Genomic DNA, 67,147 nt, shown 5'->3' with positions numbered 1-67,147 from the left:
TCTCTGCTTGCAGCGCTGCAAGCTTTTTCTACTCCACTTTTAGGTGGAGTTCCCTCCCAGTCCATGGCAGGAAGAGATTTTCTAATTCTGACCCAGTTTCCATGGTTCATTCCCAATTCCCAGCCTTGTTTGGGGCTGAAGGTGTCCATCCACTCCCAGCAGAGCTGCCTCTCCCAAATCACAGGGTGATTTCTGGGCTTGTCGTGACTTGGGCTCTCAGAGGCACTTGGGGACTTCAGGAGGAGGGTAAGTCACAGTGTCACCCCCTTCGTTTTTTGCCACACCCCTCCCCCCCCAAAAAAAAAAAAAAAATCACAACAAAACAAACCCAGTGCTTTCTAGAAAAGCCAGGCAGAATCACAACCAAAGCCCTGGGTTGGGAAGTGGAGTCTTAAAAACATACATGTTTTAAAGGGTGAATGTAAAGGGTTTAAAGCAAGGAGCCAGCCCCAAGCAGAGGAGGCAGAAGAAAAGGTGTCTATGCACAGGCGGCGGTCCATCCAGCTACTTGCTAGCAGTGTTCCTGGTGCTCCTGGGGGCTGCTCTGTTGGAGTGCCAGGATTTCTCCTAAAGCTCCTCCTCTCCTGTGTAACTGCTCCACGGGAGCATCAGCTCCCAGAGACAGGGACCAGCATCAGCCTGTCCCAGCCCCAGCCCCGCAGCCAGGCTTCCCACCGGGACACAGGCTCCAGCAGCGCTGGGACACTGGGCAGGTGGGACACAGCACCCTGGCTCCCCACACACCTCATTTGCTTGCCGGTGCCCCGGTTTCTGCCTCATCTGCAGTGGCCGCTCACGAGTGTTTGCTGCCCATGCGGACAGCCAGAGAGAGGCCTCTGTGCCCTGCCTGCTGCTCCCGGCAGCTCTGCAGGTGGGAAAGGAACCAGTGAATCCAGCTCACCTGATGGCTTCCATCCCTCATCCCCACAGCACCGAGAGACGGCTCCTGCCGTGCCTGCCCGCCCCACCCGCCCTCGCTGTTACCCAGCCTGAGAGGAAGAAACAGCCTCATGGCTTAAAGTCCCCTCGCTCTGGGAAATCACTGTTCATGCAGAACATGCGGCACCACCAGCAGAAGGGAAGAGCAAACACTTCAGGGCAGGCAGCTTTCACAACTGCAATATCCGAAGCTCATCCGATGGGCACTTGGAGCTCACTAACACCACAGCATCGGAAATCTAGGTACATTCTAACAGGTTTCTTTTCTCTTTTAGATGCTCACCCTGAAAACTCTTTGTACCTTTGCACTCCAAGGCAGCCTTGTCCATATATAAGGACACACTGAGGCTTCTCCCATAAGTAAAACTGCAATAAATGTTGTGTTATTACATACTTCAGCCCCAGCAAAAATCTGCAGCACGCCCCTCCATATGATAAACTGTCAGAAAGTGAAAAGCAGGATGCCTTGTTTACCGATGGGTCCTGCCGTATTGTGGGAAAGCTTCGGAGATGGAAGGCAGCTGTATGGAGTCGTCAACGACAAGTTGCAGAAACTGCTGAAGGAGAGGGTGAATCGAGTCAGTTTGCCGAGGTGAAAGCCATCCAGCTGGCCCTGGACATTGCTGAACGAGAAAAGTGGCCACTACTTTATCTCTATACTGACTCATGGGTGGTGGGAAATGCCCTGTGGGGGTGGTTGCAGCAATGGAAGCAGAGCAACTGGCAAAGCAGAGGTAAACCCATCTGGGCTGCTGCACTGTGGCAAGATATTGCTGCCACAGTGGGTGCAGAACCTGGTGGTGAAGGTACACCACATAGATCTTCATGTACCCAAGAGTCAGGCCACTGAGGAACACCAAAACAGCCAACAAGTGGATAAAGCTGCTAAGATTGAAGTGGCTCAGATGGACTTAGATTGGCAACATAAGGGTGAATTATTTTTGGCCCGGTGGGCCCATGACACTTCAGGCCATCAGGGCAGAGATGCGACATATAGATGGGCCCATGATCAGCAGGTGGTATCGTATTCTCTTCCCTTGTTATTTTCTCTTATCATTGTTGTCGTTGGTGGTAGCGGTGGTGATTGGTTGCTGGACTGTTCTTGTCTCAACCCGTGGGAGTTGCATTCTTTCAATTCTCCTCCCCATCCCACTGGGAGCTGGAAAGGAGAAGAGCCCCGGGGGGGGGGGGGGGGGGGGGCCTCAATTGCTTCCAGCCCAGCACCACTCACTGGGAGTGAGTGAACAAGCTGTCTGGCTAGGTTTAAACCACGACACTTGTATAAGAACCACGTGTGAGAATGCAACAATTGACAGGTGTATCGAAGAAACAAATGCTACTAACTTTTGTGTGTGCAATTTTACCAAAATCATTGGATGCGATTTTAACTACACCACCCCTGTCACTATTTACCAACTAATACAAGATACTGATGTGTTATACCATGATATACCTGCCCTACAGATTGGACTGAAAATAGAAATGCTAAAGAAAATGTTCTATGACCCAGAGCTGGAGAAGATGATGCAGAAGGCCAACGAAACTTCTCACCAAGCAATATGGGCTGTTAAGCATAATGTAGAAGAAATCGAAGAAATCATCACTGACACCAAGAAAACTGGAGAGCACCACTGGTGGGAAGTTTTCTTGGTAGGGACAAAATGGCAACCTCTTACAGCAACTCAACTTTTTGATATACCGGTCTACCCTGTAATTGTGCTACTGCTGACTACGGCTTTATTAACAATTGTTCATTTGTGGACGTGGTGGAAAGTTCCTACAGTAGCTCAACAGGTGTGCATACTATGGACTGTGAAAAAGAATTTGCACAATTTTAAGGAAAAGGGGGGAAATTGAGACCAAGCCATTAGGTCTTAGCTGAAATAACTTGAGTTTTTAGCTTGAGGATGACTTAGCACCTGAACATGAAAGAGGGGACCCCTCTGAGGGTGGGAACCTGCCCCTCTGGTGAGGCATGATAAACAACGCATTGGAATTCAGGCCTGTAGACGCCTTGCATCTGCTTCTGGCAATTGCTTCTAAGCAGGAACATCCCTGATGGCCCGGCGCCGCACCGCGCACCGCCTCCAACCACCACCGCCTGCAGTACCGAACTCTGCACACAGATGGCAGCAGCGAGCGGCGCCGCACCGCACCCCTCCACCGGCTGTGCTGGGTTTTGGCGGGGTACCCCCCACACCAGCCCCCCTACCCCAACCTTTGCAGACCCAGAATCAGGGGTTTGGAGTATTTTGGGGCCACCACAAGCACAGCCCGTCACGGAAAGGTCTTTTTAGGGGAATCAGCCCCAAATCCAGCTGTTACCCCCCTTTCTTCGGAGGAGCCCCCCCATCCTCTACTCACCTGCTCCTCTGCCGGATCATTGCCAAGCACCAGCTTTCTGTCCTGGCACCTTAGGCTTAGGAGCAGGACCTGGATATCTGCACTCTGGGATCTCGTGGTTTGAGTGTCATTTGGGGCTTTTGAAGGCGGTTTGGGGGCATTTCTGGAAGGTTTATGGCAGAGTTTGTGCTCTTCGTGCATAATTTGGGAAACTTCCCCTCGCTCCCTGTGTCCCAATGGACACTTTTGTGGTGCTGGGTTTTTTCCCCACACAGACCCTTTGTCCCAGCAGCTGGGATCTGCTGGAGGTGGGAGCCAGCCGCCGCACACTCACAGTGTTTCCAAGCGGGATGTCCTCAGGAGCAGCATGGGCACTGTGGGAGCACACACACACACACCCCCACCCCAACCCCCCCCCGCCCCTGTGCTCTCCAGCCCCAGGGTTTGGCTGGCAGCGCTCTGGCAAACGAGTCCTTGGCTCACCTTGAAACAGCACTGCACCAGGAGAGCAACGGACGTGATGAGGGTCAGTAACAGCGAGAGCGCCAGCACCGGCGGCAGCCAGCGGTCAAAGGTGTGATTGGCCATCTCCTGGGAGAAAAGGAGAGTGCATCAGGGAGGAGAGGAGCGGGGAGGGAAGGGAGGCCCCTTCCATACCCCACTGCCCAGACACACACCTGCAGCCATGCCCCGTTCTCTCCTACCGTCTCTGCAGATTCACTGCCCATCTCCCCCGCCTGGACTTGGGCATGGGGACGAGAGGTGCCGGCATCCTCCTCCCGCACACACTGCTCAAGGAGGTCAGAGGGCTCCGGGTCACGCTGCCTCTCACTCAGCAGCTTCAGGAGCAGCTCCGTCCTCGAGACCATCTCGGCGCAGGCCTGCTGGAGCTGGGGCAGGCCACAGTCCTCGCGCAGGGCTCGAGCCACCTGTGCCATGAACCTGCGCAGGGCTCCAGAGAGTGTCGGTGGCGGCTGAGCAGGGTGTCAAAGGGGGGTCCTCGCGTGGCCGCGCCGCCCGGGGCCCTGGAGCTGCCCTGTGCCCTTGGGCTCGGGGGTTCCTGCTCCTTGTGCTGCCCGTGTGTGGTGGTGCTTGCAGGGGCGGTGGGTGGTCTCCCGCCGAGAGAGGAACGCTCTGCTGCAGCCGTGTCCTCTGGCGTGCTGCTGGCAGCAGGGGGGCGTTTTTAGGCAGCAGAGCGTAGAAGAAATGCTGCGTAGTGCTCAGTCTCTGCTCTGCTCTACCCTCGGCTGCTGCGGGCTCTTCTTCTGCACCCTCGCTGCCCACTGTCCCATCGCTGTCCTGCTGCTTCTGCTCCTCATCTGTCCCAGCAGAGTCCTGTGTTGGGGATGGTGCTTCCTCCTCATCTGCGCTATCCTCATTCTCCATCCTGTCAGTCCTGTTGGTATGCCCCATGGCGTGGGAATGATCCTGACTCTCGCCAGACCGGTCGAGATTTGGGTCCTCTGTTGGGTATTGTGCAGGGGGCTGTGCTGCAGGAGGGCTGGGTGTTCTCTGGCGGCTGGAGACTGGGAGGACGTCGCTGAGGTTCAAGCTCCGCACTGCTTCCCGTAAGGTGGACTCCGCGCGGGTCGAGCCTAAGCCAGGCTCCCGTTGCTGCCAGTTTACGGCTCTTCCTCGCTCCCCTACTGCCACCTCGTGCCCAGGAGCAACGGGGCCGAGCCAGGGACTGAGCCCCGCGCTGGGAAGCAGCTCCTGGGCAGCCACGGCGTTAGGGCTGAGCGCTCAGGACCCAGAGTCCCCTCCAGCCCTCCCCCGCGGGCAACGCTCGGAAACTCAGAAGCCGTTAAAGGCACCCCACACCCGGCAGCTCCATCCTCAGCCGCTGCGCTGCCCTAGCAGCGAAGGGAAGAACCTGCTCGCCCGACGCTCAGCAGCGAGCGCCGGCTCCAGACCCCGCTTCCCGCACCCTCCTGCTCGGAGCTCCTCCGCTGCTTCCAGCGAAGCCTTCGTGGGCGCAGCCGAACGCGAGCAACCTCCGCGTCGTTTCCTGCCCCACAAAGAGCCGGCTCTCGGGGCACCTCCCGCAGCTCGCTCCTGTTCGCGGCCACTGCCCCGCCCCGGCCCGGCCCGGCCCGCAGGGGTTGTCTTTGCCGCGGGCGGGAGCGCACGGGCTCTGCCGGAGCTGCCGCGGCCGAGAGCCCCGGTCCCTCCTCGGCAGGGGCTGAAGCCTCGAGCCCCGCGTGCGCCCGGGGCACGGCCGTTACCTGCGCTGCGGCGGGGAGAGGCGGAGTGAGGCCGCGGCGGGGCCCGGGCGGCTGCAGCGCTCCCAGGGGCGCTCCGCGGCTCCTCCCGGACTCGGTCCCGGCACCCCCGGAGCGGACGCTGCCCTTGAAATCATTGTATCCTGTGTAGAATGTATAAGAATGATTAGATTTTCCTGTCAATACAATGATGGAAAAGAAGAAGAAACAAAGGAATAATCCTTCTTAATCAAACGCTTTGTTACTTCAAGGGGTGCTTTGTTTAACTACTCCAATGTCTCAAACGCTTTGCTAATTAAAGGGGTACTTTAACTGCTTGAATGCCTTCAGGGGCTTAGGTAATCAAGAGATACATCCTGTCACAGGATGAGGTGAAACTTGTGTATTGAATAAGTAACTATAGAAGAAATGGAATTTAGGAGGGCTAAGATGGTGGTTAAGCTTGTGATAGACATCCCCTGTTAATGCATTACCAAGGAATTCAATAACTTTTTAACACGTTTCTTCACCGGAACGTAAGACCCCAGCAACAGGAGGAAAACCATGGAAAGGTCATCTATAAGGGTTTCGTTATTTCCCTTGAAAGAAAAGAAAGGCAAGGTGAATAAACCAAATAAATCATCACGGGAGCCTTTAGATAATTTACCACCCCCTTATCGAGGGCGGGACTCGAGAGGTGATCGGGAAGGTGCTTACCCACCGATACCACCCGATCGTCGGCTCCCCCATCCTCCCCTCCATCCAGTCGCACCAGAAGTAAAATAAAAATACAGGAGAATGAAAATTTTCAGGAGGAAACGAAAGAAAAAGAAACTCTATTTCCCCTCCGAGAGGTGCCGATGGGAGGAAATGGAGGGGGGATTGGATTTGTAGCAGTACCCCTGAATACGAGCGATGTAAGAGCCTTCAAAAAGGAGACGGGTCGGTTATTAGACGACCCTTTGGGGGTTTCTGAACCATTGGACCAGTTCTTAGGTCCTAATATTTATACCTGGGAGGAGATGCAGTCAATATTGGGAATATTATTTACTGCGGAAGGAAAATCTACGATTAGGCAAGCCGGAATGAGGAACATCAAAGAGATGACATCAACAGGGTCCTCCCGGAGAGCAAAAATGGCCTAATCAGAATCCCTATTGGAATAATCAGAGTGGCCACGACAGGCAAAGCATGACAGACTTGAGAGAGATTGTAATACAGGGAATTAGGGAAGCAGTTCCAAGGGGACAGAATATTAATAAAGCTTTTAGTGAGCATCAGGAGAAGGATGAGTCTCCTACTGATTGGTTAGAAAGATTAAGGAAAACCTTGCAAATGTATTCTGGAGTGGATCCAGCTTTCCCAGTAAGAGAAGCGCTTTTAAAAGCTCAATTTGTGGCACGATCTCGGAGAGACATTAAAAACAAAAACAAACAAACAAAAAAAAACAAAACCCAAAGCTGGAGAAATTAGATGACTGGCAAGATGGCGGGTTACAGGATTTGTTAAGAGAAGCACAGAAAGCTAAGCTGGAGAGATGTTTTTCAGCCTGTGATATTGGGGGAATGAAATAAAGAGGAAAATAATATATCACAGGTACCTCCGAGAGGAGCACCCTCTCTATCTGTCCTATCAGATCTTGGTAAGGAGGAGGAAATTGCTGTCACTGGCAACAAGCAGCACATTCACATGAAACCAGAAGTACTGTTGCAGAGGCAGGCATCTGTAACCCCAGCAGAGCAGGGTGAGCAGCTGTAAAAAAAAAACGGGGAGGGGGGGAAACCAAGACGGGGAGCTTGCGCAGCTCCTGTGTTTGAGCACGGGGCAGGCAAACAAGTGGGAACAGACGGGACTGAGGGGTTGTTGAATGCCTTGAAACTGGTGGAGGAGGAATGTCGGGCAAAGGTGGGGGAAGTGGGTTCTTCTCCTATGGGACCGGATTGGTGTGTGTGTTGTGGGGAGTTTTGGACGTTGGAAGTGAGACTGCCCGGGGCTGGGGGGGGGGGAGGAGTGCCATGGGGTCGCTCCGGCGGCTGAATTGGAACTAGGCTGACAAGGGACTTGGGGAATCTACCCTAGCAGATCCACTGGTTAAATTAAAGCTAGGGTCTAGAGGAAATAAAGTGGAATTTTAGTGGACACAGGAGCAACTTATTCGGCGTTCATTCAGAGGGAAAAGAATTTGTTACAGACGTGGGAGCTACTGGCCACCAAGGAAAAGAAAAAAAAACAAACCGAAAAAAAAAAAAAGGCATAAAGAGGCATTCTTTCTGAAACCCTTAAAGTACAAATTGGGAAAACAAATAGGAATAAAAAAATAAAATTTTTATGCATGCTAAATTCTCCAAAATCTTTATTAGGGCAAGAAGCAACATTTAAAGAAGGCAAAATGGAATTAAGAGTTAAAAATCAATTAATTGCAGTTTTGAGTTTATCTTTAATTCAACAGAAAAAGCGAGCAGGAGGACCTCCCTGAAATAGAAGAAATCCTTAATCCAGGTATAGCTGGGAGTATGGGCATCTGAAATTCCAGGTGAGGCAAAAAATACTTTGCCTGTTAAAGCAGAAATCAAAAGAGGGGCCTGCCCAATTAGAATAAAACAATATCCCCTAAAATTGCAAGAGAGGGAATTAAAATAGAAATTCTTAACTGAATGTGAATTGGAATATAATACTCCTATCTTGCCAGTAAAGAAAAGTTGCAGACTGGTTCAAGATCTCAGGAATCAACAAATTTGTAGAGGATATTCAGTAATAACTGATCCGTATACCTTATTGACTAAATTGAATCAGAAATGGTTTGCCGTCTTGGATTTAAAGGACTCTTTCTTTTGCTTACCATTGGCCAAAGAAAACCAGAATTTATTTGCTTTTGAATGGGAACAACCTGACACAGTAAAGAAAACCCAATTAACTTGGGACAATATTACCTAAAGGGTTTAAAACAGTCCAGCGATTTCTGGAAACCAGTTAGCACTGGAACTAGGATCATGCAAACCACCCACTCAGACGGGGACTCTGTTACAATATGTGGATGACCTATTAATTGCCACAGAAACAAAGGAAGAATGTGTCCAGTGGATGGTGGGACTATTGAATTTTCTGAGACTGAATGGTTACTGGGTAACCAGACAAAAGGCCCAACTAATCCAAACCCGACTTTCCTACCTAGGATATGAAATAACAGGAGGACAGAGGAAACTTGGAACGGCTAGAAAAGAAGCCATCTGTCAAACTCCACGACTGCCAACCATCAAGGAGGTCCAGATGTTCCTGGGAATGACTGGATGATGCAGACTTTGGATGCATGATGATGGTGTTCTGGTAAGACCCCTATATGAACTGTTAAAAGAAACCCCTCTCTCTTTGGAATGGACTGATTCAGCAGAGGAGGGCTTTAGAAATTTAAAGACCAGAGCTAATGAGAGCTGCAGCTCTGACTTCTGGATGTGACTAAATCCTTTTGGCTACATTCCTATGAAGAACAGGAAATAGCTTTGGTGGTCCTTACTCAGAAACGAGGACCCTGTAAGAGAGCAGTGGTGTATTTTTCAAAACAGCTGAATGAAGCGAGCAAAGGATGGCCCGGATGCCTAAGAGCTGTGGCAGCAGTTGTCACGAATATTGAAGAGGCTCGCAAATTCACCTTGGGGAAAAAAAAAAAAAAAAAAAAGAAAGAAAAAGAAAAAATGAAAATTACTGTGCTAGTGCCCCATGTTGTATCAGCATTCCTGGAACAGAAAGAAGCCCACTGCTTATCTCCCGCATGTTTTTTAAAATACCAGGCCACCCTTGTGCAACACGATGATATAGAAATTGTGGTCACTAATGTTGTGAATCCAGCAACTATTAACACACGACTGCTTGGCCACTATATGAAACTATATTCAAGCCGACCAGATTTGAAAGAAACCTGGAAGGTGCCCTGGAATTGTCTAAAGACAAAAGGATAAATATTTTGACTGATTCTAAATACGCATTTGGTGTGGTCCATGCACAGGGCGCCATCTGGAAAGAACGAGGACCTCTGAACACACAGGAGAAACAGATTACACGTTACAACTACTGAAAGCTGTTCAGCTACCTGAGGAAGTAGGTATTATGCATTGCCGAGGGTATCAACAAGGTGAAATTTGGCCAATTTCAACAATCCAAACTCATTCCCTTAATCCCTGATGGCAAATTAACAACTGAGAAATCTAAACCTAGATATTCAAAGGAGGACAGAAAATTGACTGGAGATCTCAAAGGAGAGGAAAACAAAGAAGACTGGGTTCAGATACCTGATGGGCGGATTGCGATCCCCTATAAGCAACTCTGGAAGCTAGTTCAGGAGGAACGTAATAAAACTCATTGAGGTAGCTAGCAACTCTTTGTATAAATACTCAGATGAACAAATTGCAGGAAGGAATCTATAGAACATAGTTCAATTAGTGACAATGTCAGCCCTGTCTCAAGAATAATCCTAAAATTGAAAATAGAAATCAAATTGGTACAACTGGGGAGGAAGTTATCCGGCACAGCACTGGCAAATAAATTTTTCTGAATTACCGAGACCAATATTTGTTGGTGTTAACGAATGCTTTTTCAGGGTGGCCAGAAGCATTCCCTTGTAGAATAAATAATACAAGACAAGTAATTGGGACATTGTTAAACAGTATACTACCTTGTTTTGGAGTACCAGAGGCAATTTCTTCCGACCGAGGCTCGCCCTTTGGTGCAAAATAATGACAAGAAATTAGCAAAAATTAGAAACTGATTGGCAACTACATGTTCCTTACAGGCCTCAGGCCAGCGGGCAAGTAGAAAAGATGATCAAACAACAGATTAATAAAATATGTCAAGATATTGATACCAAGCCTTACCGCTGGCTCTATTAAGAATTTGAACTAAACCTCGGTCGAAAGACGAGGCTATCCCATATAAAATTTTATGTGGAAGACCGTATCAGTCCCAGTTTAAAGGAGAAAGTCTTCTGAAAGTGGGAGAAGGCTATCTCCTAAAATTTCTGGTCAATCTGGGAAAACAATCAGAAGAAATAAGAGAATACTGAGGACAAGAGTGAGAGGCACGGATTATCCGACTCACCCTTTTAGATCCAGAGACTGGGTTTACGTTAAGAATTTTTCAGGAGATCCTCTACAGGAGAAGTGGAGCAGACCATATCCAATAATACTGACCACCTTTACAGCAGTGAAGATAAAGGAACAACCTGCTTGCAAGAATAAAGAAAGCACCAGAACCAGAGAAGACATGGTGGATTGAACCTTCAGGACCCTCGCATATGAAATGATAGCAGTCATAATTTGGATTTATGTGATAACTGACATACCAGCTTGGGACTAATACTTATACCTGAAATTAATGCAGAATGTTACTAAAGTTGTTAATTGTAGTGACTGTTGGCTGTGTGCACAGTTGCCTGAATCAGGAGAAGAGCAGGGCCTTCCATTAACTGGAGTTCCAATTTCTAACACTATCTCACGGACAAACCTAAGATTTGGCACAGTTAATCCTAATCGAAGCAAAGAATATTATACCTGTGTACGAAGACGTATGACACCAGGAACCAGGGTATGAGGTTTGTTTAAATGCCACAGGTGTAAGTCACTATTCAAATTGCAATCACACTATTAATATATGGTATTGTGGTTCAGTGGTGGCCCGTTCCTGAAGGGAAAGGATGGCATTGGTTATGTGGAGAAAGTACTTATAAGACCCTACCCCCAACTGGAAGGGGGCATGCACCTTAGGTGCTGTGATACCCCATCTCGGAACCTGGGTTAGAAGTTTTGCTAATTTCGTAGTTTTGTGAGATGGCTAATTCCATCTTTGGGAGTAAGGGAATTAGAAAAGGCAGTCATAAATATCTCAGCAACCATAGAGGAAACAGAAAGTAAAACCACTGATATAATCCAAGTGGAACAAGAATCAATGAAAATTGCTGTTCCTGAAACAGATCAGGAGGAAATCTGGAAACAAACTAAAAGATTTCAGAAAATGGCCAAGGACAATACCTCCTGGGGGTTTGAAGAAATGTAGAAAAACTTACCTTCATGGTTACCTGATCTCTCCTGGTTAAGGCAACCGGTGCCAGGAATGATAATTGTTTTAATACTGATTGCTTGTGGTATAACAAAATTTTCTTCCTGAAATTGTAAACGATCTATGATAAACGATGAAGACTGAAAAAAGAAATGAAATTTAAATATCAAGTAGAAACAGGAAACTATTTCAAAAAGACTCTGGATGGTAACGGCAGTATATAAAACGTTGCGACAGAATTTGCAAAAGGACAGAAAAAGGGGGTACAGACATTTGTTGGTACTAACGGACACCTTTTCAGATTGGCCAGAAGCCTTGAATGGCTAAATAACCTAGGAGTGACTGGACGGTTCCGGGAAATACTTAAACGAGGCCTTCTAATCTTAGCTATAGGACTACTCATTTTAATGACTGTACCTGGCATAATACAGTGTATATCAAAATCACTTCATAAATCGATAGAAGGAACATGGATAGCTCTGTCATAAATCACACAGTAAAAGAATTAACTAATTTTGTAGAAAAAGGGGGGATTGATACAGGGTTAACCAACGTACAGGGGGGTTAGTATTGTCTGTACCTCTCACGCCTACTAAGCAGAACAAAGGCACTAACCATTGAAAAGGAAAAGCAGACACCTGGTTCTATTGACAAGGAAAAGCAGACTGATTCTACTGATAAGCAGCTATTGATAAGGAAAAGCAGACGCCTGAAGGGGGAGAAGCAGATGGTTTATGGCTGGGACCCCGACCAAACCCACAGGCCATACGTGAAGACTAAAAGGCGAAAAGTTCCGGAAGAGGAAAACTCAGTTACTTCATCTTGAAGGCCCCTACCCACAGGAGGAAGACTCAGTTACTTCATCTTGAGGGCCCCTACCCACAGGAGGAAGACTCAGTTACTTCATCTTGAGGGCCCCTACCCACAGGAGGAAGACTCAGTTACTTCATCTTGAAGGCCCCTACCCACAGGAGGAAGACTCAGTTACTTCATCCTGAAGGCCCCTACCCACAGGAGGAAGACTCAGTTACTTCATCTTGAGGGCCTGCCCATGACCAGAGGGGGCACTGCACAGGCGCAAAGGACCTTCTAGCTCATTCTAGTACAAAGCGGGGATAGGTACAGGCGTATTGCGCAACCTTACGAGTATATGTAACTTGAGAGAATAAACGCAGAGGGAAACAACACTGAGGCACGCGTGACTTTGAGGAATTATCCCCGTGCGTCTCAGCGCTGAATAAAAAGCATACCTGCTTGACAACTTGAACGGGCCGTGGAGCCGTTACCAGCACCATAAGGACGCAGGCCTGTGGCCAGAGCACCGCGCATGCACCACAGCAAGGCGGCTAGAGCGCACCTTCTACCACAGAGAGGCACGCCTGCGGCCAGAGCGTCGCACGTGTACCACAGAGAGCCGGGCGCTGTGCTGGCAGCGCGGTGTCTCCGCTCGGGGCCGCTCTGTCCCGCGGGCACGCGCCGCCACTGCCCGGGGGGTGCTTCCGTCTGGAGGCGCGCTGCTCCGTGCTCACCTGCGGGCGGCGCACGCGCACTGCGCCGGGCCGTGGTTCCGCGCTGCCGCTCCCCAGCTCGGGCGGAGCCGCTCGCCCCGCCCCGCCCCGCCCCTTTGCTGTTCCTCCGCCTCGGCTGCGCTCTGCGCGCGGGGATGCCCGGGCCGAGCTCCGGGCGGTGCCGGGAGCGGGCGCTGCGGGGCAGAGCACGCTTTTGGGCCGTAACCGCTGGGTTCATCCGGAGGCACCGGACCCCTTGGTGCCGCGGGGCTGAGGCGCGGCGCTCCCTGCCCCGGCCGGAACCCGCGGCAGCTCCGCTTCCGCTCCAGCACCCTCGGGGCCCGTTGCCTTCGGGCGCGGATCCCGCGGGGCCGCACCGGGAGCGGTGGTGCGGGCCCGAGCTCGGCGGTGCCACCCCTTGGGGTGTGGAGCATGGTCTTAGAAGCCCGGACTGGTTCGGGTAGAAGGGACCTTAAATCTCCTCCAGTTCCAACCCCTGCCACGGGCAGGGACACCTTCCACTCGAGCAGCTTGCTCCGAGCCCCTGTGTCCAACGTGGCCTTGAACACTCTCAAGTGCTGGGGGCACCTGCAGGCGGGACAGCTTCGTGCTGTGACACCCCCAAGCTGGGCATCGAGTACCAAAGCCTTTAGTGGGGTGGTGCCCGGGGCTGCGCAGAGCTGGCTCTGCCCCTCACCCTTCCTGGGGTGCTGTGGCTGGTTGCTCCTTCCTTTGGGGGCACTCCAAGGAGCAGCCAGCAGCGGAGTCACCAGCCAAGAAGCGGCTGTGGGGTGGTGCTGCTGCTTAGCTACGGCCACATCCCGGCAGCACGTGATCAGATTGGCAATTTAATAGGGAGCCTTTCAGCCCTGCACACACACTCCAGTTCAAGTGCCATTGAAATGGGAACCCGGAGTGCCCATGGCGGGAGCTGACCCCTCCCCATCCGCCACCTCCATTCCCAGGGAATGCGTGATGCTCAGTGCACATGAGAGGGCTCGCTGGGGGCGGGAAGGCGGTAGGCAGGCAAGAGAGGATGCTCGGGGCAGGTACATTTGTTGCTGGGGGCATGGACTGGCTGCGCTGTGAGGAGCTGAGCAGGAGAACACGTGGTGGAGCTCGGGCTGGGACCCCTGGGAAGCCCAAGGAAGACCTGGAACAGCAGTTGGTGACTGCTCCCAGGAAAGATCAGGGTGGTGGAGAAGCATCCCAGGGAGCGTGGAAGCCAGGGAGAGAGACGGTTCTGAGGGTCTGGGGACACAAGAGAGTGGTGGGAGCATCCCATCCCCATCGAGCTGGGGATTGGAGGTGCTGTACAGACAAAGGCTGCATGAAAAGCTTGTGGCCTGTGGATCAGGCCTGGCAAGAGGGACGGGTGCTCCTCGGGCTTTCTGGGAATGCTCAGGATCCAGAGGGTGCAAACACCAAAAGCAGCCAAGAGACACCCCGGGGGATGCAAACACCAAAAGCAGCCAAGAGACACCCCGGGGCTGGGATCCCTTTTCCAGGCAAGGTTCAAAAGGAAAACACAAGGAAGGGGTGGCTTTTTTTTTCCTCCGTGCTTGCTTATCCCTCTTTGCTAGGCAAAGGAATTGCCTGGCACAGAAGGGAAACGATGTTTTCTTTCCCCTGGTGCTATTGCCTGTTCAGATGGTACCCACTGGGGTGGATGTATCTGGCCTCCTCTGTACCTGGGATGTGCTGGCATTCCCACATCCCTCTACCTTGGGAGAATCACAGTCTTTATAAGCTCCCCAGTGCTTGCTGTTGCTTCTAAAAAGCTGGTGGCACTGTCTGGCTTCAAGTGGCTTTTACATAATACAGACTGTCAGGCCAGATGATCATCACGGTCCCCTCTGGCCCTCAAATCTCTGAATCTAAAAATGAGAGGGCACCAGCACCTACCTCCTTGCTTCTGGCTGATTGAATCCGGGGCATCACGTGTTCTCTTTATCCTCTCCTTTTCTCTCTCCCCTCCCTGCATCATCTTTAACTGAAGGTGCATTCTCCTTCCCCTGGTGCCCGGGGCTGGCAAATAACGTCGGAAGGAGCAGACCTCTCCAGCCTCGCGCTGGGATATTCTCCTCCCCAATCGCAGTGCTTCACTGGTGGGATCAGGGGTGCTCGGGCTTGGAGATGGCTGGATGGAAAACAGTGCTGAGCTCTCCCGGTTGCTTTAAAAAAAGCAACTGAAGTTCTCCTGGCTCCAGAGTGAGCTCTTTTGGGAGCCGCCGGAAGGGACCCGACCAGGCACGCTCCCCCACGCGCACACTCGGGTGCTGCACGCGTGTTCTCACGCGCAGGCACGTACGTGTGCGAGCACACACACCTGGGGGAAGAGCTTCAACGGCTCCGGCTGTTAACGGCCCTCCCAGTGCTACAACTCCCCGGGATTAATGTGATGAATTTTAAAGTCTAGAGGCGTCGACTAGGGAATCCGTCCTTTGAATCTCAAGTGTTCCAGAGTCTGAGCTATCGTGGTGCTGTATCTTCTGATACTCGCCTCTCCTCCCTCATAAGTAGCAGTCTCCTTTTGAGTTGTCAGAAAAGGTAATCCAAACGTCATTTCATAAGGAGATATCCCTAAAGCCCATCTGGGTTGTGTTCGAACTCGTAAAAATGCTAAAGGCAAACACTTTAGCCAGGACATTTGGGTCTCAATCATTAGTTTAGTTAACGTTTGTTTCAAGGTTTGATTAATTTTTCCACTCCTCCCGAGCTTTGAGGATGCCGTGGGGCGTGAAATTCCCGTTTTGTCCCCAAGGCTGGGGTTACTTGGTGTTCAAATTTTGATGTAAAATGTGTTCCCCTATCTGAGTCAATTCTGCTACTCATCCCATATCTAGGGATAATTAGTTCCAAAAGTTTTGGATACTGTATTTGCTGTAGCCCTGACAACGGGAATTTCTTCCACTCAATGAGTTAAGTGATCTACTATTTCTAATAGCAACTTGCACCTCTGCACAGGAGGGAGTTCAGTGAAATCTATTTGGATGCTTTCAAATGGCCGCATCACCACTTCACGTCCCCTGGAGGTAGTTTTTCTCGTAAGCTTTTTATTCACTCTTTGGCAAGTCATGCATTTATCAGTTATTTCTTTCGCTAACCCCAAAATCCCGATGCATCCATACTCCCTTAAAAAGTGGCCACACAGGGCCTGTGTGCCCCAGTGAGTCTTTTGATGTATGCTTCCAAATATCTGTCTGGTCAAGGGTTTATTAAGGAGTTGCCTCCCATCAGGGAGTTTCCATTTCCCATGTAGATCCTGTTCTCCCCCTATTTTACTCAACTCTTTCTCTTCTGACTCACTGGATTTTGGAATCTCCAGTTCCTCTTCCTCAGGTAACAGAACCAACATGATTCTCTCCATTCCGTTTACTGCTGCATCTCTAGCTTCTTGGACTGTCGAATTATTTCCAGATCCAGGTTACCCGGTCCGTGTCTCATTCACACGTTTAGTGGGGCCACTAAATCCTGTTATCTCACCACAGACTTACAACACATTGTTCTTTAAAACTCAAGATACTTTGGAAGACTAGTGTGAAACAATTAACTCATCTTTAGTGGGGCCACTACATTCCACAGACTTACAACATAAACATTGTTCTCTTTCTACAACCTAAGTTAAGATAAAAAGTACTTTATGTTTTCCAGGCACCAGCTTTTCTTATATCAATCCCCGCAACCACCCCCCCCCCCCACGTCTTTCTTTTACAGATTGTTTTGCTATGTGACTCCGTTTCGCTCAAGAGTTCTGGCCCTTTTTAACTTGTTGTCTAATCTTGTGTCTTTAGCGAGCTTTGTGTCTGTTACTGTAAACTGGTACAGTTATCCCCACATAACCACACCTATGATTTGCGAAAGCCAATACATCTATGTGTTTATCACGTTTGCGTGCACACACACAGAGGCTCAGACACACGCAGGCGTGCGTCCATCAACTCACAGGACACGGGCAGAACGAACAACCCAACAGTTTTATTGGTGACTTCGAAGAACTTCTATCCTGCTCCATGAATAAGGAGCATCACGCTGGGGCTCAGGGCGCTTGTGGCGCAAGCAAAAGCCATTTGTCCTCTGCTGACACATGGGCACCAGGAACCCCTGACCAGCTTCTGGGATCTCTGAAGTGACAGCAAGGACATAACAGCAATGTCACAAAAGCCATTGGGGAGGCAGTTGGAAGTGAGTGAGCATTAAGCTCCCTCCCAACCCAAACCACTCGGTGAGTTTATGATTCTATGAACATCAAGGAAATAAGAGCTGGGAAATAATAGCCAAGAAAATAACAGCAAGGAAATAGCATCTAAGGATATAGCCAAGGAAGCAACATGAAGGAAACCCTCAGCAGTTCCTACACGGAACAAGAGCTGAACTCGGCACCAGCACTGCCACCATCACATTTACCTTATGTCAGAGTCTACCTCTTCCAAATCTGACTCCTCCTCCCGAGCATCAAGCTGAGCCAGGGCCGCCTCCTGCGGGGCAGGGATTAGAGAGGTGAGAAGCAGGCATGGGGCAGGGACCGAGTAGAGGGACAAAGCTGGCGCCTGCTCCTGCCCTTGCCTCCTCCTTGTCCCTGTCCTTGTCCTTGCTCCTGCTCCAGCACTTGGGCTGCAGCTTCTGAAAGCACCTGGAAACAGGGAGGAGCAGGAGGATGAGAAGCAAAGGATGAACCCCTCCAGTGCTGGAGGAGTTGGGGGGCTCTGGGCAGGGCTGGGTGCTGCTGGAGCAGAGCCTGTTGGGGCGGGGCAGGGCAGGGCAGGGCAGGAGTTACCGCTTCAGGCTCCATCTGCTGCTGCCTTGGGAATCCTCGGCACGTTTCTTGGCACAGAGCTGGTGACAGAGAGACAGAGACTCGGAACATGGAGGTTTCCACATGGAATTCTGCAGCACAGGGGAGCCGGAAGGTTCTTCCTCCAGCCCAGTGCCGTCTACACACATGCAAGGCTGTGCCAGCAGCCACGCCTTTAAGAAGAGCCCCCCCTGCCTCCCTGCCCAGCTCCCCGCTGCTCCCTGCCTCTGGAATGACCCAGAGTTCTCCTCAGCGTTGTTAATTTCTGCCTTTCTCCTCTGCACAGAGCTCTGCAGGCTCCCCGCCCCGCCCCTTCAACCACCGCCTGCAACACGCGCCATGCCTTCTGAAGACATGAAAGCTCATTTGTCTATTTGGAGGAGAAGGCCCCCAAAGGGAGGTTCAAACTCCGCAGCAACGATTGGGCCCCTGCCCTGTGCCCGGGCACGGCCCCGACACGCCAGAGCCGCAGCACCATGCAGAAAGGCTGGGTATGGGCTCAGGGCAGGGAGCAGGGGCATTGCTGCACGGCTGGAAGCAACGGGTGCTGCAACAGAGCAAGGCCAGGCCAGGAGTTGGGGAGGGGATGCTTGGGGCGAGGGACTGCAGGCTGGAGCCTGGTAGGGGGTGATGGCAGAGGCTGTGATGAGAGGGAGCTGCAGCCCCCCTCAAGGAAGGAGCTGCTGGGAAGATGCACAGCAGAGCTGGGGACAGACCCTGGCAGGAGCCAGGACAAGCTGCTCCCAGCAGCTCTGAACACCTCCAAGCTCCAGGGTGGGGTAGCACAATGAGCTCCAAGTCTGGGAAGACATCTCTTGTGCTCGCCAGCACATCCACAGGCATCCGCAGCAGCACCCGGGCCCCATGAGCACTGTGGGAGCAACCCCCCCCCCGCCCCTGTGCTCTCCAGCCCCAGGGTTTGGCTGGCAGCGCTCTGACAAACGAGTCCTTGGCTCACCTTGAAACAGCACTGCACCAGGAGAGCAACGGACGTGATGAAGGTCAGTAACAACGAGAGGGCCAGCGGCAGCCAGCGGTCATAGGTGTGATTGGCCATCTCCTGGGAGAAAAGGAGAGTGCATCAGGGAGGAGAGGAGCGGGGAGGGAAGGGAGGCCCCTTCCATACCCCACTGCCCAGACACACACATGCAGCCATGCCCCGTTCTCTCCTACCGTCTCTGCAGATTCACTGCCCATCTCCCTGGCCTGGACTTGGGCATGGGGACGAGAGGTGCCGGCATCCTCCTCCCGCACACACTGCTCAAGGAGGTCAGAGGGCTCCGGGTCACGCTGCCTCTCACTCAGCAGCCTCAGGAGCAGCTCCGTCCTCGAGACCATCTCGGCGCAGGCCTGCTGGAGCTGGGGCAGGCCACAGTCCTCGCGCAGGGCTCGAGCCACCTGTGCCATGAACCTGCGCAGGGCTCCATCTGGCACCAGAGAGTGTAGGTGGCGGCTGAGCAGGGTGTCAAAGGGGGGTCCTCGTGTGGCCGCACCGCCCGGGGCGCTGGAGCTGCCCTGTGCCCTTGGGCTCGGGGGTTCCTGCTCCTTGTGCTGCCCGTGTGTGGTGGTGCTTGCAGGGGCGGTGGGTGGTCTCCCGCCGAGAGAGGAACGCTCTGCTGCAGCCGTGTCCTCTGGCGTGCTGTTGGCAGCAGGGGGGCCGTTTTTAGCCAGCAGAGCATAGAAGAAACGCTGGATAGTGCTCAGTCTCTGCTCTGCTCTACCCTCTGCTGCTGCGGGCTCTTCTTCTGCACCCTCGCTGCCCACTGTCCCATCGCTGTCCTGCTGCTTCTGCTCCTCATCTGTCCCAGCAGAGTCCTGTGTTGGGGATGGTGCTTCCTCCTCATTTTCTGCGCTATCCTCATTCTCCATCCTATCAGGCGTGTTGGTCTGCCCCATGGCGTGGGAATGATCCTGACTCTCGCCAGACCGGTCGAGATTTGGGTCCTCTGTTGGGTATTGTGCAGGGGGCTGTGCTGCAGGAGGGCTGGGTGTTCTCTGGTGACTAGAGACTGGGAGGACGTCGCTGAGGTTCACGCTCCGCTCTGCTTCCCATAAGATGGACTCTGCGCGGGTCAAGCCTAAGCCCGGCTCCTGTTGCTGCCAGTTTATGGCTCTTCCTCCCTCCCCTACTGCCACCTCGTGCCCCTTGTCCCTCTGCGCTGGCCGGGCTGTGCTGGGGCTTTTCACAGTCAGGATGCTCATGGCCTTGTGCAGCTTGTTCTTTAGCTGTGCCACGAGCCCCTCTGCTAGGAAATAGAGCCTCCTGGTGTCGATAGAGCTGCTCCAGCCCCCGTGCTGAATGCTCCGCAGCATCAGCGTCAGCTCCTTGGCGGTGTTGCCCTCCTGCCTCGAGAGCTGCTGAGGGGAAGGTGCTGATGCATCGGGGCTGCTCAGGCTCCGGGCAACTGTGAGCGTGACGGTTCTCTGCTCCCCGAGTGAAGGCTCCTTAGGCTGGAGATTCAACACGGACCTGTTGTTCCCTTTCTTGGGGGGCACAGGTCCCATTAGGAGCCCTGGTGTCTCTGCCAGGGGAGCTGTAACACACCAAGAGCACTTCAGTGACAAAGAGCTTTCTGCCAGACACAGGCTCAGAAGGTTCACTATAGCTGGGGGACATGGGCAGGGCTGTGGGCCAGTTACCGCAGCGGGGAACAGTGCTGTTGCACACGCTCATGCAGTCGAAGCTGAGGGTCCTGCACGGGGTCTCAGTGCTGTGCTTGTGCTGGCAGAGGCAGCAGGCCGTGTCGATGGGCAGCTTGCTAAAGAACAGAGGTTGTGCACAAACACTCAGCATCGCGACCCAGGGCAGCGACTCCAACCCAGGTGGCGCACAGAAACGCCTCAGGGGTCTGCTTCAGTGTCTGCTGCAGCTCTGGGAAACTTCCCCTCGCTCCCTGTGTCCCAATGGACACTTTTGTGGTGCTGGGTTTGTTCCCCACACAGACCCTCTGTCCCAGCAGCTGGGATCTGCTGGAGGTGGGAGCCAGCCACCGCACACTCACAGTGTTTCCAAGCGGGATGTTCTCAGGAGCAGCATGAGCAGCGTCTGCCGAGTCACTCGTGTGGCACCCAGGTCCCTGCAAGGGTTTCAAGAAACACATTACATTTGAGGTGGCGGCACCAGCCTCTGCTCCGGGAACAAGCCCAGTCCCTGCAGCTTGCTGTGCCGGCCGCAGGGGGGGATCTGCTGCTACCTAATCCAGGAGAAAAGACGGAAAACCGTCTCTCCTTCCTGCTGTGCCCTGCTCCCACCCATGGGTCTGAACCAGAAGGGATCCTGCAGATCCCATGGGAGATGGATGCAGACAAGTTCGAGTCCGTGTCGCAGCTCCGTGCTGGCTTTGCAGACGGGACACACCAGGACTGCTCAGCCTTTGTCTGGCTCTGCCGCTGCCTCCAGCAGGAGAAGGGTGGGATTTGCTGCTGGATCTCTGCTTTCCTGGCCACGGGGCACCCAGAGACACAAAGAAAGATCCACGGTAAGCCGTTAACAAGGAGTCCGTACTTACAGGTGAGTGACTGAAGGCAGCTTGAAGAACCACGTGTCCTCGATAACAGACAGGGGGTTATGGCGCAGGACCCTGAAATGAACCAACACCCCATGTGAGCGGGGGGTGCAGGATGAGAGCGGTGGCAGGGGCTCAGTGCTGCGTGTGTGAGGAAGGGCCTGGGGTGAAGGTTCCGAGCCTGAGCTGAAGGTTACAAGCTGGGGTAGATGCTGATGGGCAGATTCACAACATACATCAGGTCCTGACTATCTCCAGCCCAGAGAGCGAAAGCCCAGAAGTGCTGCTTCTGGAAAACACAACATCTCTTTCTTTCCTCCTCAGCTCACACCTTCTGGTGGCTTCCCTCCAACAGGACTTTCCCTATTTCTCACATTCCCACTGTCCCTGAGCGTTGTCTCTGGTCCTGCACCCAGCCAGGCAAAGGCGTGGCCTGACAGAGTTGTCATTCAGCATTGATGCTGCTGCCTACAGGGGGTAAGAGGTGAGCAGAACACAGTGACAAGTGCCACTGCTCTGAGCTACCCTTAGCCCTTGGAACACTCACAGCGTCTGGAGGAACTGCATCCCGTGCCATGCCCGGAAGGTGTCGCTCCGGATCTGGGTGATGAGATTTCCCTCCAGGCCTCTGGGGAAACAGGAGACCACAGAAATGAAGACCACAGGAAGCTGGAGAGAAGCAGCACTGATTTGTAGGAAACAGCCCCATCCAAGGTGGAACTGGGGGGAAACTGCCATTTTCTCTCCTGCTGTTTGTTAACCTGTCCAGGAGAGGAGATGAAGTGCATGCGTGCTGCATCTCTGCCTGCTCCAGGACACAGCAAGACTCAAGACACAGCTTCTATTCCTGCTGTGTTTGCAGAAGCCATGGCCCCATCCTGGCATGGCCACCAGCCACTCCCTGAGCTCCTGAGCTCGGCTGCTCCTTCAGCAGGAGAAACCGGAGGCCTTCTTCTAAAAATAACGAGCTTTTTCCAGCACCAGAAGGTTCTAAATGCAACCAGGCTTCACCAACCACACCAGGAAGGAACTCCCATAACTCACATGGTCTCCAGGAAAGGAAGGTTCTCAAAAGCACGTGCCTCGATCAACTGGATTTTGTTGTAAGATAAATCCCTGTTAACAGGAGAACACAAAACGCTGGTGACATTTGCACTGTCCCGGTTCCTCTCAGGTGCTTTGACATTGGCGGCACAGACGTGCCATCGCTCTCATTTCACGTGGGGTTTCTCTCCTGCACTGGCTTGCAGTGGTGTGTAACCGGAGGTCACGCTCCTGACGGGGGTGGCTGCAGCTCAGAGAGGTTCTCCCAGCTCTGATCCCACCAGGGGTATTTCAGGGCTGATTTTCCTCTCTGGTAACAGAGCAGGTCCTTTACGCACGCCCCAAGAACACCTCTTGTGTGCGGCCTCAGGGACAGGCTGTAACGCCCTATGTGACCAAAATGGGGCTATTTCCCTTAGCTCCTAAACGTCACCTCCCTGCGCAGCCCTGCTCTGATGTGCGCAGGAGTCCTCTGGCCTGGCTCTAGAAACCAAAAGGTTCCTTGTCCCAGCCTGAACTCACTGCCTGGGGGGCTTGTTCTGCAGCAAACAAGGAGAGAGGAACCTTTGTGGGGAGTGTTTCATGGCCTGCTCAGCCAGAGTCCCCACCCCATCGTGAGGGTGAATGGAAAGTGCCTGCCCCTCTCCACGGGCGATGAAGCTGCACCATGAGCTCACTCCAAGGCAGCTCTGGGGCATCCGAGCTGAGAGGAGACGAATGCACAAGGTTTGCCCTGGAGGAGGCGGCCTCGTGCAGGTCTGTGCAGGGAAAGGGCAGCAGCCACCTGCTCCTGCTTGGCCGTGGGGCAATGGGAGTGCAGCGCGTCCCTGCGGAGCCCGCCCCTGCACCAAGAACCTGCTCTGCTCTGGCTGCAGCCGGGATACCCGCAGGAATAAAGCCCTTCCTGGGGCGAACTGTAGAGCAGCAGGGCCAGGGCAGGGGGGAGGCCGTGCCCACCACCATGGGCAGGGGGGTACTTACAGGTGCCTCAGCAGGAGCAGTCCCCCCAGCGAGCGCCTCTTCACCGCCAGCAGGTTGTTGTGCTGGAGGACTCTGCAAGAGACAGATGAACACGAACGGTGGCACCCGCGGCTCTCGGGTGCAATGGAGCTGTCAGGGGAGCAACCCTGCAGCAGTGTCACTGCGGCATCTCTCCGGGTCCCGCCACGACTCATCACGCTCATGGCAGGAGCAGGGGCTTGCTCCCAGCCTGCTGACCCTGACTGCAGCCCGAGCACGGGTTCCACAGGCCCAGGGATGGCCCCGGTTGGCAGGAGGTACACAGCCCAGGGCCCTGCTCGCCACGGAACAGCTCTGGGGATTCACACAGCTCCTTGCTGAGCAGCTCGGCCTTGGCTGCACGTGGCAAGCACTGGTGCGGTGCTCGGCACAGCCTCAGCTCGGCAGCTCGGCGGAGGGATGGGGATCCCGGAACCCCTGTGCCATGTCCGATACTGGTGGATACTCACAGCTTCTCAGCCCACAGGTATCCCTTCCACGGCTGAGGGCGAATGAGGGCGAGCGCGTTCCCAGTGAAATCCCTGCGGAGAAGCCATTGGCAGCGTCACCCCCAGCACAAACCCTTCCCCTGCCCCAGGGCTGCGGGGTGGCCGTGAGGCCGGCCTGGAGCTGCCCCCTCGGCGCTGCCCATCAGCCCTCCACAGGCAGCGTGTCCCTGGAGCCGCTCTCGGGGTGTCCGGGGCAGCGCCCGGAGCTGCAGGGCACTCACAGCACGGAGAAGGGCCGTTGGGGGGTGGCCAGGGGCACGCGGGCCAGGGCAGCGCTGCTGCAGTCCAGGCGGCGCCCGCGGCAGCGGCAGGGCCCCGGGCAGGGCCCCAGGGGCCGGGCCAGGCCGGGGGCCAGGCCCAGCAGCAGCAGCAGCAGCAGCAGCGGTGCCATAGCGACACAGGGCCTGAGCGCCTTTGGTACCACACGAGGCTCAAGGCTGGGGATCCAAACCAGGAGCTCTCGTCTGCGACCAGCAGCGGATCTGGCGCTGTGCTGGCCCTGCTGGGCAGATACAGCCCGGGACACCTCACACCTCACAATGGGGCCTCGCCGCAGGAGTTGCATCGGCCGGGCCTGCGAGCGTGCGTCCCCACTGTGACATGGGACAATCCCCTGCCGTTGGAGCTGGTCGCTCTGCCCCACCTGGGGCGTGTTACAGACCAGCACATCTACGCGTGCAGCACGTCTGCGTTCAGTACGTGTTTGTGCAGTCTGTGCGCGTCTGCCACGCGTGTGTGCTGGGTGCTCTCTGAAGGCAAGGGAAATCGGCTCGTCCCAGAACGATGTGTCCTCACTGGAAAAGCTTGACTCGGATCTGGCATCACTGAAATGACAGCAGGGACGTAACAGCAATGACATAACAGCCGTTGGGGAGGGGGTTGGAACTGCATGAACTGAAGGCGGGGCCTTCATCGCCTCCTTCACACTTACGACCACCTTGTACAAGCCTGACACCTCACCAGCAGTGGACTGAGCCAGGGCCACCTCCCCGCGGGGCAGGGATAGGAGCGGTGGGAAGCAGGCATGGGGCAGGGAGCAGGCAGAGAGGCGGAGCTGTTGCCTGCTCCTGCCCGTACCTCATCCTCGTCCCTGTCTGTGTCCTTGCTCCTGCTGCACCACTTGGGCCAGACTCAGGGGCTAAGACTCAGAGGCTGAGACTCTGTGGCTGAAACGGTGGCTGAGACTCTGGGCCTCAGGCTTTGGAGCTGATACTCTCAGACTCAGACTCTGCGGCTGAGACTGCTGCTGAAAGTCTATGGCTAACACTCTGGGGTTCAGACTTTGGGGCTCAGACTGGGGCTGAGACTCTGTGGCTCTGACTCCGGGTCTCAGACTTTGAATGTCAGACTCTGTGACAGAGACTGTAATATAGACTCTGTGGCTGAGACTGTAGCTGAGACTCTGGTGCTCAGGTTTTGGAGCTGAGACTCTCAGCCTCAGACCCTGTGGCTGAGACTGTTGCTGAGACCGTGGGGCTGGGTCTCTGGGGCTGAGACTGTGGGGATGAGACTCTGTGGCTGAGACTGTGGGGCTAAGACTGTGGGGCTGTGTGGGGGTCGGAATGTATCAAAACTGTCAGAGACCATGGGAAGGAGGAACTACAGCAGGCAATTAAGAGCGACCCGTCCCTGACTGGTACTTGGAAGTTGTTGGAACTGGCAAGGAACGAGGATGTCGGAACTGGAAAGAGGGGAGTGCGCATGCTTTTGGAGGAGCAACCCCCATGCACCTCAGCTGAATAAAGCATACCTACTTTACAACTCTAAGGAGTTGGAGTCAATCCACGTATCACTTTCACCTGATGTAACCGCAAGGCAAACACAGATGTGCTCTGCTAATTGCTTGGAAGTATATAAATAATGGGTAACCTCTTCCCAGAGTCTCCCTGGTGATGCCTCCATGCATGACAGGCTGATAGTCCATAAACACTCAGGTAACGCCCCTGCCCTGCTTGCACCCATTACCCCCTTCTTTCCTCCCATGCCCACCACTTACTGAGGACTTCCAGCAGGATTTTCAGGCTCTCCCTGTCTCCCATGTTGACAGTTGCTTTGTAGATGCCACTGTCACTTTCCTGGACACGCTCCTCCAGCAGGAGAGATCCATCGGATGGACGGAAAACAGCTCATCCTGTGTAGGGTGCGTGGATGGCTGGGCTGTGGGATCCCTTGTAGTACTGCAGGACGGTGTGGGAGCTGGCACCACTGAGGTATTCCCACTGCACGGAGTAGACCTGCGTGATGTTACCCAGCCCAGGAAGCAGCACTGGGGATCCCACAGCAGCAACTTTACTCTTGAGGGTTCCAAGATTTCTGCAGCCTGTTGCAAAGGCACCGGCAGCCCTGGAGGGCAGGAGAAGAGATGAGCAGGGGAGATGGAGCAAGTTGGCATGGCTGGAGAGAGGCTTTTTTACCCAGATGCCAGGGGCACACACATGGTACGTGGACTACTTACTTGGTCACAGCCTCTCACAAAGCCATCTCCCATCACGCCTCCAGGCAGGGAGACATTCCAGCTGGAGCAGATAGAGATGCCGAAACACAGCCCAGGATGCTTGGAGCTCTCTGCTTGCAGCGCTGCAAGCTTTTTCTACTCCACTTTTAGGTGGAGTTCCCTCCCAGTCCATGGCAGGAAGAGATTTTCTAATTCTGACCCAGTTTCCATGGTTCATTCCCAATTCCCAGCCTTGTTTGGGGCTGAAGGTGTCCATCCACTCCCAGCAGAGCTGCCTCTCCCAAATCACAGGGTGATTTCTGGGCTTGTCGTGACTTGGGCTCTCAGAGGCACTTGGGGACTTCAGGAGGAGGGTAAGTCACAGTGTCACCCCCTTCGTTTTTTGCCACCCCCACCCCCCCCCCCAAAAAAAAAAAAATCACAACAAAACAAACCCAGTGCTTTCTAGAAAAGCCAGGCAGAATCACAACCAAAGCCCTGGGTTGGGAAGTGGAGTCTTAAAAACATACATGTTTTAAAGGGTGAATGTAAAGGGTTTAAAGCAAGGAGCCAGCCCCAAGCAGAGGAGGCAGAAGAAAAGGTGTCTATGCACAGGCGGCGGTCCATCCAGCTACTTGCTAGCAGTGTTCCTGGTGCTCCTGGGGGCTGCTCTGTTGGAGTGCCAGGATTTCTCCTAAAGCTCCTCCTCTCCTGTGTAACTGCTCCACAGGAGCATCAGCTCCCAGAGACAGGGACCAGCATCAGCCTGTCCCAGCCCCAGTCCCGCAGCCAGGCTTCCCACCGGGACACAGGCTCCAGCAGCGCTGGGACACTGGGCAGGTGGGACACGGCACCCTGGCTCCCCACACACCTCATTTGCTTGCCGGTGCCCCGGTTTCTGCCTCATCTGCAGTGGCCGCTCACGAGTGTTTGCTGCCCATGCGGACAGCCAGAGAGAGGCCTCTGTGCCCTGCCTGCTGCTCCCGGCAGCTCTGCAGGTGGGAAAGGAACCAGTGAATCCAGCTCACCTGATGGCTTCCATCCCTCATCCCCACAGCATCGAGAGAGGGCTCCTGCCATGCCTGCCCGCCTCACCCGCCCTCGCTGTTACCCAGCCTGAGAGGAAGAAACAGCCTCATGGCTTAATGTTCCCTCGCTCTGGGAAATCACTGTTCATGCAGAACATGCGGCACCACCAGCAGAAGGGAAGAGCAAACACTTCAGGGCAGGCAGCTTTCACAACTGCAATATCCGAAGCTCATCCGATGGGCACTTGGAGCTCACTAACACCACAGCATCGGAAATCTAGGTACATTCTAACAGGTTTCTTTTCTCTTTTAGATGCTCACCCTGAAAACTCTTTGTACCTTTGCACTCCAAGGCAGCCTTGTCCATATATAAGGACACACTGAGGCTTCTCCCATAAGTAAAACTGCAATAAATGTTGTGTTATTACATACTTCAGCCCCAGCAAAAATCTGCAGCAGGCCCCTCCATATGATAAACTGTCAGAAAGTGAAAGGCAGGATGCCTTGTTTACCGATGGGTCCTGCCGTATTGTGGGAAAGCTTCGGAGATGGAAGGCAGCTGTATGGAGTCCTCGACGACAAGTTGCAGAAACTGCTGAAGGAGAGGGTGAATCGAGTCAGTTTGCCGAGGTGAAAGCCATCCAGCTGGCCCTGGACATTGCTGAACGAGAAAAGTGGCCACTACTTTATCTCTATACTGACTCATGGGTGGTGGGAAATGCCCTGTGGGGGTGGTTGCAGCAATGGAAGCAGAGCAACTGGCAAAGCAGAGGTAAACCCATCTGGGCTGCTGCACTGTGGCAAGATATTGCTGCCACAGTGGGTGCAGAACCTGGTGGTGAAGGTACACCACCTAGATCTTCATGTACCCAAGAGTCAGGCCACTGAGGAACACCAAAACAGCCAACAAGTGGATAAAGCTGCTAAGATTGAAGTGGCACAGATGGACTTAGATAGGCAACATAAGGGTGAATTATTTTTGGCCCGGTGGGCCCATGACACTTCAGGCCATCAGGGCAGAGATGTGACATATAGATGGGCCCGTGATCAGCAGGTGGTATCGTATTCTCTTCCCTTGTGTCCTGGGTTCAGCAGTAGCAGTCATGTTTCTCCTTCTTGGTAGCTGGTGTAGTGCAGTGTTTTGACTTTCAGCTCGGGAACAGAGCTGATAGCGATGTTTTGGTTTGGCCAAGGACACTGTGAGGCTCATGCTCTGCCAGGGGGGAGGGGAAGCCAGGAGGAAGCAGAGACAGGACACCTGACCCAAACTGACCAAAGAGGTATTCCATACCACAGCACGTCATGCCCAGGATGTAACTGGGAGTGAGCCGGAAGGGCTGGGAGACTGCAGGGTTGGAGGAGGTATCGGTCGGAGCTTGGTCGGGCTTGGGGGGCGAGTTATCCGTCAGCTGGTGCTGAGGTGTTGTATTCTCTTCCCTTGTTATTTCCTTTATCATTATTATCATTGGTGGTAGCAGTAGTGATCTGTGTTATACCTTAGTTACTAAACTGTTCTTATCTCAACCCGTGGGAGTTGCATTCTTTTTGATTCTCCTCTCCGTCCCTCCGGGAGCAGGGGGAGGGCAAGAAAGGGGGGGGGGGGGAAGTGAGCGAACGAGTTACCTGACTGGGTTTAAACCACGACACCTTGTTATTTTCTCTTATCATTGTTGTCGGTGGTGGTAGCGGTGGTGATTGGTTGCTGGACTGTTCTTGTCTCAACCCGTGGGAGTTGCATTCTTTCAATTCTCCTCCCCATCCCACTGGGAGCTGGAAAGGAGAAGAGCCCCGGGGGGGGGGGGGGGGGCCTCAATTGCTTCCAGCCCAGCACCACTCACTGGGAGTGAGTGAACAAGCTGTCTGGCTAGGTTTAAACCACGACACTTGTATAAGAACCACGTGTGAGAATGCAACAACTGACAGGTGTATCGAAGAAACAAATGCTACTAACTTTTGTGTGTGCAATTTTACCAAAATCATTGGATGCGATTTTAACTACACCACCCCTGTCACTATTTACCAACTAATACAAGATACTGATGTGTTATACCATGATATACCTGCCCTACAGATTGGACTGAAAATAGAAATGCTAAAGAAAATGTTCTATGACCCAGAGCTGGAGAAGATGATGCAGAAGGCCAACGAAACTTCTCACCAAGCAATATGGGCTGTTAAGCATAATGTAGAAGAAATCGAAGAAATCATCACTGACACCAAGAAAACTGGAGAGCACCACTGGTGGGAAGTTTTCTTGGTAGGGACAAAATGGCAACCTCTTACAGCAACTCAACTTTTTGATATACCGGTCTACCCTGTAATTGTGCTACTGCTGACTACGGCTTTATTAACAATTGTTCATTTGTGGACGTGGTGGAAAGTTCCTACAGTAGCTCAACAGGTGTGCATACTATGGACTGTGAAAAAGAATTTGCACAATTTTAAGGAAAAGGGGGGAAACTGAGACCAAGCCATTAGGCCTTAGCTGAAATAACTTGAGTTTTTAGCTTGAGGATGACTTAGCACCTGAACATGAAAGAGGGGACCCCTCTGAGGGTGGGAACCTGCCCCTCTGGTGAGGCATGATAAACAACGCATTGGAATTCAGGCCTGTAGACGCCTTGCATCTGCTTCTGGCAATTGCTTCTAAGCAGGAACATCCCTGATGGCCCGGCGCCGCACCGCGCACCGCCTCCAACCACCACCGCCTGCAGCACCGAACTCTGCACACAGATGGCAGCAGCGAGCGGCGCCGCACCGCACCCCTCCACCGGCTGTGCTGGGTTTTGGCGGGGTACCCCCCACACCAGCCCCCCTACCCCAACCTTTGCAGACCCAGAATCAGGGGTTTGGAGTATTCTGGGGCCACCACAAGCACAGCCCGTCACGGAAAGGTCTTTTTAGGGGAATCAGCCCCAAATCCAGCTGTTACCCCCCGTTCTTCGGAGGAGCCCCCCCATCCTCTACTCACCTGCTCCTCTGCCGGATCATTGCCAAGCACCAGCTTTCTGTCCTGGCACCTTAGGCTTAGGAGCAGGACCTGGATGTCTGCACTCTGGGATCTCGTGGTTTGAGTGTCATTTGGGGCTTTTGAAGGCGGTTTGGGGGAATTTCTGGAAGGTTTGGGGCAGAGTTTGTGCTCTTCGTGCATAATTTGGGGTAATTCCAGCTGTCTGGAGGCATTTGGGGTGAATGTTGAGCTGCTGTAGGGACTTGTGGGGCATTCTGAGGTGAATGTTGAGCTGCTGTGGGGACTTGTGGGGCATTTTGGGGTATTTGGGGGCTGGTTTAGGACCATCAAAGCCATTTTGGGGGTCATTTGAGCTGATTTGGGACAATTTGCGTGGGTTGTTGTGGCGGTTTGGGGCATTTCAGGCTGGTTTGGGATATTTTGGGACACTTCTAGTTTTCTTTGGGACATACTGGACCTTTTGCAGGCAATCTGGGCAGGTTTAGGGGTGCTTGGGGTGGCCTTGGGACACTTTTCTCTGGTTTTAAGGCCATTTGGGGCAGTTTGGGTTGGTTTTTGCTATTTTGGGGCGATTCAAACTGGTTTTGGTTGAGTTTTTCCTTCCTTCCAATGGGGCCTAGAGCCTGAGCATAGGACACAGAATCCCAGAATGGGACGGACTGGAAGGGACCTTAAAGCTCATCAGTTTTGCCCCTGTGCCACCGGCAGGGACACCTTCCACTAGAGCAGGTTGCTCCAAGCATGTCCTACACGTGGTGACCTCAGGAACAGTATCACCAACACGGATATCCTCCCTTACTTACCCACCTAAAACTGCATCTGTGAAGAGTGTAAGAGTGGCTACCCGTGTTGTTGGCAGCACTGCAGAGCTCACTGTGTGAGCCCAGCACCAGCTTTCTATCCTGGCCCCTTAAGCCTGGGAGCAGGGGCTGGATGTTTGCACTTTGGGATGTGGCGGTTTGAGTGCAATCTGGAGCACTTCTGCAAGGTTTTGAGTTGGTTTGGGGGCAATTTGGGCTGCTTGTGCATAATTTAGGGTAATTTCAGGCGTTTGGGGCATTTTGGGTGTATTTTGACGGACCCACCAGTCCATCCCTGCACCCTGCAGGGACGGTGGCAGGATGGGACCCATTGCAGCCTCCCTGCTTGCGGGAAGCATCGCTTCATGTGTCCCCAAGGACTTTATTGAACCTTTAAAACCTGAAGCATGCGGCTGGTTGGGTGTTCCCCACAGGAAGAAGAGGAAAAGGAGGAGGAGGAGGAAGAGGAGGAGGAGGCAGGGGGCATGCTGGGGCTCAGGTGGCAGGCAGCCAGACTTTCTGGGTGCTGATGATGTCGCTGAGCTTGCTCTTGACCTTCAGAAAGTGTCTCTTGAACTCCAGGCCATCACCCTGCATGGGGAGAGGTTGTGTTACCTTGCACCCACCCACCATGGTCCTGCATCACCTTGCACCCACCCACCATGGTCCTCCATCACCTTGCACCCACCCACCATGGTCCTGCATCAGCTTGCACCCACCCAACATGGTCCTGCATCACCTTGCACCCACCTAACAGGGTCCTGCATCACCTTGCACCCACCCACCATGGTCCTGCATCACCTTGCACCCACCCACCATGGTCCTGCATCACCTTGCACCCACCCACCATGGTCCTGCATCACCTTGCACCCACCCAACATGGTCCTGCATCACCTTGCACCCACCTAACATGGTCCGGCATCACCCTGCACCCACCTAACATGGTCCTGCATCACCTTGCACCCACCTAACAGGGTCCTGCATCACCTTGCACCACCTTGCAAGTCCCTGCATCACCTTGCACCTACTGTGCATCACCGTGTGCCCACCTTGGAGAGGCGAAAATCCACCAAGATCTTGCTCTCCATCTCCACCAGGTTCACCTTGAAGATGAGTTTGTTGTTCCTCCTGTCCGTAGTCGAGATGGTGACCTGAAAACAGCAGCAAGGAGGGAGGATCCCCTGAGTTACTTACAGATACAACAGCAGGGAGGCCGCACCCCAGGATCTCGCCCCCCAGCACCCACCTGGTTGGTGCAACTCTTCTTCCAGCCGTACCCCATCTTCTCACACACCTCCTTCAGGGCACGGTACGAGCCGTCAGCGTCCAGCTTGGTGAAGAAGCGCGTCATCCGCTTCACCAGGCGCTGCCAGGGGCTCTGCCGGCCCCAAAACCATGGGAAAGGTCAGAAATCCCACCAGGCTGCAGCAGTCCCGAGGGTAAGCCCTGGAAAGCTGCACCCCCCGATGGCAAAGGCTGCGAGCTGCATCACTCAGGATGCAAACCTGCATCCCAAACATGATGAACGCTGCGAAGCTGCATCCCAGTACCGCAAAACTGCTCCCTAATGGCATAAATATTGCACAGTTGCCTCTGAATCTCACAAATATAATGTGAAGTTGCATCCCAAATGTAATAAACACGGCAAAGTTGGGCTCCGAGGTTATAAATGGGATGAAAAGTTGCATCCCAATCACTGCAGTTGCAAAGCAGCCCCTAAACACTGCAAAGCTGCATCCTGCTGCTAGAAATACCCTAAAGACACACAGAAAACATTGCAAAGTTTCTTCTGGAGATGATAAAACCTTGCAAAGCTGCATCTCTGATATTGCAAAGCTGCATCTTGGTATCATAAATGCTGCAAAGGTGCATCCTGCTGCTAAAGATACTTCAAAGTTGTTTCCTAAATGCTGCAAAATCACATCCAAAGATGACCAATAGTGCAAAGCTGCTCCCTAGAATTATATATGCTGCAGAGTTACACCCCAAACACTGCAGAGCTGCACCCCAATAGAGTTGAGCCCCATACCTGTGAGGAGCCCGGGGTGCCGAGGAGCTGGCTGTTGACCAGCATGTGCTCAGGGCAGGCGGGCTGGGAGAAGCTGATACCCTGCACCAGCTTGTCGATGGCAGCTGCTCCACAATCCCAGAGCATCCCACCAGTGCCCGGCTCCGGCTGCGATGTGGAGTAGCTCACTTTCTCCTCACTGCAATGCAAGGAGAGACGGGGTGTTATAGGGGTGTGAAGGAGAGGCTGCAAGGATGGGGAATGCAGGGATATTTCAGCATGGGAATTGCAGCAGGATATTGGCGAGGGGCTCTTCATTGTGCATGGTTTCCACCACCCACCTCATGGAGAAAACACAGGGAAAGCCCTGGAAGGTGCAAAGAACTGCATGGCCTAACAGTGACACAGCACTTACATACCCCAGGGCATGGAGAGGGACACGGAGGGAATCAGGGGCTCACCCAAGCGGGCTCTTCACTGGTGAGAAGTCCGTATCGGATCGGACGTGCTTGGAGAAGCCACCGGGAGAATCAGAGACCCCCCCTGCGGACACACGAGCCCGCTTGACGCCTGCAACGGGACGAGACACCCCAATAATTCCCTAAATCAGGAGTGACGAACACATTCCCCCGTGTCCCCTTACCCTTCTTGAGGGGTTTGCTGTACCACCGGTCCTTCTTGATATCGGGAATGGTGATCCTTGCCGCAGGGCTCTCTGTCAGGATCTTGTGCAGCAAAGCTGGGAGAGATGGAGAGGGGTGGGAACGGTGATCCCAGCATGGCATGGGGCACTGCTGGGGGTACTGGGTGCTCACCTAAGGGTGCAGAATCAATCTTTTTCCAAGGCGGGAGGTAGGTTTTCCTCTCCTTCCAGTCACTGTATTCCTGGCAGCTGTCGCTGGGCTGGTCCCAGGGCAGCTCTGCCGGAGGGGAAACCTGTTACTGCACCATGAGAAGGGGAGAACGCAGCCAAGGAGGCAGCACATGGAGAGGTATTGCAAAGGGAGGGGGAATGAACACCACTGCTTTGGGGCTTTAGAACAGGCAACATGCAAAGCCCTGCAGCGTGCACAAGCACCTAGCACTACCACCTACGACAATGGTCATCTCCCACACCAGGCATCTCTGCACTGCATCCATTGTGTTGCCCCCCTGTTCCCTGGGCACCCTGTGCAGCGCCTCAACACCCTCACAGGGAAGAGCTTCTGCCTAAGAGCTCATCTCAGTCTTCCCTCGGGCAGGTTAAAGCCATTCCCCTTGGCCTGTCCCTACATCCCTTGTCCCAAGCCCCTCTCCAGGTTTCCTGCAGCCCCTTTAGGCACCGGAGCTGCTCTCAGGTCTCCCCTTCAGGAGCCTTCTCTTCTCCAGGCTGCCCCAGCCCAGCTCTCTCAGCCTGGCTCCAGAGCAGAGCTGCTCCAGCCCTCGCAGCATCCCCATGGCCTCCTCTGGCCTTGCTCCAGCAGCTCCCTCTTGTGCTGTTGCCCCAGAGTTGAATCAGGGCTGCAGGGGGGGGTCTCCCCAGAATACAGCAGGGGGGAGAATCCCCTCCCTTGACAGGTCACCCCCATTCCCATCCCAAGAGCTCCACACACCTCCCTCTATGCATTTCCCCTGTGTCCCTTGAGCACGTCATGTGTGCCTCACACACATGGGGCAGCCCCACCTCCGGCCAGCATGGCTGTCAGCACCACGCCACAGGCCCAGACGTCGACAGGCTCCGCACTGAACTCAGGGCACCGCAGCAGCTCTGGGGCCACGTAGGGCAGGGTCCCACACATCTTATTGAGCAGCCGCTCCCGGCCGTTGTGCCTGAAGACTGTGGCCAGGCCGAAATCCGAGATCTTCAGGTTATCTGAAAATGGAAAAGAGAAGGAATTTAAAGTCAGGCAGGGTGGGCATGCAATGGGCAAGCAGAGGGCAAGTGGTGGCCACAGAAGGGGCACGCAATGGCCAAGCAGCGGGAACACAGCAGGCAAGCAGTGAGCACACGTAGTGCATAGTAGGCAGGCAGAAGGCACATCAAGGCCATGCAATGAACAGGCAGCAGGCCAGCAGTGCACAGATGACAGGTAAATGATGCAGGGACAGGTCAAGCAATGGCCAAGCAGCGGCCACATAAGGGGCATGCAACAGTCAAGCAGCAGCGATGCAGCAGGCACACAAGGGGCACGCCGTGGGTAAGCAGTGGGCAAACACAGGGCATGCAATGGCCCTGCAGTGGCCACGTGACAGCTAAGCAGTGGGCACACAAGGGGCATGCAACAGCCGAGTAGTGGGCACACAGAGGCCAAACTGCAAGGTACAAATCAATTCAAATTAAAACTCAAAATGAATTGACAGAGAACGTGCCCTCCTGCCTCACCTCGCTCATCCAGCAGCAGGTTCTCTGGCTTCAGGTCACGGTGGGTGATGCCGATGCTGTGCAGATAGACCTGGAGATGGCAGAGAAGGGTCAGCACCATGTAGGGACCACCACTGGTGTCACCAGCACTGCCACCACACTCACCACACCAGCAATCAACTGCTGGAAGAACCGCTGCGCCTCTGGCTCTGGCATCCCGATATCTGGTTCTGTGTAAGGGGGAAAAGAATGGAAAGAGATTCTCAACCATTTAGGGATTTAGTTTCTAATGAGAAGACAAGCAAAGAAAAGTGGGCTTGTTTAGCCTGGAGAAGAGAAGGCTCCTGAAGGGGAGACCTTAGAGCAGCTCCAGTGCCTAAAGGGGCTGCAGGAAACCTGGAGAGGGGCTTTGGACAAGGGCCTGTAGGGACAGGCCAAGGTGAATGGCTTGAACCTGCCAGAGGGGAGACTGAGATGAGCTCTTAGGCAGAAGCTCTTCCCTGGGAGGGTGCTGAGGCGCTGGCACAGGGTGCCCAGAGAAGCTGTGGCTGCCCCATCCCTGGCAGTGTTCAAGGCCAGGTTGGACACAGGGGCTTGGAGCAAGGTTCTCTAGTGGAAGGTGTCCCTGCCTTGGAACTGGATGCGCTTTAAGGTCTCTTCATCCCAAACCATTCTAGATTCTAAGAGGTGTCTGTCAGCAGCGCACCGATGCGGTCAAAGAGCTCCCCGCCGCTGCAGTACTCCAGGAACAGGTACTGAGTGGCACCTTCCCGCCGGTGCCCATAGAACTTGACGATGTTCTCGTGGTTGAGCATCTTGTTGATGCAGATTTCCTTCTTGATGTTCTCGGGGCAGTCGGCCGCTCGCTTCATGTCCACGATCTTGACAGCCACGGCCTCCTCGGTGCGGCGGTTGACAGCGAGCTGCACCCTGGGGACAAGAGGGGCCTGAGAGGCTGTCACAGAGATGGGCTGCAGGCAGGGACAGGCAGGGGATGCAGGTGCAGGCAGCGGATGCAGGTGCAGGCAGCAGGCATGCAATGGGCGGATAAGGGACGCGCAGTGGGCACGTAAGGGTCATGCAATGGGCAAGCGGTGGGTGCACAAGGGGCATGCAACTGCCAAGCAGTGGGCAAAGACAGGGCATGGAGTGGCCACGCAGCAGGCACACGAGGGGCATGCAATGGGCAAGCAACGGGCAAACAGCAGTGGGCATACACAGCGCACCCAATGGCATTGCAGCAGTGGCAGTGACCACACACGGGGCACACAACCACCAAGCAGGGGGCAAGTGGCGAGCATACACAGAGCACGCAACAGCCAAGCAGTGGCCACATAAGGGGCACGCAACGCCCAAGCAGCAGGCACACAGTGGGAAGCAGCGGACACGCAGGGGCCTGCGCCAGCCAAGCAGGGGGCACGCAAGAGACTCCCGCCGCCTGTGTGCTTGCGGGGACACACTGGGCGCGCAACCGCAGGCAACAACCCCGACCGACCCCCTCCCGTTCCCGGCGCCCCGCACTCACTCCCCGTAGGCGCCTTCTCCCAGCGTCTGCACCAGGTCCCAGTCCTCCACGAACGGCACCGCCATCCCCGGACGCTCCTCCTCCGTTCCCGTTTCCCGCCAGCGCCAACCGCGTCCCGCCCCGCCCTGCGCGCGCAGCGCCCAAGCCCCGCCCCCTGCTGCCCTGAGTCCCCGCGCCCGCCCGCTCCCCCGCCCTAGAGGGCAGCCCTGCTGCTCCCCATCATTTCACCCGCACTGATTAAAAGCCGTAAAACGCCCCCAAAATCTATCCCCCCCCCCCCCCCGTTCTGGATAGGGAGGAAGAAAGCCCCATGGTCTCCCACACCACCGCCATCGCCCTTTTTTTAACTTTTATTACTTATAATTCCCCATTAAAGCCGTTATTCCCGATTTGGCGACCGCTTCGTGTATAAAAATCACTCCCCGGCAGGCAGGGAGGGGCAGGGACACCCCACTGCTGCCTGTACTTACAAACTGTATAAAACAAAAGGAAAACAACCAATTCCGCCGAAAGAAAACCCCAAAACCAACACCCCCCCCCCCCCCCCAAAAAAAACCCCCACGCTTCTGCTTCACAGGAAAGGCTGGATCAGTGCGGTGTGAGGTGACCATCAGCACCTCTACGTCCTTGACAAGCCTCGGTTATCCAGATCTTTCACCTGGGAGGTAAACAACAAGGCTCAGTGGGGTGAAAGTTAATGCTTTTACCCAAATATGAGGGGTTTGGGGCTGTTTTGGAGCTGCACCTTGTATATTCGGACAAGCCAGTGCTCTGTGGTGTATGCCTCCTCCAGCACATCCAGCTCAAAGTCCTTGTTGCCGATTTCGGCGTTCCTCACCCGGTCGTAGCCCGGCGGTCGCTCTAGGAGAGGGCAAAGTACAGGCAGTGCTGCCACATCACAGCCCAGAGATGTTGGGGGCACGGCAGGGTCTCCCTGGAGTGGTGTCACCCCCGCCAGGGGTGGTTTTGGGGACTTACTGGCCTCAGTGTAGACCTGGCCGAAGCGGTAGTAGCACATCTTGTACATGAGGCAGTTGAGGAGCACCGGGGAGCCCTCGCGGTCGACCCGGAACTCCCCTGTAGGGGTGTAGTAGTCGTGCTCCTTGATGTGGCGCCCTGTGTCCGTGCTGCCCCCGATCCGCACCATCCACAGGAACTTGTTGATGTCTGACGGGGGAGAGCAAAGTGTGGAAGAATGAAATGAGTTGAGAGAATGAGGAGTTGAACTGAGGGGCCAAGAGCAAGGGAAGGACTTGAGCTGCGGGGTGAAAGACAAGGTGTTGAGTTGGGGGTTCAAGAGGAAGGGACCGAGTCGAGACAGAGTGAAAGAACAAGGAGCTGAGTTGGGGGAGTGAGAGGGTTGAGCTGGGTGGTGAAAGAACAAGGAGTTGAGGTGAAAGAATTAGGAGGTTGAGTTGAGTTTGTGGGCTGCAAGTGAGGGGTTGAATTGAGCTGGGAGGCCCACAGCAAGGAGTTGAGATGGAAGGCCTAGAGCGAAGAGGTTGAGTTCGGAGGCCAAGAGCAAGAAGTTGAGTTGTGAGGTCAAGAGCAAGAGGTTGAGTGTCGGAGTGCAAAAAAGGCACATGCAGCTTCCGAAGAGGAGTGTTTTGGTACCATTTCCACTTGCAGCCTCAGCTGCAGGTGGAACTTCACTCCTCAGAGCTGTTTTGGAGAAGCCTGAGCCACAAACAGCCCCTAGATGGAGTTGACCCAGCTCAGAGTGAGATCTTACCATCAGATGAGTACCCAGTGAGGCCTCCGAAGATGACCAGCACATAGCTGACATCCAGCTCCCTCATGATCTCATAGGCTCTCTCCTCCGTCGATGCCATGGCCTGGAGCAGATGCAGTCTCAGTGATGCCACGAGGTGCCCCAGAAGGGCAGGACAAGGCAGTGGGTGAGGGAAGGACCTACCTGACCAACACGGGAGATGTGCGTGTTGTTCCAGGTGTTGTTGTCCACCAAGATGGTCCTGTTGGCCATGGCCGTTATCTGGTACCCATAATCCCACCAGGACATCACCTTTGCATCCTACACACAACACCAGATGGGCTGTTGGCACCTCAGGGGACAACACTGAGTCCCCACCACCCAAATCATCCCTGTTTACCTCTGGTGTGTTGTGCCGCAGCCAGTAATAAGCTTCTCTGAAGTCATCAAAAATGATCCTGCTGCCATCGCCACCACGGGCAGAGAGCACAATGGAGGGGGATGAGTATGCCTCGCTCGTCACCCAGGTGGAGTGAAAGGTGTAGGTGATCAGGAAGAAAGCCATGACCAGGATCATGCCACTGGCAACCTGCGGAAACAAACCGGGATCAACACTGAATGGAAGAGGCCACCACCTCCACTTGTCCCCAGCCAGGATGAGGTGCCTCCTCCTGTCCCACGCCAGCCTAACTCACTTCATTTTTGATGGGGTAGGTGGAGTCTTGCTGCTTTTTGCTCTTCTTGTCTGGCCGGCTGATATCCAGGTTCTTCATGTAGGTGGACAGCACCTGGGAAACCCCGATGCCAGAGAGGATACACATCACCGGGGCCAGCACCAGCATGAGACGCACCTATGGGTGACAGCAGAACCATCAGTGGCTGCTGGAGAAGAAATCCAGGCAGAAATCTGAGAGAAGGGAAATGAAACACCAGAAACCTCAGCCTCGACATAAACCTCCAGCTGACTTATTTAGCCCCCAAAGGATGTTCTCTGAAGACCTCGAAACTGGCCAATGTGCAGAACTGACCTCAACTGAGCACCCCTGGGCAGACTTAGGTGGAGCCAAGGATTTTTAGATGCCTCCACAGCAAAAAATCAACCCATATTTAGAACTTGGGGTGCTAAAGCAAGAGTGGAAACAGACTCAGCAGCAGCTATTTGCTGGAGTGACTGCTCGGATACCTGGAAAATTTGTTTGGGGTTGCAACTCAGCTATGGGAGACCAGGAAGAGACCCAGTGTGGCCACTTGGAAGCAAGTAACACCAAACCCTTTGAGTTTTGCCACATCACATTCCCTCACTGCGTGGGGAGGCCAACAAAGCAGTTTTAAGGAAGGGAGCAAAGCCTCACAAACACTTTGGCCAGCTCAGGGTGGAAGAACCATCATCAGCTTGAGAAAAGAGAACACTAAATTAGCTTTGTGAGGACCATTTCACCATCACGCTTGTGCCCAGCAGGAAGCAGCCCCTCACCATCACAGCAGAGAAGTACATGCTGGTCACGCCATACATGATGATGAAAATGCGGGCGTCCGAGAGATTGCTGAAGCAGTAGTAGAGGCCAACTGTGGAGAGGAGAGAGAAACGGGTCAGGCCCACCTTGGGGATCTGCTGCCTACAGTGAGAAACAGCCGCAGAGGCACATTCTTTAACGCATCAGGGTCTGATGGCACCTGCACTGGGCTCACCTGGGAACATGAACACGAGGAGCTGCAGGTCAAAGTAATAGGAGGACCAGGTGGTGGGCTGGTGCTCAGAGACCGAGGCAATGATGGGGATGTTGTTCTTTGCATAGGAAGGATCCAGGAGGGAGTAGAAACGCCCCGTCCACGGGGAGATTTTCCCTAGGCAAGAGGAGATAAAACCCAACCAACTTCAGTTCCAGCAATGTCAAGATGATCCCTCACAAGGCAAGCACATGCAAGGCTGGCTGTGCAATCCCAGAGCTTGTTTAACATCCCTATTACTCAAACCTGCCATTTTAGAAAGGAAACAAAGTTTACCCTAAAAAAGGCTTCTCCCCCATCACCAGCCATTTTTAGCACCTTTTTGCTACTACAGACTAACATGTGCCAGCTCAGCAGCTCCAGCACGCCGAGTCATGGCAGATTACTCTCTGCACCTCATGACAGCAGCAGCCCAGATCTTACAGCTGCTTCCCAAGTCTTTTCCTGGTGATGGAGAAACTGGGGCAGTCCCCAGGCTCCACCGCAGAGGGCGGGTCTGCAGGCAGCAATGTGAAATTTGGATTGACAAATTATGTGCTTTTCAAAGCGCAGGGAAATGCTACGAGGGCTGGAGCAGCTCTGCTCTGGAGCCAGGCTGAGAGAGCTGGGCTGGGGCAGCCTGGAGAAGAGAAGGCTCCTGAAGGGGAGACCTGAGAGCAGCTCCAGTGCCTGAAGGGGCTGCAGGAAACCTGGAGAGGGGCTTTGGACAAGGGCCTGTAGGGACAGGCCAAGGGGAATGGCTTTAACCTGCCAGAGGGGAGACTGAGATGAGCTCTCAGGCAGAAGCTCTTCCCTGTGATGGCCAGAGAAGCTGTGGCTGCCCCATCCTTGGCAGTGTTCCAAGGCCAGGTTGTATGAGGCTCGGAGCAAGCTTCTCTACTGGAAGGTGACCCTGCCTGTGGCAGGGGGTTGAAAATCGGTGAGCTCTAAGGTCCCTTCCAACCCAGATGAGTCTGGGATTCTATGATCCAAAGCAAGGAAAGGAGGCAGTGAAATGCACTCACGGTCCCCACCATCTCAGGCTACCTGTCAGCATCAGCACAGCCCCGATAGTGAGCAGAACAAAGCCAACCAGGGAGATGACACTCCTGAAGAGGATTTCAAACTGCTGTGGGTTCAGCTTGCTCCGAAGGTAGTCAACGAAGGCATGGATCTGGCACAAGCCAAAGACTCCAAGGGCAGCCATGTGCTCCGAGGAGAGGACAGGCTGCAAGCAGGGGAGATGTGGATCAGGGACAGAGGAGAACAAGAGTCCAAAAGCTAATTTTGCAACAAATCAGCGTTAGCAAGATCTCCATCAAGAAGCCAGCACCCACTTACAGCCTCAAAGGCAAAGGCAAAAGAAACAACTTGCTGTTGTTCTGTTACAAGCAATAAAATGACCAGCCTTGAGTTTGCAAATCATTCTGGTCCCCACCTGGAAGCCAACAAAAGAGATCTGCATGGAGAGGATGGTTCCCAAGCAGTAGACAGTGCAGTAGGCTACGTAGATCCTGTGGGAGAAGCGCCCGGTCAGCATCAGCACAAGAACATGCAAGGGTATGAGGTTAATCAGAAAGACGTAGCCACCCCACGAGGAGACCTGCCAAGAGAGAAAACAAACAACACACCACAAGTTCCAGGACGGAACAGGTCTCACAGCAGAGCTCAAATGCAGCAGGTTTGATATTCCTGGGATCAAGCACAAATAGAAGCTGGGTGGAGACTGGATTGAGAGCAGCCCCGAGACTAAACTGACAGGAGCCCTAATCTGATGGAGATTGAGATGGGATGTTAGGAAGTTCCTCCCTGTGAGGGTGCTGAGGCGCTGGCACAGGGTGCCCAGAGAAGCTGTGGCTGCCCCATCCCTGGCAGTGTTCAAGGCCAGGTTGGACACAGGGACTTGCAGCAAGCTGCTCTTGTGGAAGGGGTCCCTGCCTGTGGCAGGGGTTGGAACTGGAGGAGCTTTAAGGTCCCTTCCAACCCAAACCAGTCTGGGATTTTCACGCCAAGTTCTGCTACCTGAACACAAGGACACAGGAATGGGACACTGGATGGTTTTGGTCACCATATCCAGAATAGACTTTGTTGTCCAAAGTACCTCGGTGCCAGGAGAAAGAACACTCACCATGTAGAAATAGGCCAGAGCACACATGGCTGCCCAATAGATGGAGCCAGTTTTGACAGCTTTGATCCACATGTAGTAAGTTAACAGCATGCAGAAGATGGCAATACCTGGGTGGAAGGAGAAAAAGACATCAAAGCAAGCTCCTATCAGCCCTGAAATGTTAATCTATGACCTCTGGGGCACAGCAGAGCACTCAATGCATTAAAAATGCATATATAAATGCTTTTGTTGCTCTATCAGAAATGGAACAGAGTCTCATGCAAAGAGGCAGGGGTGGGAAATGGGTTTCTGAACACAGCACCTCCTCACACAGGCCCCAGAGCCCAGCTACAGGAGAGGAACCTGATCACTGGCAACAAGACTGTTGCCTTTGCCAGCCCCAGAATTGCTTCTGGAATGGACATAAACAGAGCACAGCGTCCCTCTGTTGTTCTCTGTGGCATCCTTACCATCATCATCCAGCAGCCAACAGCTGGAAACAGCAGCTTTCCCTGCTCCCAGTGCCAGAAACTCACCTTCGTTATCGTAGGAGCCGGCAACGGATCGGGAGATGTACCCGGGCACAACTGAGATCATGGCAGCAGCCAGGAGCCCTGCGCCTGCGTCCTGTGAAGAGAAACCAGCCAGAGGGTGGAAAAAGCCTCTTGGGAATTTTGCCATATTCCACATGGATACACCTCAAAGGAATACATCCTACAAGGATGCTGGAGAGAGATTCTTCATCAAGGGCTGTAGTGATAAAACAAGGGGTGATGGGTGCAAACTGAAACAGGGGCAGTTCAGGTTGGATATAAGGAAGAAGCTTTCCCCTGTGAGGGTGCTGAGGCGCTGGCACAGGGTGCCCAGAGAAGCTGCGGCTGCCCCATCCCTGGCAGTGTTCAAGGCCAGGCTGGACAGAGCCTTGGGTGACATGGTCTAGTGCGAGGTGTCCCTGCCGATGGCAGGGTGCTGGAACTGGATGATCTTAAGGTCCTTTCCAACCCAAACCATTCTACCTATGATTCTATAAAACTGAGCACCAAAACGACACTTCAGAACAGAAGTTGTGGGTTTTCACTGATGTAGTGGTCACCTCCAAGCTTCCAAGACAACTACAAGTTGCTTTTGCACAAGCCCATGCTCCTCCTGTGAGGTGCATCGCGCTCACCCCTTACCTTGAGCTCTTTGGTGAGGTGGTAAGTCACTATGGTGGTGAAGGAGGAGAAGAGTGGAGCCAGGAACACGCACACATTCCGGATGTCGATGGTGATGTGGAAGAAGTGCAGCACGTGGTAAATCGCTGCTGATGTGATCATCAGGCCTGGGGGGTGGAAATGACACCAGAGCAGCCAAAAGTCTCATCAGGAATGCCTTGGCAAAGGGAATCCCCCTTCTCCTATGCAGCACTGGGACCCTGCTCCCTCCACATCACCCCCTTACCCATTTTCCCCTCATGTGAGGAGCATTTGAGCTCAGCAGAAGCTTACCTGGATAAATGGTACCACCAATGATCCTGCCCAAGGGGTACCATGCTCGGTCATCAAACCAGTTGTGGAATTTATAGAAGCCCTCCTCTGCCAGGAAGCGGGTTGTGCGATAGTTAAAGTACCTATAAGAGGGACAAGCGTTAAATCACCAGCTTGGGACAAGCAGTTAAATCCTATTAAAGCCCACTTGGATGCCCCTCTCTGATGCCCAGGGCAGGACAGCATTGTAAGGTGTGTTTTCCACCCTAAGACTCCTACAGACCTCAACTGCAAAAGCTCACCCTCCTCCTCAGGGGTTTAAAAGTGGGTTTGCAGGGGTAACATCCTCCCTTGAGCCAGATTTAGTCAGCAGCAAGCCCAGGAGTATTTGCAGTGAGCCCTCTCCCCTGCTGTGTGCTGCTCAGGCCAAGAAAAACCAAACCCCAACAAAAAAAGGACAAGGGGAATGGCTTTAACTTGCCCTAGAGGAGACTGAGATGAACTCTTAGGCAGAAGCTCTTCCCTGTGAGGGTGCTGAGGCGCTGGCACAGGGTGCCCAGAGAAGCTGTGGCTGCCCCATCCCTGGCAGTGTTCAAGGCCAGGTTGGACACAGGGGCTTGGAGCAAGCTGCTCTAGTGGAAGGTGTCCCTGCCCACGGCAGGGGTTGGAGCTTGGTGAGCTTTAAGGTCCCTTCCAACCCAAACCATTCCAGGATTCCAGTGGCAAGTAATTACTTAGATTCAGGCTGCAGGAAGAGTCCCAAGAAGTTAATTTTTGGTCTGGAAGAGGAAAACCTATCTGCAGTGAAAACCTCCCTCCAAATCCTGCATCCTCAATGTGGATTAACTTGAGCCTGGTGTACGGCACCCGAATTCTGTGCCCTCTGGACAAGGAAAACCCCCGGGAGACGAGCAGACGACACTTACGGATCAAATTCATGGATGACACTTTCAAACCTTAAGACAGAGAAAAGCCTCGTGGAGAAAGCTGCAAACACAGAGACAGGGTTAAAGGCAGATGAGAGCTTCCCAACCTACAAGAGAAGCAGAGGCTGCTCCCTCCCGTGATTCCCCTTCCAGGGCACCTGCAGGACTTACAGAGCACGGCTGCCATGGACAGGATGAGGAGCTTGAGCAGAGTGTCCTGCTTCTCGTAGGAGAGCCGGAGAAACCCCAGCTTGGTCATTTTCACATCAAAAGTGGGGACTGAGGGTGCTCCAACACCTGAAAACAAGCAGAAAGAGCATCAGAGCACAGCATCTCCAATGGTTCCATGAAGCATACCTTCAATACTCCACTTCTGCAAGATGCTTCCCGGATCCATGCTTCCCACCCCCAAATCCCCTTCCCTCCCATCCTCACCTGATTAGGTGTCCAAGTCCCAGCTGAGGTTTTTCCTTCTATAGACACCAGAGCTTCTTTGGGGCACAGGAGGCGTCTGTTTCTCTGCACAGGAAACAAAGCCCCAGTGTAAGCTCTTAACAAACCCACCAAGTTTCCCTTGGCTGCAGTTTAACCATCGCTTCTGAGAAAAAGAACGCACACAGAACACAAGGAATTGGTCTTGAACACCAAGGAAATGAAACTCTCTTCAGGAAATGACATCTCTGTATTCCTGAAACCACAGATTGCTTTAAGATGCTTCTTGGCCCAATCAGCATGGAAAAACCCAGTCCCAGAACTGGTGGCTAAACGCTCAGGTCATGTATCAGAGCTGCAGCTGAGACTGGGCCAGGCTGAGGTTTAAAACACAAACTGTGTTCTCAGAGCCTGAAAAAAGATGTTTTGGTGCCCGAGAAGTGATTTTAACTGCACATGTTCACGCCCGACACAGAAACAAGCCCCTGATGGATTTATTTCCTGGATCCCTGGCGATAACAGGCAGCAGCTCAGAGAGATGTAAGGTGGATGCCTGCAGGGCATCAGCGGTTCTGCCAGTGGGGTCCCACTGGTACCCCGATTTCACAGCTCCTGCAGACCACTCATGGGGTGTGGGGCACACTTTGCCACACCACAGCTATGGGGGAAGCCAGTCCCAGGATCCTGGAACGGGAAGGAGGAAGAGCCATCCCCAGGCTATGAATTATGGCCCCACACTCACTGCTAGCCCCTCTGAGCTCGTCTGTGCCACACAAGGCACTGCGCCCCCACAACCCCCCATGCAGCCGCCCACAGCCCCGCAGCCACCCCCCTGCACACCTCATCTCCCCACAGCACAGAGCACCCCACAGCTTCACATCCCACAGGCTCTAGCCCCTGACAACCAGCAGCCCCTCGTCCCACAGCATCACCCACCCCTAAAACACACACACCCCATAACCCACCACAGCCCCCTGCCACACACACACGCCATAACCCCCCCCACCCCATAACCCCTCCACCCCCCTACCCCACACACACCCCATAACCCCCTACAGCCCCCTGCCCCACACACACACCCCATAACCCCCCCAGCCCCCTGCCCCACACACACCCCATAACCCCCTACAGCCCCCTGCCCCACACACACCCCATAACCCCCTACAGCCCCCTGCCCCACACACACCCCATAACCCCCACAGCCCCCTGCCTCACACACACCCCATAACCCCCCCACAGCCCCCTGCCCCCCCCACACCCCATAACCCCCCCAGCCCCCTGCCCCACACACACACCCCATAACCCCCCCAGCCCCCTGCCCCACACACACACCCCATAACCCCCACAGCCCCCTGCCCCACACACACACCCCATAACCCCCACAGCCCCCTGCCCCACACACACACCCCATAACCCCCACAGCCCCCTGCCCATAGCCTTTCGCCCCCCGTTCCACGGCCCTCACCCAAGACCCTCCGCCCCGTCCATCCGCCTTGCGCAGCCTCCCTTGCCCTCCGCCGCACCCCCCCCTCACTCGCCATTGGTCGCCACTCTGAGCACGGCCGCTCTCATTGGCCGAGCCGCCGCGCACTCAGGCGGAGGGGCTGGGCGTGCCGCGTACGGCGCCTCCTGATTGGCGGGGAGAAAGCTACGGCGAACGAGCCGCGACGTGTCCCCCGGAGCTTGGGAGTGCATCACGTGGACGGAAGCGGAAGCAGGCTGCGGTCCCGCCACGTGGGTGGTGACACGTGGGGCGGTGCCAACGGGAGGCCCCGGCGGACACCGACCGCGCATGGGGCGCAGGAGGGGCTCAAGCCGTGTTTCGTCCGTTTAATGTTTCCGTGTGAAAATACTAGAGAAAAGTTGATAAACCGCCCCAAAAAACACCCCCAAACCCACCAACCCCGTCCCGGTTCCGTCCCGACCCCACCGGAACCGGCGCATGCACCGGGAGGGGGACGGGAGCTCCTTAAAAAGTATATCCCCGCCCCCCCCAAAATTCCCATGGCGGGGCGAAGAACCACCCCCGTGGGGGGGGGGGGGAGGGGGCTGCCGGTCACCGGGGGACACGGGGGACCCACTGGGGGACACGGGGACCCCCACCCGGGGCTCAGTGCCCCGGAGCTGGCGTGTGTTTGGTAGGAGAGGGCTGAGGGGGAAGGGGGCGGTCGGAGGAGGAGGAAGCACCGCCCAGGGCCGACTGCAGGTAAACGGTCTTGTGGAAGAGTCTGTTGCTGAGGAAAACCACCAAGGAGAAGAGCCGGAGCTGGAAGTGGCTGGAAAAGGGAAGAGAACACCGTGAGCTTCCTCCCGGATGGAGGTTTGAGGGGGGGTGAGGCTGAAGGTTTGGGGGCACGGAGGGTCTCACTCACTAGGTTTTGCCAGGGGTCCTCGCCTCGTTGGCGCTGATGATGAAGAGGGGGAAAAGGATGGAGAAGAGGCAACCACTGAAGGGAAAAAAAAACCCCAAAATATGATAAAATGACACAAAAGAGGGCATTGGGGTGAGGAAGGACATGGATGTGGAATGGCAGCTCTCCCCTCACCTGATGATGTAGGAGGACTGCATCGCTGTGAGGAAGGCGAGCGGCAAGCCGAAGCCAAAGTAGTAGGGCCAGTTCCTCTCGATGTTGGACAAGCGCTGGTGCATCTCGATTCCTGGTGGGAAAGGGGGAGAAAACCCATTCGAACCCAAGCATTGGCATGGAGCAGCCTCCATCCCAACACATCCCATCTGGAAGCGTCTCCCACCTTTGTTAAACCAGCGGTACTCAAAGCAGTAGAGCGAGTACAGTAGTGACATGTGGAGGAGCCCAACCAGCTGGCCAACCAGATCGATGGGGAAGAGGCTCACGATCATTCCCTATGGATAAAATCCCAGTGAGAGCATGAGGGGAGCTCTGGAGAAGGTGGCCCTGGGGGGATGTGGTTGTTTGGGGGGATTAAATCCTCACCTGGATGAGGAAGAGTGCCTGCAGCAAGAGGTTGAACAACATGTCGGCGATGATTTTGCTGACGCTGGGGAAGGGGTGAGGTTTCCTGCCGGAGACTTCGAAGGCAAGATCTGCAATGTCCTGATGGAGAAGAGAGAGGGCATCCAAAATCCACTGGGATTATTACGTCACCAGGAATACACCCAGAGCCTGTTTTCTGGGCACCCACCTGAAACCAGATGGCGTTGACGACCTTACTGAGGACGAAGAGGGGCAGGACCCAGAGGGCGCTGAAGATGGAGGTGAGGATGAACTCCAGCCAGGCCCAGACATCGCTGTGCAAGGAAGGGTCACCTTCCAGAAACAGGGAAACACGTCAGGATTCCGCGAGGGAAGTGCCTCAGCTCAGGGAGCTCCTCAGTGGAATAACCATGTTTCAGGGAGCTCCTCGTTAGAGGAACCTCCTTGTCTCTGGGAGCTCCATGTTAAAGGAACCTACTCATTTTGGGAAGCTCCTCACTGGACGAAACGTCCTTGTTTTGTGAAGCTCCTTACTTTGGGAAGCTCAGCGTTTCAGAGCACTCCTTGTTGGAGGAAGATCCTCACTGAAGGAACCTCCTTGCTTTGGAAAGCTCCTCATTACAGGAAGCTACATTTTTCAGGGACCTCCTCACTGAAGGAACCTCATCTTAGGAAACTCCTTGTTTTGGGAAGCTCCTCAATTGGAGGAACCTTCTTTTCCCATCAGAAATTCCCCCTGGCATTTCTGCTCCCAGGGGAGCCCCCAGCAGGAGGAATCTCACTTGCTTTTCATGCATTTGCAAAACCACAGCGACAACTGTGTGGCAGAACCCTGCATGGATCCCACCACACAGTCCGTGAGTGGCACTCTCCATCTCTGATTTACCCCTGGATAATTAACAACAGCCTTAATTAGCTCGGGGAGGAGGAGAAGAACAAGGCGAGGAGATGGCAGCTCATGGGGTGCTGGGAAGGAACTCACCGATGATGTGCGCCGTGACGGACTGAAGGGCAGGTATGAACACGCGGTAGAACAAGAAGAGACTGAGCTGGGGGAAGAGGAAGTTTTGGTGCTGCTGGGTCAGGTTTTGGGCTGCTGCAACCAGACCCTCTACCCATGGGGATCCAGGAACACCCCAGGACTGGCACGTAAACCCACCCCAAATCTACAACTGAGCACATTCCCTTTAACATTCCTGGGCCAATTCCTCTTTCTCTGCCTAATGGGAAAATGAAGCTGGTGATTTATGAGGATCGGCCTCACGGCAAGGTTAAAGCTGAGGAATCAATATTCAACTTGGTGAAGCAATATCCTGCACAGAGCTGTCTCAAAGCATCTTGAGTTCAACATGTGGGCTTTCCCAAGCAGGTCTATATTCCAGTTCCCTTAAAATACAGTGGTGGGACTGGGAATATGGCAGCTGGCACAGGTCCCTGCAGCCCAGCTGATGGCTCACCACCAAAGGTGCACAAGGGTTGGTTTCCACAGAGGGGTTTAACACAGTAAGAACAAAATTCCCACGTACCCAGAACACGCCTCCATTCCAGGCACAACACTGAAATATCCGGCTCACTATCCGGGGTTCACTGCGGAGCAACGGGAGAGAGACACATTTAGTAATACCCTGTATCCATGCTGGAATGGAAGAGAAGCAGAGCTTTCCTCCTGAGTTTTAAGCATTTACAGGGGAGCTCAGGGTTGGTTTGCCTCAAATCTCTCAGTGTAATAAAACTAGAGGGGTTTGGGAGCATTTTGTCCTTGGAAAAGGCTGGTTTTGGCTTCTCTCTCCTCACAATGTACCTATGGACATGCCAAGAGCACAGTCGAGATTTAATCCCAGTGTTTTCATCCTTAGTGGATGCAACTGGTAGAGATGGCTGTGGAACACAGCACAGCTGGGGAAAAAGAACCTGGATTCACCCTTGATGGACTGGGAGAAGGGAATTACCAGTCCTCAGGCCCCACACTCACTTCTCTTGCTTCTTCTCTTCCAAGTGAAACCTCCGCTGGGCCAGTGCGCTGTTGGCTCTCCTCCGCCTCTGCTCTTCCCTTTTCTGCTGGATGCGGGCATCCAGCTTCGAGATGGTGCAGATGCCCCAGATGGAGTCCTTAATTCCCTGTGGACATGAGGAGAGGCTGCAAACACTCCTTCCCACCTCCTGGTTATGGAAGGGGATGAGCCTTGCTGCCCGGAGCGCAGGAGGCAGCACCAGGCTCAGGCAGAGCCAGGGTTTGGAGTGCTGCCTGTTCTCCATAGCCTGGTGACCTAGATCACTGCCTGTTCCAGCAGCAGCCTCTCTTTGAAGGTGTGATTTCTCATCCAAAATCCACTATTTATAACCCAGAGAGTCACATCTCTCACAGCCCATTTCTTCTGCCTGGCAGAAAGCCCTTCTCCCCCCCGCCAGCCACTACAGGCCAATAAAATAGAATTACATCAAACGTTCAGGATGTGCAAACCCCTCGTGGCCTGATCATACATCTGAGTGTGATGCTCGTGGCTTTACAGATGACAGCATCCCTGAAACAGCCTCGGAGCCACATCTGTGCAAACCTGTTAACAGAGAAGTGTGAAGAAGTCTCTGCCTCAGCTCCTGCTTTAAAAGACTTCTAGCAACACCTCTCTAGCACTTATTTCCACCTTTGGGACACATTTGTTATCAAACATTTCACTTCAAAATGAATTGTGAGAGCATTGTGAAATAACTGAGGAGAAGGACTTGGGGGTGTTGGTCCATGAGAAGCTCCCCATGACCTAACTTCAGTGCACTTTAGCCCAGAATCCCCCCGTGTGCTGGGCTGCACCCAAAGGAGCATGAGCAACAGGTCACGGAGAGGATTCTCCCCCTCTGTTGTGTTCTGGGGAGACCATCCCTGCAGTCCTGATCCAGCTCGGGGGCAGCAGCACAAGAGGGACCTGGAGCTGTTGGAGCGAGTCCAGAGGAGGCCATGGGGATGCTGCGAGGGCTGGAGCAGCTCTGCTCTGGGGCCAGGCTGGGAGAGCTGGGCTGGGCCAGCCTGGAGAAGAGAAGGCTCCTGAAGGGGAGACCTTAGAGCAGCTCCAGTGCCTAAAGGGGCTGCAGGAAACCTGGAGAGGGGCTTTGGACAAGGGATCTAGGGACAGGCCAAGGGGAATGGCTTTAACCTGCCAGAGGGGAGACTTAGGCAGATGAGCTCTTAGGCAGAAGCTCTTCCCTGTGAGGGTGCTGAGGTGGGGGCACAGGGTGCCCAGAGAAGCTGTGGCTGCCCCATCCCTGGCAGTGTTCAAGGCCAAGTTGGACACAGAGGCTTGGAGCAAGCTGCTCTCGTGGAAGGTGTCCCTGCCATGGCAGGGGTTGGAACTGGATGAGCTTTAAGGTCCTTTCCAACCCAAACCATTGGGTGATTCTAGGACCCAAATCCTTCTGCTTGAGGCCATGGCCAGTAAACACCAGTTTCTGAACATGAATTACTTCTTAGCATTCCCATCACCAACATTTTTGAGCCTGTGTTTATGCCTGGATGATACAAGATGGTGTGGGAGCACTGAGGTCACATGAAGCCTTATCACTGTGACTCTTTGCAACAGACACACTGCAGCCAGCTTGCGAAAACACTTGGGAAGCAACACATCCCACAGAGCTACCTCAATTCTAACAGCAGAAAGCCTGCTGACAGGTATCTCTGCCTGACTAAACTGAAGTCTTTGATTAACATACACTGAGAGTCCCTTTTCCTTCCAATTCTTTAATTCACCTTGGACGAAGCCACGGAAGGGAACAGGACCAGTCCCCATGACAAAGGAGCTGCAGTGCATGGACTCACCCTGACGAGGTCATGCAGGAAGGTTTTCACGCTGTCTGCCATCTCGACTCCAGCATCACCTCCAGTTCCAAAACTATCAACTACAGGGAGAGGGGAAAAGCCGAACCCAAACCTCTCTCATCCTGGAGGGATGGGAAACGGATGGAGCCTGTGGAGAGAGAAAACACAAAGGATCATGGCAGGCATTAACCACACAGTGGGATTCCAAGCTACTCCCACCAACAGGCTTCCAGCCCCCTCAAACACACAGGCAGAGAAAGGACCCATCCTGTGTCGTGGTACCTCATGTTAAAAACCTCAGTTTCAGGAACAGCATGGCCTGTAGTTCTATGCTAACACCTCACTGCACCACTCATTTTGGGAAGAGAAAAGCCAGCAGAGCCAGCCCAGGGAGGTGTGAAAACATATGTGTTAAGCCCAGCACTCAGTTAACACCATCCAGCTCCACACCTCCTCTGGCAGGGAAGAAACTCCAGGTTTGCACTCAGGAGCCTGACAAACCCAGGGCTGCTCTTTGAGCTGTCCCATCAGCTTTTGCCCAAAGCAGTAAGAACTCTCAACAGCCCTTTGCCAAAAACCTTGTGCTGAGTCTCTTGCTTCTTGTGAAGCGTTGCAGAAATAGGCTTTTGAGTTAAGGAAAAGAAAATATAAAGCACATGGAGCTTTTCCAATGGGATCCAAACTGATCGCTTCTCCTAGGCGGGAGCTCCCACAGCTCTGGAGCAGGCTGGTATCACAAGCCCCAACATGTCATGGGTGCTGTTGCTTTATAGAGTGCAGCACAGGGGATAAACGACTGAAATGATTAATTTTAAAACCGGATTTTATTTGGGTTATTCCAAGATAAACCCTGCCAGGGTTAGAACCCCACTCCCGTGAAGCGCGAACTCCAGTTGGGATGAAGCTGTGGAAGCAGAACCAGCCTCCAGCGTTACAAACATCAGGTTAATCACAGGCACTGCCACCCCAAAATGAAGCTTTTGGACCAGACACACTCAGATCCAGGGGGGGTTGTGTGTGAGGGGGTGACGGTGTCTCTGCTTTAGGAAGTGTCCATGGTCCAGGTCACACTGGCAGAGCCCCAGCAGAAACAAAAGCAAAAGAGAGTTTTCTCTTTGTTCCCGGCACCTTGGCCACGGAAACCTCTTCAGTGAGGCCCTACTCCTGCAATCAGCTCCTCCCGATGGGCGATTCCAGCGGTGGGGATCGCTGTGCAAAGAGGGGATCCTCACAGCACCCAGAGGTGCCCGGAGCTGCCTCACGGCAATGCTGGGGCACGGGCATCATCTCCACCCCACCCCCGTTACCTGGGGGATAGAGTTACCTCAGACCTGCGGCACTGGGGCCACCCCTGTAACTCCAGTGGGGGAGCACTGCTTCATCGCAGCTGTTCGCACGATCGCCCCAGGAATTGGAAGCGGGACACACACAGAGACACAGACACACAGACACAGACACACACAGACACACACAGAGACACAGAGACACAGGCACACAGACACACACAGACACACACAGAGACACAGACACACACAGACACAGACACACAGACACACACAGAGACAGACACACACACACAGACAGACACACACAGAGACACACACAGACACACACACACACAGAGACACACACACACACACACACACACACACACACACACACACCCCACCACACAACAACGCGCGCCTGAAGCCACCGCCGCCCCCGTGATCCCCTGAAGCTGTTACCTCAGCGCGGCCCCCGCAGGGCCCAAAGTTACCTCAGCCTCTCCCCACGGATCCCTCCAGACCCCGCAGCACCCCAGGGCTCCGGGCACGGTTCCCACACGCTGTCCCCACGTCCCGTCCATCTCCCCCCCCCCATCGCCGCCACTCACCGCGGGCCGGGCTCACGGCGCTCACGGCCCAGCTCCAGCGGCCCGGCCGCCACAGCGCATGCGCCGGGCTCCCGCCGCGCAGCCGCCCTCCCCGCCCCGCGCAGGCGCGCTGCCGGCGGAGAGCCATTCCGCCGCACCGCCAGGGGGCGGCATGTGAGCGAGGGGTGATGGGGACACTTGGGGGTAATGGGAAGGAGATTGGGAGAGGATGGGGGTCATAGGGGATATTGGGGGTAATGGGAGGGATGTTGGGGGGTCATGTGGGATATTGGGGGTCATGTGGGGCAATGGGAGGGATGTTGGGGGGGTCATAGGGGGATATTGGAGGTAATGGGAGGGATGTTGGGGGGTCATAGGGGGACATTGGGGTAATGGAGACAGTGGGAGGGGTGTTGGGGGGTCATAGGGCGATATTGGGGGTAATGGGGGGCAATGGGAGGGATGTTGGGGGGTCATAGTGGGACATTGGGGGTAATGGGGACAGTGGGAGGGATGTTGGGGGGTCATAGGGGAATATTGGGGGTAATGGGAGGGATGTTGGGGGGCCATAGGGGGTATCGGGGGTAATGGGGACAGTAGGAGGGATGTTGGGGGGTCATAGGGGAATATTGGGGTAATGGGAGGGATGTTGGGGGGTCATAGGGGGATATTGGGGGTAATGGAAGGGATGTTGGGAGATCATAGGGGGATACTGGGGGTAATGGGAGGGATGTTGGGGGGTCATAGGGGGATACTGGGGGTAATAGGCGGCAATGGGAAGGATGTTGGGAGGTCATAGGGAGATATTGGGGGTAATGGGGACAGTGGGAGAGATGTTGGGGGGTCATAAGGGGATGTTGGGGTAATGAGGACAGTGGGGGGGATGTTGGGGGGTCACAGGGGGATATTAAGGGGTGATGGGGACATGGAGGAGTAATGGGGGCAATGGGAAGGATGTTGGGGAGCACTGGGAGAGAGGCTGGGAGGTCATGGGGGGATACTAGTGGGTAATGGGGACACGTGGGGCATTGGGTGACAATGGGGGAACACTGGGGGCCCTGGGTGGGAACGGAACGCAGTGGGGACACTGGGGGGGTGGGCAGTGAAGACACCAGAATGGGGGGGCAGCGGGGCTGGGGAGCACTGTGTGAGCAATAGGGGGTGCACTGGTGCGTGCCTGCTGTGTGCAGGGCAGAGCCGGGCGGCAGCAGGGGTGTCCCCATTCCCCCCATGTACTCCCCCCAGCACACTCCGCATCATCCCATTTATTGCTGCAGGGCACAGTGTGGGCCCCCACCCGTGCCTCAGTTTCCCCACGTCCATCACACCACCCCGCCTTCCACCAGCGGCTCCCCTTGCACCAGCCTCCTCCAGCCCAACCTGCTCAGGTCCAAGGTCTCGTATCGACCCTTGAGCACCAGCTCAGCCACGGCTCTGCCGGCCGCTGGCGCGTGCTGCAGCCCGTGACCGCTGAACCCAGCGGCCACGAGGAGGTTCTCCAGCCTGGGGTGAGGTCCCACCACCCCGTTGCGGTCGAAGGAGTTGTGGTCGTAGTAACCTGCCCAGGAGCCGCCGGGACGGAGGGAGGAGAAAGCTGGGACGCGCCGGGCCAGCCGCGGCCAGACCTGGTCCTGGAAGTAGCTGTGATCCACGGAGAGGTCGCTGGGATCCGGCTCCTCCTCCTAGGAAAAACAGGTTGCGAGGGAGTTAGAAAGAAAACTACAGAGAGAAACCACGTAAATAATGTATTAAAATACCATAAATCATCAATATAAATGGAGAGAAACCTCCCTTTGGGCGCACCTCGGGTGGGCTCATGCCGCCCAAGTAGTTGCCGGCAATGCCCTCACGGCGAAAGTAAGCACCAGTGGTGTCAATGAGGAATGGGCAGGATAAGCCAGGACCATCGTGACAGTGCCAGGAGAAGATGTACCTATAGGGATAAAGGAGATCCCGCCCCCAAAAAACATAGGGATGAGGGGGGGTGGGTTCTGCCTCAGAGCATCAAGGGGTGCGTGGAAATGAAAGCATTGAGGGTTCACAGCACTCCTGACAATTGGAGGGGCACCCCAAAAGAAGGATCAAGGGGTCACCAGCCTTTGAAGATGGAGAGTGGTGAGTGCTGGGGTGTGAGATCCCCCCCAAAACCCCACTGAAGGCCTCACAGGCCCTTTGCAAAGGGATGGATGGTGGGTACCGGGACACAGCCACCATCCCCATAGAGCACAAACAGGTTCCAGGGTAATGCCAGGATGTGAACCCCACAATGTGACCCCCCAAATCCCACCCTCCCCACCTCTTCCGGGGCTGGATGGGCAGGGGGGGCTGGCGCAGTGCCTCAGGCAGCCCGGCTGCCTCCAGCAGTTCCCCGGCCCAGGCACCTGCCGCATTCACCACGATGGCGCAGGTCACGGGCTGGTACTCCAGGCTGTCCTGCATGTACACCTGGGGGGACACATACCCCACATGAGCCGGGGGGGGTCCTGCACACCCGTGGGGTGTCACTCCCCCTCTCAGGTATGTTCTGGGGGGGGGGACGGGACACGCTCACATGGATGCGTTTGATGCGCGCGGACAACAGGTCCGGTCCCTGTGGTGGCATCAAGTCCTCAGCCGAGGTGACAAAACCTGGAGGATCGGGGGGGTGAGGGGGTGACGCCCCCAGGGGACACCCCGCTCTGTGCGTGTCCCCCCCCCTCACCTCGCACCTCCCCGGCGCAGCTGAGCACCCCCAGGGACGTGGCTTTGCGCCGCAGAGCGGTGAGGAGGGTCCAGGGGTCAAACCAGCCCTCGTCCTCCAGACCTGGGGGGGACACAGGGGGTGGGGGACGCCAGTGTGACCCCTCCAAACACACCCGAGTCTGGGGGGGAGGGGAAGAGCCCCCTTCCCCAAATTAAGGTGGGATGAATGATGCACCCAGTGGGGATGATTATATGGGATGGGGGTGAGGGTGGGAATAGATAAGGATGAGCACAGGGATGAAGATGGGGATCAGGATGGGGAATAAGGTGAGGATGGGGGTGAGAATGGGATGGGATGAGGATGGGGATGGTGATAGGAATGAGGATGAGGATACAGATAAGGATGAGGATGGGATGGGGTTGAGAATGGTGATAGGGATGGGGAACAGGATAAGAACTCAGAGGAGGATAAGGACAGGAAATAGGGTGAGGATGGAGACGGTGATATGGATGAGGATGGGTGGTGACAGGGTTCCCACGTACCATAGGATGCCACAGCCACGTCCTCTGTGTCTATCCATGGGAACTTCTCCTTCAGCTGAGTAGGTGACAGCAGTGTCACCTGCACCCCTTCCTCCCTGGGTAGAGCCAGCATGGGGGGGGTGGGGTCGGTGTCAGGATGAGAACCCCAAACCCAAAAACCTTTGATGGGGGGTACTCTGTGTGCGTGTCCCACCTCTGGACCTTGACAGTGGCCTCCAACCCATCAGCATCCTGCGGGGAGGCCAGGAAGAGGTATCCTGAAGGCTGGAACTGGATGTCGACGGGCGGCTCGTTCGGCACCCCAAGGTGCTCCTGTGAGGAGAGGGGGCGCCCATTGAGCAGGGCTGGACCTCCCCGCGCTGACACCACCCCCCCTCCCGGTGACCCCACGTACGTTGATATTGCGGAGAAAACAGGCTGAGAAACGGGACATGCGGATATTCTCCGGGAGGGAAAACTGCTGCCGGATGCCCCCAGCCGACAGCACCGTGGAAGCTCGGGAATACTGAAAGAGAGAAACACCCCCCCAGCATAGAGTGGTTCCCGGGGGGGCTGCCCAAGGTCATGCCCTGCCCCAGGAGGGGGTGCTCACCGTGGGGTCCCGCTCCACCACCAGCACTCTCATGCCGTGCCGCCGGGCCTCCAGCGCCTTCAGCCAGTAGGCTACGGACCAGCCCACCACGCCGCCCCCCACCACCACCACGTCGGCCTCTTCGGGGGGCCGCGGGTCCCGGGGCGCTCCCGGGGGGACCCAGCCCCCTGTGCCGGGCCCCAGCGCCGGCAGCTGAGCCTGCAGGGTCCGCCCCAGGCGCCTCAGGCTCAGACCCAGCTCTGATGGGGTACGGGGGGGTGTGTGTATGATGGGTTTGAGGGCAGCCCTGGGACACCCCAGTGCCCTCTGCATCCCCCGGAACACCCTGGACCCCCCAAACCCCCCCCCGTCCCCCGTTCCCCGGGTGCACCCTCAGCATCCCGGGACCTTTGGAACCACCAGAACCCACTGTACCCCCCCCCCCCCCCCCCCCCATGGACTCCAGGGCCCCTTGCATCCCCCCCACTCTCCTTTGGGACCATCCTGCGACCCTCTAGGACCCCCCCCGGACTCCCTGCAGCCCCTTCGGGCTCTGCCCCAGCCCCGCTCTCACCCCGGAACATGTCCCCGGTGCTCAGGGCCCGGCACGGAGCCCCCCCCCGCCTCAGCGCGCGCCCCCCGCGCAGCATGGCCCCGGCCACGCCCCCAGCGACACTCCCCCCCTCGCTATTGGCTAACCCCGCGTCCCGCCTCCCTCCGTCCCCTCCTCCAATGGGGTGTGTTTTCCGGCGGAAGTAGGGTATACGGGAAGTGGGAGGGGGCAGGCGACGTGTGCGGGAGCCGGTCCCGCCGCCGCCGCCGCCATGTTGGACTTCTTCACCATCTTCAGCAAGGGCGGGCTCGTCCTGTGGTGCTTCCAGGGCGGCCCCGCCGCCACCGCGCCCGTCAACGCCCTCATCCGCTCCGTGCTGCTGCAGGTGCGCGGCGGCCGCGGGGGAACGGCGGCGGGGCCGCACCATCTGCCTGAGGGGGTTGGGGGGGAGGCGGGCGGGACCATTTCAGGGTGATGGGGGGGTGGGGTGGGGGTGGCCTCCTGCGTTCAGAGGGGGACCTGAACGGGGAGTGCTTGGAGGGGAGCGGGTGGGACACGGGCATCGTCATGTACTGGGGGTGGGATCATCCATTAGGGGGGTTAAGGGGGAAATGGATGGGGCCATCTGCTTGGGGAAAGGGGGGAGACAGGGGCGAGCCCGCCTGCCTGGGGACGGGGGTGAAATGACCCGTTCTGGGGGTGGGCTGACCCATATGGAGAACTGAGCCACAGGGGGAAGAAGGATGGGATCTCTTGCCAAGGGGTATGGGCTGGACCATTTTGGGGGAGGAAGGGGGGGGGGGTAAGGATGATGGAGGGGGGTGTTTGCTCACTGCTGACACCAGTTTTCCAATGTCTCCTTGTCCCCAGGAGCGCGGTGGCAACAACTCTTTCACCCATGAAGCCCTCACACTCAAGTACAAGCTGGACAACCAGTTTGAGCTGGTGTTTGTGGTAAGGGATAGCCCCAGGTCACCCCAAAACCCCACAGAGGGGGTACCCCAGGAAGGGGGTTTTGACTGCCATGGGCTCTATCTTGACTCCCAGATTGCAGGATTTTGGGGATGATGGGGGTCTTGGCCACACACCGCCGTGGAGCTGCTAATTTTGATCGTCATTTAGATTCATTAAACCTCCAGGAGATGCTGCAGGGGTTGCTCTGCCCTAATGAAACCTTTGATTTTGACCACGTCTGTTTAAAACCAGCCAGAAATCACAGAACTGTAGAATGGTTTGGGTTGGAAAGGACCTTGAGATTAACCACTTCCAACCCCTGCCATGGGTAGGGATGTCTCACACTAGACCATGTTGCCCAAGGCTCTGTCCAACCTGGCCTTGAACACTGCCAGGGATGGGGCAGCCACAGCTTCTCTGGGCACCCTGGGCCAGTGCCTCAGCAACCTCACAGGGAAGAGCTTCTGCTTAATATCCAACCTGAACTTCCCCTGTTTCAGTTTGAACCCATCACCCCTTGTCCTATCACTGCAGTCCCTGATGAAGAGCCCCTCTCCAGCATCCTTGTAGCCCCCTTCAGACACTGGAAGTTGCTCTGAGGTCTCCCCGCAGCTTCTCTTCTCCAGGCTGAGCAGCCCCAATGTTCTCAGCCTGGCTCCATATGGGAGGTGCTCCAGCCCTCGCAGCATCTCCATGGCCTCCTCTGGACTTGTTCCAACAGTATGTTGGGGACACCAGAACTGGACACAAGTGCTGCAAGGGGGGTCTCATGAGAGCAGAGTAGAGGGGCAGGATCACCTCCTTTGACCTGGTCACGCTCCTTTTGATGCAGCCCAGGATACGGTTGGTTTCTAGGCTGGGAGGACACACTGAAGCCGACTCATATTCATTTTCTCATTGACCACCCCCAAGTCCTTCTCCACAGGGCTGCTCTGAATCTCTTCTCTGCCCATCCTGTAGCTGTGCCTGGGATTGCTCTGACCCAGGTGTAGGACCTTGCACTTTGCTTGGTTGAACTTCATGGGGTTGGCATCAGCCACCTCTCCAGTGTGTCCAGGTCCCTCTGGGTCCCATCCCTTCCTTCCAGCGTATCAACCGCACCACATAACTTAAGTGTGTTTGGCAGACTTGCTGAAGGCACATCAATCCCACTGTCCATGTCGCTGCAAAGATGTTGAACAGGATCACTCCCAGCACCGACCCCTGGGCCATCCCTTTACTTTAGGGAGTTGTAGAATGAATCACAGAATGGCTTGGGATGAAGGGACCTTAAAGCTCATCCAGTTTTGACCCCCTGCCACGGGCAGGGACACCTTCCACTAGAGCAGCTTTCTCCAAGCCCAGTCCAGCCTGGCCCTGAGTGTTTTAGTGCACTTCCTTGTCACCTGGCTGACCTTAACTCTCTAAATCCACACAGCCTCCATTTGCACCTGAAGATAAGCAAAACCTTCCCTGGTCTGCCACATAGCTTTGTTGCTGTGAAACAGCTAACCTGCTTTTATCAGCGTTGTCTTTTACAGTGAAGAGCACTGTATTGAACAGAGAGGATTTCCCCTCCACGCCAGGCAGACTGTTGTTAAATGAGGTGGTAGACCAACGTCTTTCCCCTGTGCTGCTTCCCAGGTGGGGTTTCAGAAGATCCTGACTCTAACCTATGTGGACAAGTTGATAGACGACGTTCACAAGGAGTTCCGGGACAAGTACCGCAATGAGTTCCAGCAGAAGGGCACCTTGGGCCTCCTAAATGGCACCTTTGATTTTAAAGACGACTTCATGCGCCTCCTCCGGTAGCAGAGCCTGGTTTTTCCTCCCACAATCCCTGTTTAGAGTGCAGGTAGAGCTGAAATCCAGGCTCTTAACGGGTGTCCTCTCCGCAGGGATGCAGAGGAGAGCAGTAAAGTCCGAGCTCCCACGGTAATGAAGACGTTTGAGCAGTCTCTGAAGTCTCAGAAGACTGTCAAGTGTATGATTGAAACCCGGGGGGAGAAACCAAAGGAGAAAGTCAAGAACAAGAAGAACAAAGGTTCCAAAAAGGAGGGTGAGTTTGTGGGAAAGAAAACCGGGGCCGGGAGGGAATAAACGTTCCAGACTTTTGTGTCTTTCCCAGTCCTCTTGTGCTTTGGAATGCTGGCCTGAGCTCATGTTGGGCTCTTTCCATCAGGAACTGAAGCTGTTGCAGCGCCTGGCAAAGCCTCTGCAGGTGACAAGCAGTCCTCTGGGGACAGGGAGGAGCTGACCAAGGATGAAATCCTGCAGAAGAACCGGGAGGAATTCTTCAGGAGACACATGAAAGCAGGGGAGAAGTCCAGGTGGGTGGCAAGGACGTGCTCAGGCGGCCTGTGGTCCAAACCCGCTGTCCCTCAGCCATGGCCGAGTCCCTCCAGCCTCTGGGGAGTCCCAAAATTCAAACCTTGCTTTCCCTTTTCCTTATTTCCCTGCTTGCTGGGAGGATTGGGAGAGGGCACACTCTGGGTCCTGGAGGTATAATGGCACTTGAGCCATTCTTTCCCTGGAAGAGCCAGGAAGCAGGAGTGCTGTGAGCAAAGGGCAGTGATGCATTGGTGCCTGGCTTGAGGTGAAGGGATCTGGTACAGGATCAAACATCGGATAATGAAACTGTGGAGACTAAATCAACCAGGTTTAGCCTTAATTCCTGCCTTTTGGGGTTAATGCAGGCTTGTAATTCTCACATTTTCCAAGGAGGCCATTGCTGCCCTGCACTGAACAAACCACATTTCCTGTCTTTATTCCAGCAAATCTCCAAAGCCCGAGGCACAGAAGGAGAAAGGGAAGAAGCCCAGAGTGTGGGATCTGGAGAACTCTAATGCCAAAGTACTGGATTACAGTAACTCTGCTACCAACGGGAGCGCCGAGGCTTGTCCCGTGGAAGAATTTGACCCTGATGCAGTAAGGAAAAGCCAGGTCACTGTGTCCTGGGTTGTGCTGGGATCAGCTGGGCGTTGCGATCCCAGCCCATGGAGACTCTGGATGTGGCTGGAGCAGGGTGAGGGGGAGCAGTTGATGGTTTTCAGGGTGTCTTCTCCCCTCCTCACAGGCCCTGGGGGATAGGAATCGGGAGCCCGGCCGCCTCTACGACCTTGAGTATGAGAGCGATGAGGAAGCTGAAGAGGAGAAGGTTGTTCAGAACCCGTCAAAGCCCAGGTAGAGGCTCTTGCAGCCCCCATGTGTCACACACCTTGGTTTCTACCCTGTAACTCCTCTACTCTTAACTGGTTGAGAAGTAGGGACAAAGCAAAGCGGTGGTTGTCAGCTCGCCCCTTGAACCGAAAGGTGACCCCTCTTTTCCACAGTGTGAAGAAAGGTGGCCTGGGGGGCATGTTCGGCATGCTGAAAGGCCTGGTGGGCTCCAAGAGCTTGACAAGAGGGGACATGGACCCCGTATTGGAGAAGATGAAGGATCACTTGATTGGTAGGTCTGGGTCCGCTGAAAGCAGGTTAATTTGTGGTGGCTCCATGGGGTAGCACCCATGGTTTGGGATGTTCTTGCCCACAGGGACTGTGGTGGGTTCTTGTCTCACCCTCAACAGCGAATCAAAAGGGGGGTCAACAGTCTAGTCTGGTGGGGATCCTGCGTGGTGACTCCATGCTACCCCCAACGCTGATGTCTGGTGCGCGTAACCTCAGCAGCCCTCACTCTCCTCTCTCTGTCTCCCTCTTGAAGCTAAAAACGTGGCAGCTGAGATCGCGGTGCAGCTCTGTGAGTCAGTGGCCAAGAAACTGGAAGGGAAAGTGATGGGAACGTTCACCAGTAAGTGGTCATGAGGCCTCCTGCTCATGGTATGGGGCTCAGGAGCGTTCCCGGGTGTGACGGTGAGAGCTCACTCCACCTCCTCCTTCCCAGCGGTGACCTCGACAGTGAAGCAGGCCCTGCAGGAGGCTCTGGTCCAGATCCTGCAGCCCCAGCGCCGGGTGGATGTCCTCCGGGATGTCATGGATGCCCAGCGCCACCGCCGACCCTATGTGGTCACCTTCTGTGGCGTCAATGGTGTTGGGAAGTCCACCAACTTGGCCAAGGTTGGACACGGTGCTCCTGGTGAGGAGGTCAGGGTGAGGAGGTGAGGCTGTAGTTGCTGACGGGTGTTCCTTCTTCCTCTCTTTACTGCTTCAGATCTCGTTCTGGCTCATTGAGAATGGTTTCAGTGTCCTCATTGCTGCCTGTGACACGTTCCGGGCTGGAGCGGTGGAGCAGCTCCGCACCCACACTCGGCGCCTCAACGCCCTGCACCCTCCGGAGAGCCACGGTGGGCGCACCATGGTGCAGCTCTACGAGAAGGGCTACGGCAAGGACGCGGCCGGGATTGCCATGGAGGCCATCGCTTACGGTACACGCCAGGAACCGGTGGTGGGAGACGTTGTTCTGGGGGAACATCCTGCTCACTGGTGCCTCTTCATCTTCCCCAGCTCGGAACCAGGGCTTTGACGTGGTCCTGGTGGACACGGCGGGCCGCATGCAGGACAACGCGCCCTTGATGACGGCGTTGGCCAAACTGATCGCGGTCAACACTCCTGACCTGGTCCTGTTCGTTGGGGAAGCGCTGGTGGGAAACGAGGCGGTGGATCAGCTGGTGAGGGACCAGGCTTTGGGTCCTGGAAATAGAGTATCATCATCATTGTTATCCTTCCAGTATCTGCAGGGGGCTACAAGGATGCTGGAGAGGGGCTCTTCATCAGGGACTGTAGTGATAGGACAAGGGGTGATGGGTTCAAACTGAAACAGGGAAGGTTCAGGTTAGAGGTATGAAGTTCTTTACTGTGAGGTTGTTGAGGCGCTGGCACAGGGTGCCCAGAGAAGCTGTGGCTGCCCCATCCCTGGCAGTGTCCAAGGCCAGGTTGGACAGGTCTTGGAGCAAGCTGCTCTAATGGAAGGTGTTTGTGCCCATGGCAGGGGGTTGGAACTGGATAATCTCAAGGTCCTTTCCAACCCAAACCAGTCTGTGATTATGGGGGGAAAACTCTGCTTCTGTGGGTTTTATCAGGCATGTGGACAGGGGCAGCACCATAAATGAGTTTCTTGGATCTGTTTTTTTCCCTCAGGTCAAGTTCAACAAGGCCCTGGCTGATCACTCCATGGCCCAGACACCACGGCTCATTGATGGGATTGTCCTCACCAAGTTTGATACCATCGATGACAAGGTAAGGAGGCTGTTGAGACATCTCCACATGGAGCTTCCCCCTGAAGAGGCAGGAAGTGTCCAGCACAGGGTGCTTTGGTGCTGTCTCGGGTGGCATCTCTTCCCTTCCTCTTGCATTGCAACCCAATTCAGCGATGTGCTGAGTGAAGAGCAAGGAGGCAGAGTGGCTGATTGTGCTTGTTGTGCTTGGCAGGTCGGTGCTGCCATCTCCATGACCTACATCACAAGCAAGCCCATCGTTTTCGTTGGTACCGGACAGACCTACTGTGATCTGCGAAGCCTTAACGCCAAGGCCGTGGTCGCAGCGCTCATGAAGGCCTGAACCCCACCAATGGCTGTTGCAGATGTCCAAGAAGAACATGCTTTACCCTGTTCCCAGCTCGTCCTTCCCACAATGAAGGGATGCCAGCATGAAGGGAATGGTCCTGGGGGGTAAAATTCCCTTTATCCAGCAAAAGCCCTTCACCTGGATTCCTTCATTCTGGCTGAGGTGGTACAGGCTCCCTCGCAGGGAAGCTGAAGCCAGAGCTTTGTATTGTTCATGCTGCGAGGACCTGCTGTGCTTTTTTGGGGGGGTTGAAGGCTTTGGTTCCTTTGAGCTGCTTTTGGATTTCTTTTAGACCAGTTGAGGGAGGATGAGGAGGGATGGTATTTGCTGGTGCATAGGAAGAAAAACCCAGTTCATACTGGCAGATACTGGTGGTGGCTTTGGTGTTCTCCCCCTTTGAGTGCCTCTTGAGCCCGGTCTGAAGTGCTACACTGAGTAATACAAACCTCTGTTACAATGTCTTGTAGCTCCATATCGCAGATGTGCTCCAGTGCAATAAGTTGAATGCTGTCTGCTCAGAGACATAATTTATATGAAATAAACCTCATAATTTGTCCTCTGTGTGTAAATAACTCGCCTCCAGGCAGGACCTGCTCACTCCTTGGGGGTAGGGAGGAGACAAACCCTGGGTGAGGGGTTGGAGAGGGCAAGTGAATCACCCACCAGCCATAAGGTCGGTGAACAGGCTTTTAATAAAAGCTTCCTCATACAAAACTTACACAATAAAGACAGAGACTAAAGAAGTGGAACTTTAGGTAGGCAAAAAACCCATCAAGTCTGCCTGGGAGCTGTGGACTCAGGTCCTGGGATGAGGCAGTTCCTCAGATGCTGCATCCTGGAAGGATGAAAGGGAATGAACGGGGAAAACACTACCGGTTTGTGTGGGGAGCAGCAGGGGGGCTGTTCATGCAGTGATTTCATAAAGGTAAATCCCAAATCCAGCTACATTCACAGCAGGTTTTGGGGGAAGAAACCCCAAGCTCCAAGTGTTCAGTGGGCTAGAGTATCGATCCCTCCCATTCCATAAGATCCAGGACTTTCCCAGCACCCTGTGTGAAGCTGACACTGGCAGCTCCCCCGATCCCTGCAGTCACCATAGAGGGAATAGTTTAAGTGTCCTCTCTCCTCAAATCATATCTGCAGAAACCTTGAAGGTGTGTGCCAGCAGCTCTTGCTGAGATCAGTGTGAGTGTACGGAGGCAATGTAGGGATGCCAGGTAAAAGTGTGGGAGCTCTAAGCTACACACTCCTGTAATCCACCTTTAGCAGTTGCCAAGGCCCAGGTTCCTCAAGGGAGCTGGTGGCTGTTTCATTGCAGAAGATTAACTCCCATTTCTGCCTCTTCTCTGGGCAATGCAGCTCCTCTGTATCTCCAGCAGCAAAGCTTCATCCCTCTTTTGTGACCCAAAAGAAGGGCTCAGAAGAGGGCGAGCCCCCCATGCTGGTCTGGTGGGTGCCATCTGTATGGCAATCCAAAAGCAGAGTGCAAATTCAGGGGACAGCACCAGAGGACAGCTCTGCCAACACAAGGCAGCCTGGTCCAAAGGCCAAGGAACTGGCTCCAAGCACTCTACACTGACTTGGGCTCTATCTGCACAGTGCATGCTGCTATAAACCACGAAGAGAACCTGCTGCCTTGGTGATGAATTGCTCCCTAAGCAATTCACCCTGATCTTGGGTGAATTCGAGTGTTCCCAGACTGTGATGAAGAGAAAAAGCTCTAAGAAATGACATTCCCTGGTGACAGAACAAATGAAACCGGTGTGCACATGTGAATTAATCAAGCACTTTGGGCTAATCAAAGGTGACTTCTCTTTAACAACCTGCAGCTCAACAGCAGATATTTGTGTGTGGCTTTTCCCAAGGGTGAGAGACAACTTCTCTCCCATTCTGTAATCTTATATCCTATCCACTACAGGGAAACAGTGCAGTGCAGAGCAAGGTATGTTACCTGCATTACCAACGTCTGCAGGTTGCTGCAGGTTCACCAAAGCTTGCTTGATCTCACACAGAGTCTTGGCAAGGGGAGAAGCTGCTATCAGGCTCTCCACCTCCAACTCGCTCAGGTAAGCCAACTGGACATCTAAACCTGAAGGAAACAGGGGGGCACTTTTAAGCCTAAAGGAAGAAGAGGCTCTTCGTGGCTGGGAGTCTACAACACATGTGAGGAATGAAACTCAAGGGGGGAAGCGATGCACAGTTCAACTGCTCAGCACCTGCTGACCGATGCCCAGCCCCAAGCAGTGATCAGCTCCTCCTGGCCAACTCCCCCCAATTTCTATCCTGAACATGATGTTCCATGGTATGGAATATCCCTTGGGCTAGTTGAGGTTCTGGCTCTGCTACCTCCTGGCTTCTTGTGCCCCTCCTCACCGGCAGGGCATGGAACACTGAGACGTTCTTG

At 54.8% G+C, this 67,147-nt stretch overlaps 5 protein-coding genes and 1 long non-coding RNA gene across 7 annotated transcripts; 1 reads left to right on the top strand and 5 right to left on the bottom strand.

Annotated features, from left to right (window-relative positions):
- Positions 1-20,823: 20,823 nt before the first annotated feature.
- Positions 20,824-21,981, bottom strand: LOC133281035 (uncharacterized). Its single transcript, XR_009747351.1, has 3 exons — positions 21,885-21,981; positions 21,341-21,412; positions 20,824-20,908 (listed from the first exon to the last, which is right to left on the bottom strand). It is a non-coding gene; the product is annotated as an uncharacterized LOC133281035 (long non-coding RNA).
- A 9,503-nt stretch (positions 21,982-31,484) lies between these two features.
- LOC133281003 (serine/threonine-protein kinase Chk1) lies at positions 31,485-37,139 on the bottom strand. 2 transcript variants are annotated; one of them, XM_061476105.1, is made up of 12 exons: positions 36,997-37,139; positions 36,178-36,401; positions 35,637-35,701; positions 35,493-35,562; positions 34,794-34,982; positions 33,946-34,050; positions 33,774-33,869; positions 33,592-33,700; positions 33,152-33,329; positions 32,369-32,500; positions 32,172-32,273; positions 31,485-31,713 (listed from the first exon to the last, which is right to left on the bottom strand). In XM_061476105.1, exons 1-12 carry the CDS (start codon positions 37,059-37,061, stop codon positions 31,618-31,620), a joined length of 1,431 nt encoding a protein of 476 aa, XP_061332089.1. In that variant the 5' UTR covers positions 37,062-37,139; the 3' UTR covers positions 31,485-31,617. The 2 variants fall into 2 exon arrangements, with proteins under 2 accessions (XP_061332089.1, XP_061332090.1); XM_061476106.1 differs by having other exon boundaries at positions 33,592-33,673.
- Positions 37,140-37,566: 427 nt separating this feature from the next.
- Positions 37,567-45,210, bottom strand: LOC133280953 (dolichyl-diphosphooligosaccharide--protein glycosyltransferase subunit STT3A). Its single transcript, XM_061476015.1, has 17 exons — positions 45,085-45,210; positions 44,914-44,974; positions 44,009-44,130; positions 43,697-43,842; positions 43,058-43,148; positions 42,543-42,649; positions 41,853-42,017; positions 41,462-41,642; positions 40,397-40,552; positions 40,182-40,273; positions 39,403-39,558; positions 39,108-39,296; positions 38,912-39,028; positions 38,729-38,831; positions 37,975-38,163; positions 37,742-37,857; positions 37,567-37,654 (listed from the first exon to the last, which is right to left on the bottom strand). The coding sequence occupies exons 1-17, from the start codon at positions 45,170-45,172 to the stop codon at positions 37,616-37,618; spliced, it is 2,118 nt and encodes a 705-aa protein (XP_061331999.1). The 5' UTR covers positions 45,173-45,210; the 3' UTR covers positions 37,567-37,615.
- Positions 45,211-47,429: 2,219 nt separating this feature from the next.
- On the bottom strand, positions 47,430-54,095 carry LOC133280986 (etoposide-induced protein 2.4 homolog). The gene is made up of 11 exons (XM_061476074.1): positions 53,981-54,095; positions 52,105-52,252; positions 50,272-50,417; positions 49,826-49,886; positions 49,282-49,348; positions 48,508-48,632; positions 48,300-48,419; positions 48,097-48,208; positions 47,892-48,003; positions 47,718-47,792; positions 47,430-47,621 (listed from the first exon to the last, which is right to left on the bottom strand). The coding sequence occupies exons 2-11, from the start codon at positions 52,144-52,146 to the stop codon at positions 47,456-47,458; spliced, it is 1,026 nt and encodes a 341-aa protein (XP_061332058.1). The 5' UTR covers positions 52,147-52,252; positions 53,981-54,095; the 3' UTR covers positions 47,430-47,455.
- A 1,161-nt stretch (positions 54,096-55,256) lies between these two features.
- On the bottom strand, positions 55,257-58,088 carry LOC133280982 (FAD-dependent oxidoreductase domain-containing protein 1-like). Its single transcript, XM_061476070.1, has 9 exons — positions 57,777-58,088; positions 57,579-57,689; positions 57,378-57,496; positions 57,185-57,279; positions 56,661-56,762; positions 56,511-56,587; positions 56,256-56,404; positions 55,763-55,892; positions 55,257-55,641 (listed from the first exon to the last, which is right to left on the bottom strand). The coding sequence occupies exons 1-9, from the start codon at positions 58,086-58,088 to the stop codon at positions 55,282-55,284; spliced, it is 1,455 nt and encodes a 484-aa protein (XP_061332054.1). The 3' UTR covers positions 55,257-55,281.
- A 458-nt stretch (positions 58,089-58,546) lies between these two features.
- On the top strand, positions 58,547-65,298 carry LOC133280948 (signal recognition particle receptor subunit alpha-like). The gene is made up of 14 exons (XM_061476011.1): positions 58,547-58,693; positions 59,179-59,262; positions 60,886-61,049; positions 61,140-61,300; positions 61,424-61,571; positions 62,016-62,169; positions 62,318-62,424; positions 62,574-62,692; positions 62,945-63,031; positions 63,125-63,297; positions 63,392-63,605; positions 63,685-63,848; positions 64,318-64,416; positions 64,609-65,298. Exons 1-14 carry the CDS (start codon positions 58,580-58,582, stop codon positions 64,735-64,737), a joined length of 1,917 nt encoding a protein of 638 aa, XP_061331995.1. The 5' UTR covers positions 58,547-58,579; the 3' UTR covers positions 64,738-65,298.
- The last annotated feature ends 1,849 nt before the right edge of the window (positions 65,299-67,147 follow it).

Source organism: Pezoporus flaviventris, unplaced genomic scaffold (genome assembly GCF_033815535.1).
Source record: "Pezoporus flaviventris isolate CSIRO_AGI_PZ_B2104156 unplaced genomic scaffold, CSIRO_AGI_Pfla_v1 ptg000093l, whole genome shotgun sequence".
In the NCBI taxonomy this organism is placed as follows: Eukaryota; Metazoa; Chordata; class Aves; order Psittaciformes; family Psittacidae; genus Pezoporus; species Pezoporus flaviventris.
Note: the sequence above shows the minus strand (reverse complement) of the source record. Positions and strands in the feature narration are given on the sequence as shown.

Bases quoted from the DNA above. Each gene is read 5' to 3' on its own strand.
- LOC133281003 (XM_061476105.1), bottom strand. From the start codon at position 37,061: ATGGCGGTGCCGTTCGTGGAGGACTGGGACCTGGTGCAGACGCTGGGA. The intron at 33,330-33,591 runs GTGAGCCCCTGA...CTTGCATTGCAG, and splicing joins CCAGTGAAGAGCCCGCTTGG to TGAGGAGAAAGTGAGCTACT. The intron at 32,274-32,368 runs GTGGGTGCTGGG...TGCTGTTTTCAG, and splicing joins AGAAGAGTTGCACCAACCAG to GTCACCATCTCGACTACGGA.
- LOC133280986 (XM_061476074.1), bottom strand. From the start codon at position 52,146: ATGGCAGACAGCGTGAAAACCTTCCTGCATGACCTCGTCAGG. The intron at 50,418-52,104 runs GTGAGTCCATGC...TCATGTCCACAG, and splicing joins TCCTGCATGACCTCGTCAGG to GGAATTAAGGACTCCATCTG. The intron at 47,793-47,891 runs GTGAGGGGAGAG...TTTTCCCTTCAG, and splicing joins CAGTCCTCCTACATCATCAG to TGGTTGCCTCTTCTCCATCC.
- LOC133280953 (XM_061476015.1), bottom strand. From the start codon at position 45,172: ATGACCAAGCTGGGGTTTCTCCGGCTCTCCTACGAGAAGCAGGACACT. The intron at 44,131-44,913 runs GTAAGTGTCGTC...TCCCTCTTATAG, and splicing joins GTCATCCATGAATTTGATCC to GTACTTTAACTATCGCACAA. The intron at 38,832-38,911 runs GTAGGTCCTTCC...CATCTGCTCCAG, and splicing joins ACATCTCCCGTGTTGGTCAG to GCCATGGCATCGACGGAGGA.
- LOC133280948 (XM_061476011.1), top strand. From the start codon at position 58,580: ATGTTGGACTTCTTCACCATCTTCAGCAAGGGCGGGCTCGTCCTGTGG. The intron at 62,425-62,573 runs GTAGAGGCTCTT...TCTTTTCCACAG, and splicing joins CAGAACCCGTCAAAGCCCAG to TGTGAAGAAAGGTGGCCTGG. The intron at 63,606-63,684 runs GTACACGCCAGG...CATCTTCCCCAG, and splicing joins CATGGAGGCCATCGCTTACG to CTCGGAACCAGGGCTTTGAC.
- LOC133280982 (XM_061476070.1), bottom strand. From the start codon at position 58,088: ATGCAGAGGGCACTGGGGTGTCCCAGGGCTGCCCTCAAACCCATCATA. The intron at 57,690-57,776 runs GTGAGCACCCCC...TCTCTCTTTCAG, and splicing joins TGGTGGAGCGGGACCCCACG to TATTCCCGAGCTTCCACGGT. The intron at 56,405-56,510 runs GTGAGCGTGTCC...GTGTCCCCCCAG, and splicing joins CGCGCATCAAACGCATCCAT to GTGTACATGCAGGACAGCCT.